Raw genomic sequence first — 72,089 nt, forward strand, 5'->3', positions numbered from 1 at the left:
CTTCCGCGCGCCACTGACTGAATTTTTAATATATTGTTATAGAGTATGTTAAAAACAGCCGTGTCTTTTGGCGAATTTCGTCATATGGAGAAGCAGGGATGTTCCGAAAGTCTTTTTCAGCTCCATGCACATTTGTAACATTGTAATGTTTGATTGAGATATGACGTCATGCAGAGTCACGTGACTGTTCTTGGTCGTTGTCTCTGTACATTTTCTGTCCTTTTGGACACTATTATGAAGTTAGTTTTATAAACAATATAAATTGCATATTTCCCAGGGGGAATTTTCGTTTGTAGAATATTGTTTGTCTTCGATAGTCAAACGAAATGAAAAAGAATACTATTTCAAAAGTTAAGTTAAAAAATGAAATGGAAAAGAAAAGTATTTCAGGTCAAATGAATGAAAATAAAATAGTTATTCAAATCAAAAACTTAGATAAAAAAGTAACTGTATACTTCGTTGTGTTTCAGAAATTAGAAATTGTAACGAAATAATGCCAATGTAGTTGCTGTTTAATAACTCGAGTGGAATGATTCATTCCGGCGAGCTGGTATATAGAGAATGGTGGTAGTGCTACAATGCCGGCTCATATATACAGTGTGGGGAGTGATTTTCACCTCACCGTAGCAACTCCTGATCAACAACAAATGGAAGTTTTTAACGACCTTGACTGGCTATACAGCCTTTGCACGGTCGGCTCGGTGCCCTAAGGCGTTTGGTGAGCGTTTAAATAATTTTGTGCCATCGGTCAGGAACAGGTGGTGGACGCCATTTTGGTAGGCCGCCATCTTGGTTTTGTGAGATGTTTTGATTTTTCTTTTGTTGACTATTTTGATGTTATGTCTTCACAACGGCTGCTTTCAGGGCCAGGTTGGTAAGCTTGGCAGCCCGCAAACCTCGATGATGGAGTACTGGTAGATGAGTCTCGGACGTAGTATTAACGATGACAGGAAGCATTATCAGGACCAAAGTCGTGAGACAGTGAAATGGTGGTCCATCATCTAACACCTAGGATACAGCCCTCGGACGTCACTCGGCATACCACTCCCCCATCCATAATGGGTTTTGGAGTGTATGTTGACGCGGGAATTTGCCCTACGCGGATTATAGCCTAACGTAGTCTGTACAGCGTTGGATTGGTTTCTGTCATCTATCTGTAAACCCTCACCGAAGATAGCCGGTAAAGGAGAGCTGACCCAGCACGTCCGTTCAGTTGTAATGACTGAGACGTGAAAGTAATGTCTCCTGATCAAGTGATAAGGAAAATCTTATCAATTTCAAAGAAATAAATAAAAATATGGTATTAAAGAAAACTTGAATGAATTAATATTCATCAAATATATAAAGTAATATGAAATTTAAATACTTTTAGATTTAAAATATTAAATGCTTCTTTGTATTTTAGCCTGTCTAGATCAAATTAAACATAAAATAAACATTTAATTAAGAAAATACTTATCTGAAACAATTAAAGGGAGACTACCTAAACCACATTCATTACGATATATATATATATATATATAGAATTAAGGAGATGAGGTATGATTGCGAATGAGACAACTATCCACCAGACTTCAAATAGAGTGGATGTAAGCAATTGTTGGCAACCGTATGGCCTTAATTCAACACTGAAAAAACCCATACCGTATAGCCGGCCATAAAGGTTAATAATGTTTGTCAAGCGACATAACTCTATCTTTTTCAAACAATAAATTGTGTAATAAAACTCATCAAAGATACCAGGATTTTAATCGTGTACGCCAAACACGCGTTTCGTCTAAAGAGATTCATCAGTGCCATTAGAATAAAAAAAGTGAAAAGTTCGAACAAAGTACGAAGTTGAAGAGCATTGAAGCCAAAAATTTTGAATGGTTTTGCCAAATATATCTAAGGGGAAGAAACTCCTTAGTATTTCGAAAAATTCAAAGTTTTGGAAACAGTTAATTTATAAACATAAAAATATCAAAGATAGTTCATGTCAACATAGAAATACTCACTACTGGGCTGGATGAAACCTCCACCAGCAGTGGCATCTGGTCGGGTAGATGGTTGTAAAAAAAACTCACTACTGGGCTGGATCATGAAACCTCCACCAGCACTGGCATCGGGTCGGGTCGATGGTTGTAAAAAACAACTCACTACTGGGCTGGATGAAACCTCCACCAGCAGTGGCATCGGGTCGGGTCGATGGTTGTAAAAAACAACTCACTACTGGGCTGGATGAAACCTCCACCAGCACTGGCATCGGGTCGGGTCGATGGTTGTAAAAAACAACTCACTACTAACTTAAAGCTGGATGAAACCTCCACCAGCAGTGGCATCGGGTCGGGTCGATGGTTGTAAAAACAACTCACTACTGGGCTGGATGAAACCTCCACCAGCAGTGGCATCGGGTCGGGTCGATGGTTGTAAAAAACAACTCACTACTGGGTTGGATGAAACCTCCACCAGCAGTGGCATCGGGTCGGGTCGATGGTTGTAAAAAACAACTCACTATTGGGCTGGATGAAACCTCCACCAGCAGTGGCATCGGGTCGGGTCGATGGTTGTAAAAAACAACTCACTATTGGGCTGGATGAAACCTCCACCAGCAGTGGCATCGGGTCGGGTCGATGGTTGTAAAAAACAACTCACTATTGGGCTGGATGAAACCTCCACCAGCAGTGGCATCGGGTCGGGTCGATGGTTGTAAAAACAACTCACTACTGGGCTGGATGAAACCTCCACCAGCAGTGGCATCGGGTCGGGTCGATGGTTGTAAAAACTACTCACTACTGGGCTGGATGAAACCTCCACCAGCAGTGACATCGGGTCGGGTCGATGGTTGTAAAAAACAACTCACTACTGGGTTGGATGAAACCTACACCAGCAGTGGCATCGGGTCGGGTCGATGGTTGTAAAAAACAACTCACTATTGGGCTGGATGAAACCTCCACCAGCAGTGGCATCGGGTCGGGTCGATGGTTGTAAAAAACAACTCACTATTGGGCTGGATGAAACCTCCACCAGCAGTGGCATCGGGTCGGGTCGATGGTTGTAAAAAACAACTCACTACTGGGCTGGATGAAACCTCCACCAGCACTGGCATCGGGTCGGGTCGATGGTTGTAAAAAACAACTCACTATTGGGCTGGATGAAACCTCCACCAGCACTGGCATCGGGTCGGGTCGATGGTTGTAAAAAAATACTCACTACTGGGCTGGATGAAACCTCCACCAGCACTGGCATCGGGTCGGTTCGATGGTTGTAAAAAACAACTCACTATTGGGCTGGATGAAACCTCCACCAGCAGTGGCATCGGGTCGGGTCGATGGTTGTAAAAAAATACTCACTCCTGGGCTGGATGAAACCTCCACCAGCACTGGCATCGGGTCGGTTCGATGGTTGTAAAAAACAACTCACTATTGGGCTGGATGAAACCTCCACCAGCACTGGCATCGGGTCGGTTCGATGGTTGTAAAAAACAACTCACTATTGGGCTGGATGAAACCTCCACCAGCACTGGCATCGGGTCGGTTCGATGGTTGTAAAAAACAACTCACTATTGGGCTGGATGAAACCTCCACCAGCAGTGGCATCGGGTCGGGTCGATGGTTGTAAAAAAATACTCACTACTGGGCTGGATGAAACCTCCACCAGCACTGGCATCGGGTCGGTTCGATGGTTGTAAAAAACAACTCACTATTGGGCTGGATGAAACCTCCACCAGCACTGGCATCGGGTCGGTTCGATGGTTGTAAAAAACAACTCACTATTGGGCTGGATGAAACCTCCACCAGCAGTGGCATCGGGTCGGGTCGATGGTTGTAAAAAAATACTCACTACTGGGCTGGATGAAACCTCCACCAGCACTGGCATCGGGTCGGTTCGATGGTTGTAAAAAACAACTCACTATTGGGCTGGATGAAACCTCCACCAGCACTGGCATCGGGTCGGGTCGATGGTTGTAAAAAAATACTCACTACTGGGCTGGATGAAACCTCCACCAGCACTGGCATCGGGTCGGGTCGATGGTTGTAAAAAAATACTCACTACTGGGCTGGATGAAACCTCCACCAGCACTGGCATCGGGTCGGTTCGATGGTTTAAAAAACAACTCACTATTGGGCTGGATGAAACCTCCACCAGCACTGGCATTGGGTCGGGTCGATGGTTGTTAAAAAAATACTCATCAAAGATACAAGGCTTCTAACGTTAAGATGTAAAATTTATACTAAAGTACTGATGACCCTACATCCACTTTTGATGTGAAATAGTCTTTAAAATTCTTTCACATGGTGTTTAATGTACTGATAAGAAAACCCCGGACTTGAATTTTCAACGATATTGGATTGCCGTTCTGCCTTGTCGTAAAAAAAAATGTAAAACTTATGATATATTTAAGTTTCTGAGAAAGAAAAGTAAGAAGTATTAATCAAGGCACTGAAGTACTGTTTACTCGGATGAACTCAAGATCTGAAGGCTGATGAAATAGTGATAGGAATTTCAATCTCACAGTAAAACTGATAAAACTATAGTGATATATACGCTTCTACGTATCATCCTATCTTATCACAATCTAGATTGTTGCATAATAGCTAACATATTGCATACACCTGGATGTGGTTAATGACAACAGATGCAAGCTAATATTGGTGATTTTTTTCTATAGAATACTAAATAGTATGTCATGGTACAACCATGATATATAGTTGTGTTAGAGATCATTAGAAACTAATTAGATCTTTCACCTCTAAGGAAGATGTCCGTCAGGGGGTATATTAAGCCCCAATATCTTTAATATTTGTCTTGGTAAACTGCCCACAGTTTTAGAGCAAAAATGTGAATGTCTTGTTTTAAATGATGCAAAAGTTCCATAATTGCTATATGCTGGTGACCAAATTTTATTAAAAATTCAAGAAGAAGTTTCCTAGAACATCTCGACACTTTTTACCAATATTGTCAAGTTTTGTGGTTTGAAATAAATACGAATGGTCCTCTACTGGTCATATTAAATGTTTTTAAAAATTTTAAGTCAGTCTCATCTTCTTTAACGATACTGCTGCACATTTCTTTTTGTAATACTTAAAACCCATTTTTTTTTTAAATGGATGTAAAAAAAAAACTGGGGGTATATTACTACACATGATTTTGAAAGGTAACTGATAAATGTCTAATTTGTTATTGTCTTGAATAGACATGAAGTATAAAACTTTTGACATCAGATATATATAAAAGAATCATTGGTACCAGTGGATTATTGGATTAATTCAATCTCGATAGTTAAATTATCGAATTTTAACGTCCGAGCATCGGCGAGGACTTTAAAATTGATAATTTTACTATTGAGATTGGATAAATCTGATCATTCACGAGTAACTATGTAAGAATCTGTTTCTCTAATGATTATCAAATAAATTCTCATTTTTAATAAACGAAAATCCCCTTCGAATGCCTTCCACTTTCCACAAAGTTGTCAATTTCCTTAACACAGGTCTGTTAGCACATTTTGATTCATCCAGTTATGACCCTCAAACTCACCCGGTCATCTTCTGAGATCATCTACAACCAAACGTTGATTATTTTTTTTAAAGAATGGGTCCGTAAAGGGTCAAATCGCCAAAGAATTAGATAAAACAACAATGAGTGAGATCAGACTTCATAAGTATACCTCACTAATGATAGCATTACACTATAATTAAAAATCCAGATATAACTCATTGTACCATACTCTTAACCATGTTGAAGAATACAGTTTCTCTAATTTTTGTGCTATTTTCACATTTCTTGACCGGTGTGGGAAAAATATTTCTCCTCACTAGTGAAAAATTTGTTCTCAGCAGAAGATTGGTCGAAATTTAATTCTGACGTCAAATTTTCTTGGTTTCTTCTGAATTTTCCTATTGTGACGCCATGAAAAAATATAGATTTCACCACTGCAACAAGTGTGTTACGATATTTCTCCACTCGAGACAGTTAAATTTTAATATTTAAAGCGCGAGGCTTGCCGAGCTTTTTAAATATGTTATATTAAAATTTTGTCTTTGGCAATTCATAATTTTACTATAACACTGTTATATTAGTGAAAAAGAAAACTGCACCGGGTCAGCCTCAGCAGTACAGATTTTGTGTGGACTTTAGAAAATTGAATCTTCAGACAAAAAATTCGTCATTTCCAATTCCCCGTCTCGAAAACGTATTTGACACGATTGGTGAAGTGCAGCCGCAAATTCTGAGTTGTCTCGACCTTCACAGTGGTTTTTGGCAAGTCGAGATGGACGAGGAAACCAGACATAAATCAGCTTTTATTACTCGCAATGGTGTCTTTGAATTTCTTAGAATGCCTTTTGGTCTTAAAAATGCTCCTATTAGTTTTCAACAGCTCATGTCAAATGTTTTACGTGGTCTAAATTGGCAATTTGTTTTAGTTTATGTGGATGATATTTTGGTATTTAGTAGGAGTTTTGAAGAGCATCTTTCGCATCTAGAACAAGTTTTCACTCGTCTTCGTGATGCAAATCTCACATTGAAACCAAGCAAATGTGTGTTTGCAGCAAAAGAGGTGAAATACTTGGGTCACATCATTTCAAAAGAAGGTATTAAGGTTGATCCTGAAAAGACAAAAGCTATTAGTACTTTTCCTGTCCCTACAAGACAAAAACAGGTTCGCTCATTTTTGGGAATGTGCAATTATTACCGACGCTTTGTTGATTCATATTCGAAAATTGCCACTCCTTTAAATGGGTTGTTAAAGAAGGAAAGGGAAAGAAGTTTTAAATGGAATAGGGAATGTCAGGTAGCTTTTGACAATTTAAAACAGGCTTTATTTACACCTCCTGTCCTGGCTTACCCTGACATGAATAAACCCTTTATGCTGACTTGTGATGCTTCAAATTCAGCTATTGGTTTTGTTCTAGGTCAATTAGACAGTCAGAGAAAAGAACGTGTCATTGCTTTTGGTGGTAAAAGTTTATCCAAAACTGAACAGGTTTGGAATACAACTGAAAAAGAGTGTTATGCAGTAGTTCAAGGTGAAAAACATTTAACACTTATCTTGCTACTGGCAAATTCACTATATATACTGATCACAAAGCATTGACATATCTCATGAACCAGAAGGCAAATACAGGTAAACTTACAAGATGGGCAATGGATTTGCAGCATTACAACTTTGAGATTAAGTATAGGAAAGGTTGTAACAATCAAGTAGCTGATGCTCTCAGTAGACGCTCATATCCTGAACAGCCTGACGATGAAAATGAAATCGCAGCTGTAAAGGTATCTGAAGTGAATACTAGAACAGAAGCTAGTGGCAATGATAAGACTTCTGAGAGTATCCAAGTGGAATTCTTTTATGATGATTACACTATGGTTGCTCCATTAGATCCCGTTATTGCCAGACCAGAATTGTCAAACCTTCCTGCTATTGCAAAGTTGCAACAAAATTGTCATGATTTTGGAAATATGTACAGATTTCTTACTCAGGGTATTCTTCCTGCAGACAATGATCAGAGTTCAAAAGTTCAAAAATCTGCTCAAGATTACTCCATCTGTAATAATGTTCTGTATAAGTGGTTTCAGAAGAGAGTCAGAGTTGACAATGGTGAAAAGTGGATCAAACAATTATGTCTCCCTCAAGCTCTAAGAGAGGATGCTCTTTTAAGTTACCATGACAGTTTTGTAGGTGGTGCACATCTTGGGATTGAACGTGTTTATCATGCTTTGAGTCTTAAGTACTTTTGGCCTAAAATGCACCAAAGTATTGAAAACTACATTCGATCATGTGATCGCTGTCAGAGAATTAAAAGAGATACAAAGGGTAAGAAACCACCTCTTAATCCTCTGCCAGTTGACACAACCTTTGAAAGATGGCATATGGATTTTCTGAAACTTAGTAAAACTAATGAAGGTTATTCTTATGTATTGTTACTAGTAGATTCTTTTTCAAAATGGAGTGAGGCCTTTCCTATGAAAACTCAAGAAGCTTCTGAGGTTGCAAAGGTTTTATTTCGTGAGATTATTAGTCGTTACGGTGCAATGAAGTGTCTAGTTACAGATCTTGGTCGGAATTTTGTATCTAATCTGGTGAATGCTTTGTGTGAAATGTTGAATATTACAAGGCATCATACAAGTTCATACCATCCTCAGACAAACGGATTAGTGGAAAGGACCAATAGCACATTGATACAGGCAGTCAGAGCTTATAGTGATAAGGATCAGAACAATTGGCCAAATAAACTCCCTGGTATTTTAATGGCTTTTAGAAATTCTCCATCAACTCAATCAACAGAGTATTCTCCCTTCTCAATGGTGTTCGGCAAGGAGATGAACTTCCCTTTTGACGCATCTGTTTTGCCAAAAGACAATCTGTCAAAAGATGCAAAACACCATTTAGAAGAAATAATTTCAAACCTCAAAATTACCCAAGATTTGGCTGCTGAAAATATTAAGCTTAAACAAGCAAAAATGAAAGAACGATACGACAAAAATACCAAAATTCCTGAATTTAGGCTTAGAGATAAAGTTTTACTTAAAGAACATGTCGTCCCTGTCGGTCGTTCACCAAAATTAGTTGATAAATATAATGGTCCTTATTACATAACTGACTGTGGGCCGAATTTTACATATAAATTAAGACGCTGCAATGACCAAAAGGAACTTAAAGCTATGGTCAATGCGAGCAATCTTAGGCAATATGTAGATCCCACTGACTACCGTGATCCGCCACAAGCGCCAGAACGTCATATTCCAGATGATGCTCCTGGAGAACAAAATAATCCACCTGCAGATAATGATCAAGATGATCAAATTGCAGAAAATGAGAGTTCAGATTCAGAAACTGACAGTGATAATGGAGATGAACCAAACAATGTTATTGATGATACGTTTCATGAGGTTGAGAAACTACTAAATAACAGGAATACAAGAGGTATACAATATTTTCTTGTAAAATGGAAAGATGGTTCCAAACCGACATGGGAACCAAAGCAGAATATTGGAGAGGTCTTGATACAAGAATATTTTACAAGGAAAACTAAGAAAGGAAGGAGGAGAAAACAGAGGAAATATTTTACGAGGCTATAGGTGAAAACAAATTACTGTATAAATTTCATTGGAATAACACAGATAAAGCTTTAATGGCGAATAACTCACTTACATTCAAATAATCTGGATTGTACTCCAGTTTCGAATCTGCGCAGTGGACCATTCTTTAATTATTTGACCCTTTGATTAACTTTTTTTCTAATTTCAGAAATTTGATAGGCAAATTATGATGTGAAGTCAAACCTAACAGAATGCATCAGTGTTTTGTTGTCAGTAGTGCTAGAGTACGGCCGTGCTCATTCGACTAATCATCACTTTTTTTTTATTTTAGCAACTGAGTGTCCTAAGAAACTAGAATCCATTCCAATATTATAGTTGTGTATGATGAAGTTAAGTGTTCAGTGAAATGTTACCGAGAGCCAAAGTGGAGGAGTTTAAAGCGTATTAATGTTTAGTTTATTTCTTTTTGTAGGATTTTGAACACAGATATATTTAACATGTTAAACATATTTCTAGATTACATTATACCATAGAGATTGCACATCATGAGATTGCAGATCATGCGCTTGCAAGAATTGAGCATGCAATGAAATGAAAAGTTCATTTTCATGTTCTATATTTGAATTTTATATTATTATATTGTCTTATTAATATGAAAATGTATTGGTATTTTGACTTTTCTGTTGCACTAGCACCTGGTTTACTTGATTTTTCATTATTGGAAAACTGCATCAGTATTATTTTAAAACACACATATTTAAGTGTGAAGTGTTAATATCCCTCCTCATATAAGAAAAATGACAATACTAATTGAATGCATATTTGCAAACATGCAATACCTCAGTGCCTCCCCGTTACAAATATATTAACATACACCCTTTGAAATTTTGGAAGTGTCTTATTGAATATCTGCAATTATGACCATATACATTTTGTTTTTGATTCTTAATTTAATTTAAGTATTTTATGGGCATTAGATCACAAAACTACATTCACATAAATGTGATATATAAACATTGACTCTATATGAAAATTTACATTATGTTTATCATACTTTAATTCTTTGTACATGTATATATATATAATTATTATTCTTATTTTATCAGTTCAGATGATGTTTCAAATTCAAGCTTTGGGACAAAGCTTAGTGAGGTTGAGGAAGAGTTGTTATAGTAAAATTATGAATTGCCAAAGACAAAATTTTAATATAACAGACCAAAACTTAAGTGAAAATTATTCAATTTTTACAATTCGAGTTAAAGTATTTTGAAGTTTAAATTTTTACTTTATTTCTAAAATTTCTCCTTATGTAAGTTACATTATTTTTGGAATGTTAATTTTTGATAAAGAAGAATGACATACAACTTGAATATTTAGATTACGTAATTAAGACGGATAACAAAGAGACATGTAAGCGCTAAATTATTTACTTGGATTATGTACCTTACATGTAAATTAAGGTTTTTGTTAAACAACCTTTTCCTATTACTCATGTGTGAAATTGTTAATAACACCTGTCACCCATGACTTGATTATTGGCCAACCAGGAAAATAGGTTGTGGTCAAGGGAGCTTCACAAGGCGCTACAAGTCATCAGACGCAGCAGAAAAGTCAGTACGACAAATACTTTAAATTTAACTGTTGAGAGTGGAGAAATATCGTAATACACGAGTGGTGGAATCTCTTTCTCTAATGATTCAGTCTTTTCCTTCCTTTTCAAAGATTTGCAGAAAGTTGTGTTCTTTATATGTGACGTCATCAGGCATGGTCGCCTTTTTTCATGGCGTCACAGCAGGAAAATTAAGAAGAAACCAAGAAAATTTGACGTCATAATTAAAATTCAACCAATCATCTGCCGAGAACAAATTTTTCACTAGTGAGGAGAAATATTTTTCTCACACCGGTCAAGAAATGTGAAAATAGCACAAAAATTAGAGAAACAGATTCCACCACTATAACTCGTGTATTACGATATTTCTCCACTCTCAACAGTTAAATTTAAAGTATTTTAAAAACTCGGCAAGCCTCGCGCTTACAATATTAAAATTTAACTGTCTCGAGTGGAGAAATATCGTAACACACTTGTTGCAGTGGTGAAATCTATATATATCACTTCTGAGAATTGTATTAACCAACTGATCTTCATATGATTTCGAGCGATTTAACAAACTAAACATTGACTTTCGCATAACTTTATTGTAAAGACATAACAACATATTACTTGCGCTACACCTATATTGATATCTCATTATTATTCTGAAAGCATTGTTATACATTACACGCATTTTATTTAAAGAGGTAGACTTACATTTAGACCATAAAGATACACAATAGACATTCATACAATAACTTCGGACTGAAAAAGTTGAATCTTGAATTCACACCCGCAGAACATTTGTTCAATTTTCGCTTCAGCATATTAACTTTCCTGCATATACTTTGATATTGTCTCTTTATGTCACAATCACATTTAAATTATTACAAACCATATGTCCAAGATATTTATATTCATCAACAAGTTGTAATAAATTACCACATAAATATAAAAATAAGGAGATGTGATATGATTGTCAATGAGACAACTATCCACCAAAGTTCAAATGAAGTTGATAAAAGCATGCAATTACAGGCAACGGTACGGCCTTCAACAATAAGAAGACCCCATACCGTATAGTCGGCTATAAGAGATCATAAGAGGTCCCGACATGAAAAAATTGCCGATTCAAGTGTGAAAACTAACACGGCCTAATTTATAACACAACAATATACGAAAAATAAATATGTTTTTTTTCATGAATTTTATGATTTATATGTATAAACAAATCATCGACAAAGGTACATGAAAATCTAATTACCATTGATATTAATAATACATTTTTTACATTTTTTTTCCCTTAAATATGGCGAACGAACCCAGGGCGAACATGTAGTTAGGGCGAACGGACCCAATACCGTGACACGTGTGCTCCGAGACGGAGGAATTTACATAGAAAATAGAAGTTATGTAAACAAAAAAAAATCTATAATCTATTTGATAATTTGTGTTCAAATGTTCTCATAACATTGTTACCTTGGACAAACACGTGTCCGAAAATTGTTACAGTGCGTCAAAACTGTAGATTAAAAAATGTCCAAAACGAATGGTGTTACAAATAATGCGTACAACTACGGATCCAACGATGGACAAGCAAAAGTTGACATGGAATCAAGTAATTACGAAAGAGCTGCAACCATCACAAGCCATAACATCAGATACACAGTGGATGTTAAAACAAAACCATGTTGTGGGCAGGTAGAAAAGAAGGAAATATTAAAAGGAATCAAGTTAGTATAAATGTATTTAATCTATCAACTGAGCAAAACATTGATAAAAAAATGTTCCATAATCTAGTATTAGTCCAAATAATTATGACGTCTTGAAAGGCTATTATATTTTTTTTCTTACATCGATGTAAGGCGTCAAAGAAAAAAAATATAATAGCCTTTCAAGACGTCATAATTATTTGGACTACTCTAGTATATGATCAGAAGGTCTGATTTAAAGATTTCGTTTAATCCGAAAACTAAACATGCTATATAAAGCTTGCATGTATTTTATCATATTGGTGTCCTTGAAAGGCTATTTTCAGAATTTAGGACGATAGACATCTGAAAGACAAATTTATTTCATCATTTGGTCAAGGATATACATGATATATTTACTCTGTCTATGTTTCAGGTCAAGTTTACTTCAAGTTCATAAGCTCCTAGGCTATTGTAATGCCATTCATAAAAAGCCTACTGGTAATGCAGTCATTCCTACACACATCACATATATATTATATCAAGTCAGGATATTTCCTGAGAACAACTATTGAAAAACTGCATTCATATGAAGACAATCAAAAGCAAGATTTTGATGTCATTACCCATGAAATACCTAAAAAACAATTGTAAAAGTTGAATTCCTCAGATTTGCTGCAGTTTTGAGTATTTTAAACATACATAGATCTATCTCCAGCATATTTGCATCGATTTGTATGTCATGTATGTGTATAACTTATACTGTTTCAATCATGGTTGACAATTTAAAACTTCTTTCACTTTAAATCATATTAATATCATATCATTAGGGTATCTATATTGGCTACTTCTTTCACTTTAAATCATACTAATATCATATCATTAGGGTATCTATATTAGGCTACTTCTTTCACTTTAAATCATACTAATATCATATCATTAGGTATCTATATTTAAGGCTAAGCTCAGAATAAAAATTAAAAGGGGGTATTAATGTTGTCGTAAGCCCATTTACTTTAAACAAAAACCATTCATCAGGAAAACAAAAATAAGTCAAAATATACATGTACCAGATAGGCAATAAAAAATCGAAAAGTTATAGAAAAATGACAAACTCCCCCCTCCCCCCCCCCCCAAAAAAAAATAACCAAAAAAACCACAACAAAACACACAGAACTGTAAATTAAGCAATAGTATTTATTCAAAGATTAGGAGACCTCTCAGTCTGTGTTTGAGAGTCCAAGTACATTATGTAGCTCACTACAGGGATCACTAGCCTGTCAGAAATGAGGTTGACTTGGAATCCAGCTCATGGCAGGGTGCGTTAAACTCAGATCATATTTGACTAGGATTGCCAGCTTTCCTGTCAAAGGTCTTAGTTCTCTCAAGATACACTAGTTTCCTCCACCAATAAAAACTGGCGGCCATGATATTGCCAAAAGTCCTGAAAGTGGTGTTAAACGCCAATAACCTATTGATCAATCAATCAATAAATACATTATGCAAGTACATTATAACATGTTAATATGTAGTTTTATTATATAATTAGTTATTGCAAAAAGATCATTAGTAGAAACATTAATACATTTTTGTTTAATATACAAAACTGTACTTGCTATTGTAGTGGAGTTTTCAAGCCTGGTATGAATGCCATCCTTGGACCAACAGGTAGTGGAAAATCTTCGTAAGTATTGTATAAGTTCTACATGGACTATAATAATGCTACCACTTAAGTCAAAATTTATAATATTTTAACATGTTTAATGCTCTAAAAATTTCTTATATATTTTTGTACTCAACATTAGAATTAATGACCACGATAATAAACAATGATAAATTTGATATTTTGATTTTATAAAAAAAAAATTAAAAAATTCCTGATAGCCCCGTCTTTTTCAAAGTTTGCATGGTCTACATAAACCATGTAAACTAAGGTAAAAGCTGGAGCTTTCAGGAATTTTTAGATTTTTTTTTACTAGATTATTTGTCATATATGTTATTTTTTTATCATGTTTACAGTAAAAACCATTTCCCCATAAATCTTAATCTTGTTATGATATCAATGAATTCTAACACCCTTTGACCAACACTTTAGGTACACAGCTTTAGAAGATTCTAGAAAAACACAAATAATTTTCCTGATTATCAAATTAAATCAAGATATAAATATTTGCATGGGGGAAAATACATATTAACCAAATCACAAAAGATCCAAGAGGTGCATGCTTCAGGGATCACACATTAGGTAGCACAAAATATTTATTTTTTAACTTTTATGAAACTTCCAGATTATTAGATATATTAGCTGGAAGAAAAGATCCTGCTGGCTTACAAGGACAGCTGTTACTGGATGGATCTCCACCTCCTGAAAATTTCAAGTGTATGGTGGGCTATGTTGTTCAGGTTTGTGTTTCAACATTCGACATGTAGTAATATCAATACCTGGTAATATCAACTGAATTCAATCACACATTGTCACATGAGAAGGCAAATAAATACTTAACAAGTTGCAGATAAACAAGAGAGATGGCTAATATACACTTCACCAGGACCTGTAAAATCTTGACTTCCACTGGAAAAGTCAGACTTTTTATACGACCGCACAAATTTTTTTGCATTGTATAATGCAATGATGTTGTTGTCTGCGTTGTCGTCTGAAGACACATTTGGTTTCCGGACAATAACTTATGTTTAAGTGAATGGATCTCTATGAATTTTTACCAGAAGGTTCATACACAAAAGGCAGGTTGGGATTGATTTTGGGGGTGATGGTATCAACTGTTTAGGAATTAAGGGCCAAAAAGGGGCCAAAAACAAGCATTTTTGTAATTTCCGGACAATAATTTGTGTGTAAGTGTATGGATCTCTCTGAAATTGTACCACAAGGTTGTATATCACAAAGGGAAAGCTGGGATTGAGTTTGGGTTTAATTGCCCCAAAGGTTCAGGAATTAGGGGAAAAAAGGGGCGAAAAACAAGCATTTTTCTAGTTTCCAGACAATAACTTGTGTTTAAGTGTATGGATCTCTCTAAAATTGTACTACAAGGTTCCATACCATAAAGGAAAGGCTGGGGGTAATCACTCCAAAAGGGGGGTGGGGGTTCAAAAAGTTTTTTTTTCCAATTTTTTGGGGGGGGGGGGTTCATTTTTTTTCTTCAAAATTTTTGAAATCTTCAATTGCACAGTATTGCGCAATAGCAAGAAATCTTCAACTGCACAGTATTGTACAATAGCAAGAAATCTTCAATTGCACAGTATTGTGCAATAGCAAAAAATCTTCAATTGCACAGTATTTCTCAACAACACAGTATTGCACTTGAGGTCGAAAGGGTCCAAAATTAAACTTTGTTTGATTTCATCAAAAACTGAACTATTGCGGCTGTATGATTTGCTGAATCTTATTGTGCATTTAGATTTTTATTTTGGGCCCTGTTTTCAAATGAGTTCATATTAAGGTTTGAAGGATCCAAAATCAAATTTTGTTTGATTTCAACTAAAATTAAATTATTGGTGTTTTTTTATACACGGTTGTATATTGGTATGACGTTGGCGTCGTTGTCGTCATTGTTTTTCGCACAATAACTTTAGTTTAAGTGAATGGATCTCTATGAAATTTTACCGTAAGGTTCAATACCACAAAAGGAAGGTTGGGATTGATTTTGGGGGTTATGGTACCAACAGTGAAGGAATTAGGGGCCAAAACGGGGCCAAAATTAAGCATTTTTCTAGTTTCAGACAATAACTTGTGGAACAGTATATGGATCTCTCTGAAATTATACCACAAGTTTCCATACCACAAAGGGATGGTTAGGATTTGCTGTGGGGGATTATGGCTCAAACCGTTTAGGAATTAGGGATAAAAAAGGGGGAAAAACAAGGGTGTCCTGGTTAATGGACAAATACTTTAGTACAAAACATAATTTAAAGCAGTGTAAGGGAGGTAATTCAAATACATCATATTTGTTTATTTTCTTTTGACCACATTTATTTTTTCTCATTTCAGATTTCAGAAATTAAAAAGAAAAATTCTTCAAATATTATTTTTTTTGCAAAAAAAAAGTGTGTGTGTGTGTGTGTGTGGGTTAATAAGCAACAGCATAGTGTATTGCACAAAAGGAAAAAAAACAAAGGGGGGTAATTTTTTTTTTTATTTTGTGGGGGAGGGGTGGTCAACTCGCAACAGCAAAGTGTATTGCACAAAAGCAAAAAATTGAATATAAATTCAAATCATATAACCAATTCTAAGTTCTTTTACTACAGTTATTCTGTTTCAGAAACCTTTTATGTGTCAAACATTTAATTACAATCCAAATTCAGACCTGTATCAAGAGCGAATATTGTGTCCATTTTTACCCCAACTGTTCAGGGTTGGACCTCTGTGGTCGTATCCAGCTGCGTTCGGGGAAGCAATTTATTATATGATGAATCTAACCATGTAGTTAGATTTTGGATATCAGACCATTCTAGGTAAATTAAATGTCCCATTTCAAATTTTTAAGATCTTTGACCACATTTATTTTGTGTCAGAAACCTATCTTATGTCGAAAATTTGATCACAATCCAAATTCAGACAGTATCAAGCTTGAATATTGTGTCCAAACTTGCCCTTACTGTTCAGGGTCCGACCTATGCAGTCGTATCAAGCTGCGCTCAGCGAAGCATTTTATTTTTTTTTAGTCCCCTACCGTCGAAGGAAACTTCAAGTGTGCACTCCGTCTGTCTGTCTGTCCATCTGTCAGTCCGGCAAATCAGTATTACACACTTTTTATGCCCCCGCCGTAGTGGAGGGGGCATTAAGTTTTACCCTTGTCCGTCTGTACGTACGTACGTCCCAAAATTGGTTTCCGTTCCCTAACTTTAGTTTGCCTCAACAATATGTTATGAAACTTATACACAATGCTTATTACCACAAAACACAGATCAAGTTTGAATTTTGGTGGCATCACTTTTACCGTTCTAGAGTTATGCCCCTTTTCAAATGGAAAAAATTGCTGAATTTTTCGTTTCCGTTCTCTAATTTTAGTTTGCCTCTACCAAATGTTATGAAACATATACACAATGTTTATTACCACAAAACACAGATCAAGTTTGAATTTTGGTGGCGTCACTTTAACCATTCTAGAGTTATGCCCCTTTAGAAATGGAAAAATTGCAAAATATTTATTTTCTTCTAAATATCAAGTTATTTTTAAAATTGGAGTTATCTTCCTTTGTCCATGATTATAGTTGAATCAACTACAATCAATGCTTTATACAATGCAATGTTTAATTTTGACTTCCACTGATAAAACACAGATAAAGTTGAATTTGGGTAGTGTCACTTTAATCATTATTGAGTTATGCCCCTTTATAAATTGAAAGATTGCAAAATTTTTAGTTGCCATTCTGTAACTTAAGTTTGCCCCAACCAAACATTATGAAACCTATACACAATATTCATTACCACAAAACTAAGATCAAGTACAAATTTTTTGTTTCCGTTTTCTAACTTTAGTTTGCCTCAACCAAATGTTATGAAACTTACAATGTATACACAATGCTTATTACTACATAATACAGATTAAGTACGAAATTTGGTGGCAACACTTTTACCATTCTTGAGTTATGTCCCTATATAAACATAAAAATTGCTGAATTTTTCGTTTCCATTCTCTAACTTTAGTTTGTCTCCACCAAATGTTATAAAACTTATACACAACCGTTCTAGAGTTATGCGTGTTTACAAATAGAAAAATTGCTGAATTTTTAGTTTCTGTTCTCTACTTAAGTTAGCCTCAACCAAATGTTATGAGACTTACACACAATGCTTATTACCACAAAACTCAGATCAAGTTCAAATTTGGGTAGCGTCACTTTTACCGTTCTTCAGTTATGTCCCTTTATAGCTATATGATATGCAAGCGGGGGCATCATCTGTGTCCACATGTTAACACTATCCACATTTATTTTCTTCGTACTTGAAGATATTGATTTTATATTTGGTAAATTGTTTTATCATGACAAGTTACAGATTAAGTTTGAATTTTAGTTTCTGTTCTGATGATTTTGTGCAGAGTTATGGTCCTTGGACTTAGAAAATTCACTTAAATAATCAGTTTTCCACACTTTTTTCGTCATGCTTGAAGATTTTGACTTGATATTTGGTATATAGTTTACACCATGACAAGTTATAGATCAAGTTAGCATTTTGTTCCAGTACAATTAATTTTTAACCGGTAGGGGACTATGTATTGCTATGCAATACTCTCAGAATGCTTGTTTTTAAATGCATCATCATGATCACATCATTTTATGTAAGGTTTTTGATAGATATACTTTGTAGAAATTACAAACATTGCTTAGGACATCAAATTTCTATGTAATAATCATAGTGGTTTCATTTAAAAGAATATAAATTATGTACATCATTTATTTCCTGTTTTATTTTACTCCAAAATATGCATAATATATTTACCCATAAGCATGATATGTTTTATGTAACAAAAACATATATTTTCTACTCTGGGGTACTTTAAAGGACATGGTAACGAAGAGGAAAAGAAATGTAATTTTTATTCTAAGGAACAGGTTTCCTTTTTATGCATTTTTGCTGAATAAATCCCCCAAAACCTCCCCATTATTAAAAATTAAAAAAATAGCTAAATAAATTAACTGGCCCCCATCTGAGCTATGAATGCTACTTTTATAGAGCTTGTGAATGCTAGTTTTATAGAGCTTATGAACGCCCATCAAATGTTTTGGTACATTGCATGATATTTACTTGCTTATAATTTTATAGGATGATGTTGTGATGGGTGGACTAACAGTTCGTGAGAATTTTGAGTTCTCAGCAACTCTAAGGTTACCTAATCATGTCACTAAAGCTGACAGAAAAGACAGAGTGGATAATGTTATAAATGAACTTGGTCTGAACAAATGTGCTGATACTAAGGTATGTAAACCGTGATCTAAGATGATGTTAACGTTTACAGAAAAAGAAATGATATGGTGTAACAATTCATGACACAAAATTCCTACCTGCACTTGTGACAAAACCTAGAGCAAAGTTTTCCAACTTGTGTCTAATCTGTTTGTCCTTTTTTTTTAACAATAAAATATGTTTAAACTAAACTTATACATCTAAGCAAACACACATGTGCTGTTGTTCCCGTAAGCAAAAGAACAGCATGTGTGTGTTTGCTTAGATGTATTATGAATAATACCTGGTATTGCTGGTAATTAATAATTTCATGAATTTTACACAACCAAAAGTCTTTTAGTTTGAAAATCTTTATGGGTTATATGCGGGAAAAATGATGATGCTTTTTTATGGATGATGAAAAAAATTTTCCTCATCCATAAAAAAGCATATGATATTAAATTTCAATATACAATCATAATAATAGGTCTATACTTTTTCATATTAACGATAAATCAAGACAACTTCAATTGTAATTATTATCCCGATATGGGGATAAAAGCACCAATTACTGTAAATTCAGAAATTATTGGTGCATTTATGATTACGATGTTTGAAGAATGAACAAAAATGTGAGTTTAATTATTGTAATTTAGGAAAAGCTACATACATTTGTATGTATCAGTTATCAGAATGTGAGTTCATAGTATTGCAACTTTAAGGAGTTGCATTATTCAGTTAACTAAAGGTCAACCTTTTCATATTTATACCCCACTCCACATAGAAACTGCTCCATTGAAGGAGTTTCTCAGGGGGTTGCAACATGACATATATATATTTATAGAACAACTAATCTAAGAATTTAAATATAGAAAAATATTCAACAATTGACCGAACAACACATTTATTCACGAATGCACGTAGTGCATGAGATAATTATCAGGTGTTTGTTCGGTCACGAGTTGGATATTTTTTGATATTTGAATTCTTTGAATAGTTATTAGGGCCCCCCCGAATGGGGGACGTCCTATAGTGATCAGTCTGTCCGTTCCTCCATCTGTCCGTCTGTCTGTAACAAATTGTGTCCGCTCTATATCTAGAGAACCGTTATGATTTCAAAGTTTATACTTGACATGTATATTAACCTAACACCAGAGGGTGTGTCATAATGTATGTACAACTTCCTAGGTCAAAGGTCAAGGTAAAAAACTTTGGTTTTAGTTGACAACCCCATGTCCTATGATAAAGATCATGTCCGCTCTATATCTTGAGAACTGTTATGGTTTCAAAGTTTATACTTGACATGTCTATAAACCAATACCAGAGGGTGTGTCATAATTTATGTACAACTTCCTAGGTCAAAGATCAAGGTAAAAAAAACTTTGGTTTCAGTTGACAACCCCATGTCCAATGATAAAGATACAATTTTTTTATCACACATTATTCACAGCGGGGCCCACAGAGATGGCTCCCATCTCAATGATATCTAGTTCTTTTTATTACATTGACAATAGGCTTTTTAATGGAATTAAAGTAGAAAATGCAAGGAACAATATCTTTTTCTAAGCATTCACAATTTGCTTTGATGAGACATCATCGACAATGTCTTGAAACACCTATTGTTGTATGACGTCAGAGAAGTGAAATAATCATGTGAAATTATCGGGTTTTTTTTTACTGTGAAATCACGGTAATTCATTGCATCCAATGTAATAAGTACTAATGATCAGGTTTTTAATGCTTATTGATGTCAAACAAAATCAGATGCAGCTTCCTGATTATGATGTTTTTATTTACAAAGGATTTATGCAGTATAACTGATAGTTACAGTATATTTTTCAAAGGTTGGAAATGAATTTTTCCGAGGTGTGTCTGGTGGAGAAAGAAAAAGAACAAATATTGGTATGGAGTTGATTATCTCCCCTCCTGTGCTATTTTTAGATGAACCAACAACAGGTCTTGATGCCAACACAGCTAACTCTGTAATGATGTTATTGAGAAGGTATTGTTTTGTTCAATTAATGATGTGGATAACTGCCATTTAAATTATCTGAAGAACAATGGGTCTAGTGTAACTATTTTAGGTTTATTCTATCTTATGCTATAATAATCGACTGTTATGTGTAGGTCATGGATGCAGTCCCTTACTGCTTCAAATAAAAGACTTTAAACTCTGTATTTTCTGCTTTTCTGCCAATCATGCAGCATTTAGGAGTCAGAGCAAAGAAAAATTATTGTCCTTAATATGCATGTAATACTTGCCACTTGACATAGCCATCAGACGAATCTTGACAAAACTTAATAGTACTTTTTCTTATTGTTGTTTTAGCTATTATTAGAATGTGGATATCAAAAACAATGATTTTAATGTCTGTTTGTAAATCTGTCCCCTGTATTTGATCATCCAACATTTAATTTCTGAATGCTTAACCATTTGATCAAATCTTTTGAAACTTTTCTCTTATTATGATAAAAATAAAATTGAGAATGGAAATTGGGAATATGTCATAGAGACAACAACCCGACCAAAGAGCAGAAAACAGCCGCCAATGGGTCTTCAACACAGCGAGAAAATCCTGCCCGCTTCAGCTGGCCCATAAATAAAAATGTGTACTAGTTCAGTGAAATGGACGTCACACTAAACTCCAAATCATATAATATATATATGAACCAATTTATGCACATTTAGTATAGTTTTTAGTGGATTTAACATCCTTCAAAAGTTATGACCCTTGCTTAAGAATCGGAAAAATTGTGGATGTGATCTGATTCTATTTTCCCTCATGCTAGGTTGTTCTGTATGTTAAAATTTAACAAATTTTTAATTAAAATTTAACCTCTGTTTATGCTTGTAGATTAGCATTAAAAGGAAGAACAGTTGTCTTTTCTATTCATCAGCCAAGATTCTCTATCTTCAAGTTATTTGACAGTTTAATGTTGTTATCTATGGGTGAATGTGTTTATCATGGACCTGCTCATGAATCTTTGGACTACTTCAAATCTATAGGTTTGTATACATATTAATTATGATTTTGAGAAATGTGTCTACCCTACACCCTTATGACATGGGTTAATGTCTCTGTGCAAGAAGGGCTGTGCATAATTGGCGTAACATAATGTTGTTATCCATTGGGGAATGTGTTTATCATGGACCTGCTCACAAATCTTTAGAGTACTTCAAATCTATAGGTTTGTTTACATTTTAATTATGATTTTGAGAAATGTGTCTACCCTACACCCTTATGACATGGGTTAATGTCTCTGTGCAAAAAGGGCTGTACATAATTGGCTTAACATAATGTTGTTATCCATGGGTGAATATGTTTATCATGGACCTGCTCACGAATCTTTAGAGTACTTCAAATCTATAGGTTTGTATACATATTAATTATGATTTTGAGAAATGTGTCTACCCTACACCCTTATGACATGGGTTAATGTCTCTGTGCAAAAAGGGCTGTACATAATTGGCGTAACATAATGTTGTTATCCATTGGGGAATGTGTTTATCATGGACCTGCTCACGAATCTTTAGAGTACTTCAAATCTATAGGTTTGTATACATATTAATTATGATTTTGAGAAATGTGTCTACCCTACACCCTTATGACATGGGTTAATGTCTCTGTGCAAAAAGGGCTGTACATGATTGGCTTAACATAATGTTGTTATCCATGGGTGAATATGTTTATCATGGACCTGCTCACAAATCTTTAGAGTACTTCAAATCTATAGGTTTGTATACATATTAATTATGATTTTGAGAAATGTGTCTACCCTACACCCTTATGACATGGGTTAATGTCTCTGTGCAAGAAGGGCTGTACATAATTGGCGTAACATAATGTTGTTATCCATTGGGGAATGTGTTTATCATGGACCTGCTCACGAATCTTTAGAGTACTTCAAATCTATAGGTTTGTATACATTTTAATTATGATTTTGAGAAATGTGTCTACCCTACACCCTTACCATGCTTACGACATGGGTTAATGTCTCTGTGCAAGAAGGGCTGTACATAATTGGCTTAACATAATGTTGTTATCCATGGGTGAATATGTTTATCATGGACCTGCTCACGAATCTTTAGAGGACTTCAAATCTATAGGTTTGTATACATATTAATTATGATTTTGAGAAATGTGGCTGCATTTCACCCTTATGACATGGGTTAATGTTTATGTGCAAAAAGTGCTGTACATAAATGGCTTAATATAATGGTGATCATCAATTACTGACTGAAATTGGTTGGCTTCTTCCATTCTTCCAATATTCCTTATATCTTTCACTGACCAATAAGAGTTAATTTTGATATTTGGAGCAATCAGTGTTGGATTGCCTTCAGTTGCTGTGTACCACTTTAGAAGATTTGGGCCACTGTATATTGCATGTTATGATGAGACCTTCAAGAGCATTTTATTCTACAAATAATATGTGATAGAATATTACAACTGGTATAGTAATAACTGTAAAATACTTGTTCTTGATGATTGTTATAGTATTTTTGTTGACAGTTACTGTTGAAAATGATTTTTACAGGATATGTTATAGAAGAACACAACAATCCACCAGATTTTTTCTTAGATGTTATTAATGGAGAGGCAAATCACTCAGAACAAGGTATGAAATTTTATATACATCCACATACTGTGGATTCATTATTATATGTGAGATATTGTTTTTGTGGGTATAGGTTTAACACAAATTGTTCAACAAAGTACAATTTTTCTATAGGCTGGTATGCAGATTTTGGCAAAACTACAAAATCAAATATCCACAGAAATAAAAATTTTCATCAATTCGTAAAATTGGTATCCATGAAAATAAATAAATCCACACATTTGATTTTGCTCTTAGTTTTCAAATTTGAAAATAAGAAAAAATATAGTTGATACTAGTATGAAATCACAGCCATCTTATTTCAGTTGATTCAGTTGTGTTTTAAGCTTCAACATATTTACCACATTGTTTTCTTGACAGATCAAGGATATATGTTAAAGCATCACATATTTGTCCTATCTTAAACAAAATAGAGCCAACCACATTATTATATGTCGAAATAAATTAAGTTGGCTCACATTAAGGCATAATTACAATTTTCAGTAGAGCATCTGCCCATTGGATATTTTGCTTATTTCATAAGTCAGTTTAATATGGTTTTTTTTTTCAATTATTTTAAATTTGAGATAAAATTAAAGATTTATTATCATTGTTGTGATGTGAAGTTTGTAATTTGCATATGTCACATGTCCTCGACCTCATTATTATGATTCAATGTTAAACTAGAAGTTAAGGTTTTAGTGGTTTTGTTTTGCTATAAGGTTATTTTCTTATCTACTATAATTAAAAGTCCAATAATATTTGATATATATGTTAGACGCAGATCGACGTCTGGTCTCTAATCTATGTCCAATTTTTTTACCCTCTAATCATCGTCCAATCTGACATCATGCATAAACGAAACAACGTCCGATCGATAGTAGTCTCCTCTCGTTGGTGTCCAATTACATTTAATCATTTATATTAGTTTGATCTTTGTTTATATCATCTGTATCGTTTTTTGTCTTTGTGTAAAGCTGCTTAAAGCAACAAATCGTTTTTGTCCAGCCTGCGGCTTTTGTCGCAGAAAGCTCGACATAGGGATAGTGATCCGGCGGTGGCGTTAGCTAACTTCTTAAAAGCTTTATATTTTCCAAGGTGGAAGACCTGGATGCTTCATACTTTGTATATAGATGCCTTATGTTATGAAGTTTCCGTCTGTCATATGTCCATTGTCCTTGACCTCATTTTCATGGTTCAGTGACTACTTGAAAAAAAAGTTAAGATTTTTTGTAATGTTAATTTCTCTCTTATTATGAGTAATAGGATAACTATATTTAATATGTGCGTACCTTGCAAGGTCATCATGCCCATCAGACAGTTTCTTCGTCTGACCTCGACCTCATTTCATGGATCAGTGACCAAGGTTAAGTTTTCGTTGTCAAGTCCATATATCAGATACTATAAGCAATAGGCCTTCTATATTTGGTGTATGGAATGATTGTAAGGTGTATATGTCCAACAGTGTCATGTGACCTTGACCTCATTTTCATGTTTCAGTGGTCTAAGTTAAGTTTTTGTGTTTTGGTCTTTTTTTCTAATACTATATGCAATAGGTCAACTATATTTGGTGTATGGAAATATTTTACAATATACATGTCAGTCTGGCAAGTTTTATTTGACCTTGACCTCATTTTCATGGTTCATTGCTCAGAGTTTAGTTTTTGTGATTTCGTCTGTTTTTCTTAAACTATAACCAATAGGTCAACTATATTTGTTGTATGGAATGATTGTAAGGTGTATATGTCTGTCTGGCAGGTATCATCTGACCTTGACCTCATTTTCATGGTTCATTGGTCAATGTTAAATGGTAAATGTTTAGTAAATGCTCCTAGGTCAGGTAACATTTAAAAAGAATGTATTTATTAAAAAGAAATGCTGTAAGATGTTCATGTTTGTTTGACTTGGGTCTATTGACCTCGACCTCATTTGATGGTTTAATGATAAATCATTATGTTAAAGTGCTGAGGTCTGCTTCTTTGTTACTGTAAGTAATAGGTTAACTATATTTAGTCACTTGAATTGTTTTAAAAATGTAAGTATATCTGACCTTGCCATGGAGATCACTGACATTGACCTCGTTTTCTGGTTATGTAATCAAATTATTCTTGCCCAGGTAAGAGGTCAACTAAATATGTCACTTGATCTTGATCTCATTTCCATAGGTCAAGTAGCTGCTAATGTTAGTTTTTCTGTTTCATTGGGTTGGTCAACTGTGCAGTGAACATAGTCACCTGACTTTGACCTTGACCTCATTTTCATGGTTCTTTGATCAACTTCAGGGTGTTCACTCATTTTGGAACAATTGCTTAATTTTTATTTAACTTATATTGAAGACATTTACCAGAATGTTATACTTAAATTTAAATTCAGAGAATCTGTTACTTGGCTAGGGATAACTTTTACAAAAAAAAGTCCAATTTATTCCAAGATAATTGATTGGATATTACAAAATTTACTTGTTTTCATACTTAAATTTGAGATTAATAAGTATTTACGCAATTAAATTATGATATTAAAAAACCTTTCTAATTAATCATTTGCAAAAAGACAAGATTACACATTGATAAAGAGAAACATTTATCAATTTCTGAAATATTTTTATATTTGAAGTACAAATGTCTTATATTAAATTTAAGTTTCAAAAAATTTCAGTTTAAAGTAAGTATTGAAGATTTATGTTATGTTTATGGTTATTGGGGCATTTAAAGATGATAAAGCAATAAAATTTATGGTTGAGATAACAAGGTGAAGTTTATGAGTATATCATTGTTGAATTGACCTTCAGGTATCAGATTAAACAGTATGAAGTCTTTTTAACCATTGATAACACTGTATATAAGATTTTTAGATCATATTTTATACTTGTTATCTATAAAACATTAATACTATAAAATGTAGATTTTTTTAATGTTCTGTGAATTATGTGCTGATATGTCATGTATGTCAATAGGAATACTTAAATACAGAGAAACATGGTTCCATTATTAAGTTCTTTGGTTGTATCACTGTTTCATTTTCAAAACATTAGTTATGGCTAACTTACAAAAGGCAAAATCAAAAGAGAATCTTTAATTGAGATCATTTTCAATCAAAGCTTATAATACATGTAATATGTAAAAATTTCATTAATTGAGATAAAACATTTTCGTTTGCTTTTAGATATAAAAGAAATTTCACTGAAAGGTAATTGTGACAATGTACACAATACTAATAGTGTGTATGGTTCATAATGTATATTTTATATACAAGAAAGTGTAAGCTACAAATGTGTGCTCAGTAAACTAATTCACTCACTTTTAGAAGTTAGTGGTGCACTAAATATATATATTTATGCATTGCCTTTTTAGCTCACCTGACCCAAAGGGTCAAGTGAGCTTTTCTCATCACTTGGCGTCCGTCGTCCGTCGTCGTCGTCCGTCGTCGTTAGCTTTTTACAAAAATCTTCTCCTCTGAAACCACTGGGCCAAATTTAACCAAACTTGGCCACAATCATCATTAGGGTATCTAGTTTAAAAAATGTGTCCGATGACCCCGCCAACCAACCAAGATGGCCGCCATGGCTAAAAATAGAACATAGGGGTAAAATGTAGATTTTGGCATATATCTCTGAAACCAAAGCATTTAGAGTAAATCTGACATAGGGTAAAACTGATTATCAGGTCAAGATCTATCTGCCCTGAAATTTTCAGACAAATCTGACAACCTGTTGTTGGGTTGCTGCCCCTGAATTGGTAATTTTAAGGAAATTTTGCAGTTTTTGGTTATTATCTTGAATATTATTATAGTTAGAGATAAACTGTAAACAGCAATAATGTTCAGCAAAGTAAGATCTGCAAATAAGTTGTCATGACTAAAATTGTCAGTCGACCCCTTTAGGAGTTATTGCCCTTAATAGTCAATTTTTAACAATTTTTCGTAAATTTTTGTAATCTTTTACAAAAATCTTCTTCTCTGAAACTACTGAGACAAATTTAACCATACCTGGCCATAATCATTATTAGGGTATCTAGTTTAAAAGATTTGTCCGATGACCCTGCCTTCCAACCATCATGGCCAACTTAGTTAAAAATAGAACATAGGGGTAAAATGCAGTTTTTGGTTTATATCTCTGAAACTAAAGCATTTAGAGCAAATCTGACAGGTGGCAAAAAAATTCATCAGATTTAGATTTATCTGCCCTGAAATTTTCAGACAAATCCGACGACCCGTTGTTGGGTTGCTGCCCCTGAGTTAGTAATTTTACAAAAATTTTGCAGTTTTTTGTTATTATCTTAGATATCATAATAATATCTAATACTATTAATTATGATTTTAACCTTATTTTACATGATTTCCAAAGCATCAGTAAATACAGGTGAGCAACACAGGCTCTTGAGAGCCTCTAGTTTCTGGAAGCTCTAAATAATTTTATATATATCTTGCAGTATGTCCAGTTGCATTTTCAAACCTATAAATATGGATATGGCCTTTACACTAACTGATTTTTTATTTTCTCATGATTAATTTTAACATATCATTTTTTTGGTTCAGAAAAATACTTTTTGTTAGTAATATGTTTTGTATGACCTATTTGAGATTGACATAAGAAAGGTCAAGTCAACCTTATTCGCTGTTTTCTCATGATTGTTTTTTGTTTCTATTATAAAATTTTTGCTTCTTTGTCTTATGTAAAACTTTTCCTTTTTTTCAACTAAAAGGTAACATACAGGCATTGCTTGTGAAAAACCAAGAACAGTTATAAATAAAGTTCCCCAAAGCTTAGAAAATTGACCATAACATCTTATTTTCCTTAAAGCTGTAGGACACATAAAATGTTCTTTATTGAAAATTATTGGAAACCTTAAAGACCTCGATTTTACCTAATTATATAATTTCTTTCATTAAGATACACAAAATCTCACATAATGTTCTCCTCGAGTTAAAACTAGCAAGGATACCCCTTTTTTGTCATTTTGAAATATGTCTCTGTTAACATTTAGTTGCCTTAGGTGTACATGTATGTATCAGAAATGTTTGGTGATACAACTATGTATCAGTATTTTATTGAATGAATGGTGCATTTAACATTTTGGTCATCTTATAAATTAAAGTAGATATTGTCTATTTTATGCTTGTAGGCCAACATATAGACCACCATACTATTGTATCTAGGATATTCAAGGGTCTTCATGTCCCATATATCATATTTTTAACAATTACATTTTTTAAAAGCCTTAATGATAAACATCTATGGCTATGATCACTTTTTTTCATTATATTGAAAAACATGAAACAGGATGTGAATATTAAATGCATGTACAAATTAGTAACAATGCTTTTAGCTTTATGAATGCAGAGCTTTTTCACTTAGTTTGTATTGAAAAGCATCATATATCCTTATGCTTTTTTCAATCTTTGTTCCATTCATAGTTTTTTCTATAGTTTCTTCTTATGCATACACCTAGTTAATGATACTGCAAGCTTTTTTGCTTTTGATTGAACATATTTTATCCTTTTTGCATCAATAACTTTTGATTTTCTCAGTTTGTTCCATAGGCAATTGTTTCTGTCAATTTTTCGTACAGGTGTGGAACCCCCCATTGACAGAAACAAGCGCCTGTGGTTTGTTCATGTTGTTTTCAAATCAAATAGATTTGCCAAATGAATATTATAAACAACAACTTCTTCAAATATCCACAGTCTTAAGTAAATTTTCTCCCTCAGATTAATTCTAAATATTGAATAAATTGGGGTTAATGAATTTCGCCGTTTCAGAATCTAATGCATTCTGAGTAATATTTTCAAAAGCGTACACCAAAACGTTGTGATTGGTTTAAAACTTTCTGAACAATAGAAATGATGTAAGGTTATTTTCATTTTGGTGTACGAACAATGAGATTACCCATAGTCCTTTAGATTCTGAAAAGGCGAATTGAGTCGGCAGTTGAACCAAACAATTACACCAAACATATACATCTTGAGACCTTAAACCATTTTTAGTCATGAACAAGAATCTACAGCTTATTGAAAACCTGATATTGTACTCCTATTACACCAGTATTTTTTTAATCAAAGATGTCTGTGCAGCAATGTATTTTTCTATAACTGTGAAATAATGATCTCTTAAGTGCCAATATCTTGTTTTAAAACACCAATGTTTTGAAATTTGCATGCATGTTACATCATGGTTCTTGTAACATTTTCTAGAAATGAAGTCCAGAAAGATAATGTTTAGTATTTGATTGGCTGGTGTTTAAATGCCACTTTCAGTGCTATTGTGATATTTTGTGGCAGAAGGAGGAGTGCCTGGAGAGAACCAATGACCTTCAGTAGAAAAACTGACAGTCCAAGTCAATCAAGCTTGGCTGCCACGTGTGGGATTCGAACTCACAACCTCTGTGTTGACAGACTAGTGATACAGTAGTTTGACTACTAAGACCACTTGGCCATCAAGGCTCTTATATTAGTAGTTGCAAATGCAGATATACATATGAATAAAAGAAGATGTGGGCTATACTTCAATGAGACAGCAACCAAACGATAAACATAACCAAGAGACATGTAGCTTTCAGTTTGCTTATGTAGAGAAGAAGAATTGTTAAAATTTACAATCTCAAAATTGATTGCAATGAAAAAAACAGTTTTTTATATAATCATTTAGATTTAGTAATTACTGAACAATGAATTTTGGAAGTCCATGCAAGTTATGTTTCAAAAATATGTAAAAAGTTAACTTTATGCAAATACATTGGTTAACAATTTGGAGTACAAGTTTTAAAACTTTTGTAGTTTTGGAAGAAATTAATAATAATACTGTGTCTTTAGAAAACTTAAATGAGGTCACCCTGCTGAAAGAATATATAAAAATGTCCAAATGAATGATATGTCAAACTATTTGAATTAATTATATCCAGTATTTTACAGACATTGAAGAAGTACATAAGAAATTGGTATCATCTTTTCAGAATTCAACTTTAAATTCAAGGTATAGAATATTTATTAGGATTATTTGGAAAAACGTAAAATATTCAGGAAAAAACAGCAAATTAATTAATAAGAAAAAAATTAAGAGTTGCTGGATGATTTTTACGAGAATTGTAATCGTCTTTTATACGCCCATAAGGGATATATTATGGTATGCTGTAGTCCAGCTGTCTGTATGTACAATAAATCAACATTAGGACGAATGGAAGAAAACTCTCCTTCTATATTGAACCTGTTTTGGTTTGTCATTCCAGAATTTCAGGGCTTTAACTATAAATTTATGGCATTTTTTATTCACATATATCTCACACTTACTCAAGTTTTCATACATCGTATACTAGTGTTGGTATTGATAAAAGAAATCTCCTCTACGGTTTTGAAATTTGTGTGATTTCTGGTTCCAGAGTTATTGGACTTAACTGCCAGATTTATGGCAATTTTTCAAATTTCTTGCACTTACTAGAGTATACCAAAATTAATTTACTCAAAACTTTATGCTGTTACACAAGCATTTGGATTGATTATAGGAAACTCCCTTTTGATTTTGAAAAGACTTTTAATTGTCAGATTTTAGTTGATTTTCACATGTTGTACACTAACTTGAGTATGAATGAATAGATTTACTTGAAGCTTTAAACAACTGTCGGATTCCAAAGTTATATTTGACATATAAATAAAGATAAAAAAAGTAAATAGCTTAGATAGTATGCTGTGACCAAATTTCTACAAACTTAATGCTGTTGTTGGGATTGGTTAATGTAGGCTCACTTCCTCAAGTTTGAATTTTCTGATCGGATGTTCCAGAGTTATGAGACTGTTTACAGTCATACTTTAGTCAATATTTATACACCTTAGGATATGTACATGCAAGTTATTCTATAGGGCCATTTTACTGACTTCTGATTAAAAACATTTTAAATATTCAATTTTTTTTTTTAACAATTTCTATATGCACAAAAGAATGTATCATGCACTCTTTGCACAGCTGTTTATTATAATTGTTCTCCAGTAGGATTGTCAGTATGTAAATCTTCCTTGCAGAAATGCATGATATTTATAACCATTATTGGCATGAATCAGATATATTTATTAATGAAAATATTGTAATTGTTTATTTTGTATTGTCTTGGTAAATTGCTTAGCTGCCATTAATATCTGTGTATGTGTTGTAACTTCTTTGTAGTATAATGTAGTTGCAAATATAGATTAGTACTATATTGTTTGATTGGCAGATTTGTATTCAAATAAAATCTACATTGTCAAATAAATATCTGCTTTGATTCTTATCTAAATATATTTTGCATGAATGCATCTTGTTTATATATACTAAAAGAAAACAGTCTATTGCATGTTAGTGAATGTTTTACAATTTTTTTTTTTTTTTGCATGAAAAGGGAGATAACTAAATAGTATTTATTGACAGATTACAAAATGAGATGAATCCAATCTTACAACAGTATCAGCATGCTGTAGAGACCAATACTGTTAAGGTTTTACCTAAAATAGAATACGCAACATCAGCTTTCACACAGGTATATTGTTGTATTATAAAGAGGCAGTTTCAGTGATTTGCTTTTTCAAATGTGGTACTGAACTTGCATGACAATTTTTCCAGTGGATGTAAAGAAAACAATCATATTTTTCATATGTTTCATTAAAAGTATTGCAAAACTCTGAATTCAAGGTTGAATAAGAAATTCCTTTCAAAAATTTAGATTTTTGTCAACTTCAAATAATATATCAATAAAAATTGTCTGTACGAAGTACAATCCTTGTATAAAAATTGAATAAGTCAATATGAATATTCAAACATTGCCATATCCATATCCATATTTTTTTGTAAGTTCAACTTTTAATAGAAGATTCAACATAATGTACTGTAGATTCATATGAAAATGCCAAAAATAAGTGGCTCTACCTTTTCTTTATCTCATTTGATTGGCTCTACCTTTTCTTTACCTTATTTGATTAACTTACTGTTTAGCTGATATACTGGGAATTGATCTTTAAACTAAAGCAGAAGTCATTTTATGTAACAAACTATAATGAAATAATTAGAAATATTTATAGGGGGCATTTAAATGACTGGGGTATAAGGGAACTTAACTGTATATGATATAGCTGCATCACAAACCTATTTGGCTGGCTGTAATGTGATATTGTACTAACATGTATCTGTCCTATATGTACAGGCTGCAATACAATTGACCATTCATTCATCATATAGCTTTTTTAGTCCCCTGTCGAAGGGGACTTTAGGTTTGCACTCCGTCCGTCTGTCTGTTTGTCTGTCTGTCAGTCCGGCAAATCAGTTTTCCACACTTTTTTTCTTCATGCTTGAAGATATTGATTTGTTATTTGGTATATAGTTTTATCATGACAAGTTACAGTTCAAGTTTGAATTTTGTTCTGGTCTGATGATTTTGTGCAGAGTTATGGTCCTTGGACTTAGAAAATTCACTGAAATAATCAGTTTTCAACACTTTTTTTCATCATGCTTGAAGATAAGGATTTGAAAATTGGTATATAGTTTCATCATGACAAGTTACAGATCAAGTTCCAATTTTGTTCCTGAATGATGATTTTGTGTAGAGTAATGGTCCTTGGACTTAGAAAATTCACTGAAATAATCAGTTTTCAACACTTTTTTTCATCATGCTTGAAGATATTGACCTGATATTTGTTATATAGTTAACACCATGACAAGTTATAGATCAAGTTAGAATTTTGTTCCAATACAATGAATTTTTAACCTGTAGGGGACTATGTATTGCCAGGCAATACTCACAGAATGCTTGTCAATATTACACACTGTATCAACCCTCAACCAATATAATCCTTAGAGCTGAATCTGGAGCTATCAGAGACTATGTTCTCTATATATCATGTATATTACCATATAAACAATTCCATGTTACCAAATATGGATAATTTAACCAAGAGTGATGTTATTATTTTACTTTCAGTTTAAAGCTGTTTCTGGTAGAACAATACTTAATTTACTGAGAAATCCACAGTTGTCAGTTATGCAGGTAAGAATGTTTGATTTATAGTTAAAGCATTTGATATTTGTGTTGATGCATCATTTTAAAGTTTGATATTGGTTTAACTGATGGAAGATGTATAAAATATTTGATAAACTTTCAATATGATTAAAAATTCTAAGTCCATTTAAAAATAAAATACGAAAAAAAATGGATTTATTTTTTTACAAAATTTCCTTCTAGATACTAGCTTTTGATCATAAACAAGCTTCTGTCCAAGTTTGGTACAAATCCAAAATAGTATAAGAAAGTTATTAAAATTTTAAAAACTTTAACCACAGAGTGAATGTAATATTTCCCCGGCAGAAAAACTAAGTCCATATATAAGTAAAATACGGAAAAAATGGAATTTTATTTTTACAAAATTTACTTCTGGATACTATCTTATGATCATAAACAAGCTTCTGTCCAAGTTTGGTAGAAATCCAGGATAGTTTAAGAAAGTTATTAAAATTTCAAAAACTTTAACCACAGAGTGAATATTTGTGGACGCCGCCGCCGACGGAATGTAGGATCGCTATGTCTCGCTTTTTCGACTAAAGTCGAAGGCTCGACAAAAACCATAAGTACAGGAGGTTATTGGTTCTATCCCAGACGAGGTCAAACCAAAGACTTGAAAATTGGTATTAGATGTTTTTACGCTAAACACACAGCATTTAGGAGTAAGAGCAAATACTGGTTGGCTCATAGTCGGAATGTTTCTCAGGAGTGGATCCAGGATTTTAGGTTGGGGGGCACAAACATAAATTTTCGCCGAGCGGAGGGAGGTGAAAATTTATTTGAGGTAAAATTGTTGAAATATTCTTTATTAAGCTGAGGACAACCCATGATTTGCAAATTTTAAGGGGGGCGCACGCCCACCATGCCCCTGCCTGAATCCGCCCCTGTGTCTTAATAGGTTGACATGTCTTCTTGTGGACTGTAACCTTGTGAATTAGCATGTGAAGAATCTGACTTAGTGTGTCTTTCTAGTACAAAGTAGGGTTTATATTTATATCCTAGTTAACATGTTGTTGTCCTGATATGTAATATAAAAAAGAAGAGGCATGATTGCCACAAGAGATCAAATGACACAGAAACTATAGGTCACTGTACTGCCTTCAACAATGAGCAAAGCCCATACCGCATAGTCAGCTATAAAAGGCCCGAAATGACAAATGTAAAACAATTCAAACGAGAAAACTAACGGCCTAATTTATGTACAAAATAATGAATGAAAAATAAATATGTAACATGCATGTTATAGTTGTCACTAGAGGTTAAACACCACCCCGTCTTCAATATCATCATTATCGGTGCATAAAAACAGAGAAAACTGTTAAATTACTTTATTTTACATTTATATGTTAATGAAATGTTTAAGATGAATGTACCGGTAGACCTCCAACTTAACTGTTTCACAAATTCAGCCAGAATTGTTCATAACAAATGATTGGCTGTTAACTATGGCATTTTCATATTTGTCTTTACATTGAAACTTTGTAAGGTAATTTATTCAGAACAATAACAATTTCAGATTTTTTTTTACAGTGGTTGGTGTTGATAATATTTGGGTTGATTGTTGGTGCTATTTATTGGCAGCTAGAGAAGGATTGTGTAACAGGGATCCAGAACAGGTATATTAAATATCAAGTTTACTCCATTTTTACCTGTGTCTCCAACAGTGGAAGCAGGTGAAGTAACCGCTCCACTCTGTCCTTTATTCCGTCATTCTGTCTGTTTGAAAGACCTTTGGTCAAAACTATTGTCAGGGATTTTATATTTAGTCAGCAGCTTAATAATATTGAGTTATAGCGCGTAAGCAATTTTAACATCTGCCGTGAAGCCACTTCCTGATATCGAATAGTTTGAAATTTTACAATACTCATTGTACAAGATGTGTAACAAAAATATTAAAACTCCAAAAAAAGGCAGCAAGATTAATTTTAGATACAGATCCTTTATCCCCTTCATCCCCTTATTTAAAGAACTTGGGTGGATGACAGTTGAAAAAAGAATTAAATATCACAAATATTTACTTGTATGTAAATGTGTGCGTGTGGAAGCACCAATGTACCTTGTTCAAAAGTTTAAACTGAAATCAGATAATAATCTTTACTCCTTGAGAGGTGTTACTCAAGGTAATTTGATAGTTCCTAAGCCAAAAGCTGAGCTGTTTAAGAAATCTTTTGTTTATTCTGGATCAGTGCTATGGAATGGACTACCACACAAAATGCATAAAGCCCAAAACACTTTTACTTTTAAACAAAGTATCAAGAAGTACTTGACACTGTCCTGATAAGATTCTGTTTTTCTACAACGTATTATTTTGATTTGTATAATTTTGATTTTATTTTGATTGAATTTTTTGTCGAGCCTGCAACTTTTGTCGCAGAAAGCTTGACATAAGGATAGTGATCCAGCGGTGGCGGCGTCAGCTAAGTTCTTAAAAGCTTTATATTTTAGAAGCTAGAAGAGCTGGATGCTTCATACTTTGTATATAGATGCCTTATGTTACGAAGTTTCCGTCTGTCATATGTCCATTGTCCTTGACCTCATTTTCATGGTTCAGTAACTACTTGAAAAAAAAGTCAACTTTTTTTGTAATGTTAATTTCTTTCTTATTATGAGTAAAAGGATAACTATATTTAGTATGTGCGTACCTTGCAAGGGCCTCATGCCCGTCAGACAATTTTCATTTGACCTCGACCTCCTTTCATGGATCGGTGAACAAGGTAAAGTTTTTCGTGGTCAAGTCCATATATCAGATACTATAAGCAGTAGGTCTACTATATTTGGTATATGGAATGATTGTAAGGTGTACATGTCCAACTGGTAGGTGTCATCTGACCTTGACCTCATTTTCATGGTTCAGTGATCAAAGTTAAGTTTTTGAGTTTTGGTCTTTTTTTCCAAAACTATATGCAATAGGCCAACTATATTTGGTGTATGGAAATATTTTATGATGTACATGTCAGTCTCACAGGTTTTATTTGACCTTGACCTCATTTTCACAGTTCATTTCTCAGTGTTAAGTTTTTGTGTTTTGGTCTGTTTTTCTTCAACTATAAGCAATAGATCAACTATATTTGTTGTATGGAAGGATTGTAAGGTGTATATGTCTGTCTGGCAGGTCTCATCTGACCTTGACCTAATTTCCATGGTTCATTGGTCAATGTTAAGTTTTCATGGTTAAGTTTGTTTCTTAGATACTATAAGCAACTATATTTAATGCATAAATTGATTGTAAGGTGAACATGTCTGTCTGGCAAGGTTCATCTGACCTTGACCTCATTTTCATGGTTCATTGGTCAATGTTAAGTTTTCTTGGTTAATACTGTTTCTTAGAAACTATAAGCAATAGGTCAACTATGTTTGGTTTATTGAATGATTGTAAGGTGTACATGTATTTCTTGTTTGGTTTATCTGACCTTGACCTCATTTTCTTGGATCATGTTAAGTTAATGTGTTACTTGTAGTAAAGCTTTATATTTAGGACTATCAACATAAAATCAATGGTTAGTAAAGAAGGCGAGACATTTCAGCGTGTGCACTCTTGTTTAAATTTTTTACTACATGTACCTCTTGAACAGTTTTATCTCTTAACATGTTTTTAATAATACATTGAAATGCTTTTCTGTAAATTAAGTATGTGTGAATATTTGTTTTTGATTGTATTGTAATTTGTTTGTGAGGACCTCGGGCAAGATTTGTTTTTTGTAACTAACTGTGTTTACCCTCTTTAAATAAAAAATTTATTATTATACCCCCGCTTTAAAAAAGTGGGGGTATACTGTTTTACCTCTGTCTGTCTGTCTGTCCATCCATCCGTCCATCTGTTAGTCCATCCATCAGTCCGTCCGTCAGTCTGTCCGTCCCATGAAAATTTTTCTTTGCATTTTTCTCAGGAACTACTTTACAAGGATTTCTGAAATTTGGTTTCAGGGTTTATATGAGTCAGATATACCGTGTGATGCGTTTTCAGATTCATCACTCAACAACTTTCTGTTTACCGAACACTTACATCATTTTACACATGACATTCAAGTAGTTGAAAATTTTCGTCACATTTATCTCAGGAACTACATTACAAGGATTTCTGAAATTTGGTTTCAGGGTTTATATGAGTCAGCTATACCATGTGATTCTTCACTCAACAGCTTCCTGTTTACCAAAATATTTGGTCGGGGGTATCATCAGTGAGCAGTAGCTCACAGTTTCACTTGTTATTATTATAATAGTAAAAAACCATATACTTTTGTGCCAAATTATACAAATAACAAATATGATTTATATGAAAACACTTTAACAAGTCTGAATTTAAGAAAAGGTTGATTTACTACCAGTTGAAACCCTGTATGGCAAATCTTAATTCATTCAGAATTTAAAATCAACTAGAAACCTATAGTTTATATTTCATAATCAGTGGCAGATCAAGTTGGAGTTTTGTTCTGGTTTAGTGATTTATTTTAAAAGTTGTGGACCCAGAGCAAAGTAAATATTTTAAAAATATCAGTTTTTGAAAATTACAAACCTGTAGGAGATGACAATTTCTGCATGAATTAATTGATATTCTGACCCAAGTAATGATAAGATGGAAATTCCAAATTACATCAGTAACAACTAAATGCTTTCCCCATGTAAGTGTAAATACATCCAATGTAAATACAGGCAGTTGGGAACATTGTATCAATACCCTCTTAATTAATGTTTTAACTTATTTTATTTTATCTTCCAGAGTTGGAGCCTTTTTCTTCATTATAATGAATCAAGTATTTGGAAATTTATCAGCAGTAGAATTGTTTATCAAAGAGAGATCTATATTCATGTATGTAATTTTATAGCATTGTCCATTTTTGTTGTCAAAGTTTTGACCTAATTGTTTAATTTTTTTTTCTTTATAATTATGAATCAAGTATTTAGTAATTTTTATTCCATATTTTTTTTTAAAGAGATTTATATTTTCACAATTTGTGGCCAAAATCTTTTTTAAACTAAATATGTCTTCAAAATCTTCTATCCAATACTGATCTGATATTCATGCAATTATCAGATACTTGTAGATTGTTGGTAGTTTAGCCACCTCGCAGCCTCCTTCATTTAGAAAACTCACTACCATGAAACTGGACAAATATGAGATAGTAAAATCCCATTAAAATAACAAACATTATACAAAGATGTTTGTAAGGTAACTTTGTGTACACACCTCCCAATAAACAATAATGTTTACACATATCCCTTTGAACAACAATGTGTACACACATCCCACTAAACAACAATGTAAACAAATATCCCATTATACAAGCATTTAACAATGATGTTAGATGGTTTTGTTTGTGTAAATATATCCCTTTAAACTACAATGTTTACATATATCCCATTTAACAAAAAAGCAATGAACAGTATATCCCTGGTTTATTACATGTAGCATTCTAATCTTTAGTTGTTTTTGTCGAGCCTGCGTCGCAGAAAGCTTGACATAGGGATAGTGATCCGGCGGCGTTAACTTACTTCTTAAAAGCTTTATATTTTAGAAGGTGGAAGACCTGGATGTTTCATACTTTGTATATAGATGCCTTATGTTACGAAGGTTCCGTCTGTCACATGTCCATTGTCCTTGACCTCATTTTCATGGTTCAGTGACCACTTGAAAAAAAAAGTTAAGATTTTTTGTAATGTTAATTTCTCTCTTATTATGAGTAATAGGATAACTATATTTGGTATGTGCGTACCTTGCAAGGTCCTCATGCCCGTCAGACAGTTTTCTCTTGACCTCGACCTCATTTCATGGATCAGTGAACAAGGTAAAGTTTTTGTGGTCAAGTCCATATCTCAGATACTATAAGCAATAGTTAGGTTTTTGTGTTTTGGTCTGTTTTTCTTAAACTATAAGCAATAGGTCAACTATATTTGTTGTATGGAAGGATTGTAAGCTGTACATGTCCGCCTGGCATGGTTCATCTGACCTTGACCTCATTTTCATGGTTCATTGGTCAATGTTTAGTTTTCTTGGTTAAGTCTGTTTCATAGAAACTATAAGCAATAGGTCAACTATATTTAGTGTATTGAATGATTGTAAGGTGTACATGTATTTCTCGTTTGGTTTATATGACCTTGACCTCATTTTCTTCGATCAAGTTAAGTTTATGTGATAGTTGTAGTAAAGCTTTATATTTAGGACTATCAACATAATATCAATGATTAGTAAAGAAGGCGAGACATTTCAGCGTGTGCAATCTTGTTTTTTTAAGGTTGGGGAAATATAAAGATAAGGAGATGTGGTATGATTGCCAATGAGACAACTATCCACCAAAGTTCAAATGAAGTGGGTCTAAGCAATTATAGGCAACTGTACGGCCTTCAACAATGAGAAAAATCCATACCGTACGGTTGGCTATAAAAGGCCCCCACATGAAAAATATGAAACAATTTAATTAAGAAAACTAACAGCTTAATTTATAACAAAACAGTTTACGAAAAACAAATATGACAGGCATGAACCAACGACAACCACTGAACTACAGGATCCTGACTTGGGACAGGCACAAAAAAAATGTGGCGGGGTTAAACATGTTTGTGAGAGCTCAAAGCCCATTTTGACTTTATAAATTACATAGAATGTAACTGATAGAACATGATAATGCATGGTAGCAGTGTATTAAGCTGATTTAACAATGACTTGAAAATATAAAAACTATTAAAGAATGATATTTTCAGGCATGAGAACGTGAGTGGATTTTACAGAGTGTCGGCCTACTTTTTCTCCAAGATTATCTGTGATGTTATACCTATGAGACTGATTCCAGTTATCCTGTTTTCAGTTGTCACATATTTTATGTTGGGTAAAGTAGAATATTAAATTTAGAGTGAAATTCAAGGGTTTTCTCTTTATAATGAAATCTTTTTTATCCTTGTCTCCTCCCAACTTTAGGTCACCTTGAGTTGACATGCATTTTAGAATAGATCAGCTTTAGGAAGGAAAATAACTGAGCCATTCCAAGAAGAAACTGTATGGGAGGATTAGAGGCAGTTTTTTTCTCATAGCCTTCACTCTTAAAATCACTTTATCCTACAATCAGCTAATTATTGTACAAATAACATATATACCAATGTATTTTTATGCCCCTGCCTTAGGCGACGGGGGCTTCAAGTGTTACCCTTGAGCTTCTGTCTTTCTGTCCTTCCATTTTTTTGTCTCTGTCCATCCCATTTTCATTGCAAAGCTTGAGCAGGGGCATTCGTGTCCTCATACACATTCTTCTTTTATTGCTTCTTTTTGTTCCTATACAAATACATTCTCCTATCCATTTTTTGTTTGAAGAGCCTTATATCATGTCATAAGCCAGGAAAAATCAGTTAAAGGTTATTTTAATGATTAGGGTTAAATCAATTTAAGTGTAGCCAGGGTTTATATAATTGTTTATCGCTATTTAAGAAATTTTCCTTTGATCTTACTGACTGATAATTTCCTTTCTCAGCACAGTAGAGTGATATGAAAAATTATCGCTAGAAACTAAGGGCACACATGCTGTTGTCAATAAAATTAACAACGTCATCATAGGTAAAATAGCGTTAAACAGATTATCATTGGTCATCTCAACTTGATTGCTTTTCTCACTTTCGCCGTACCGGCTCAAGCGAGAAAATCAATCTCGTTGAGATGACAAACGATATTCTATAAATCCAAGAATAAACACACCAGTGATATGATTAGGTTTTCAGCAAATATTTCTACACACACTTGTTTTCTTGCACATCCTATACTACAGTATGTATTCCCCTGCCACTGAGACCAAGCTACCGGGTACTACATACCAAGTCTGAAATGATTGATATACAGTAAATTCAGAAATTTTTTAGTGCATTTTTTTTGTGATTTTTTAAGAATGGATAAAAGTGCCAAATTTTTATTACCGGTATTGAGATTTCTGAAGGCTGTATGCAAATTGTGCTTTCAAAATTTCAAATGCATTTTATTTTAAGATGCTTATTCAGTCATAATTTCTGTGATAATAAACAAAATCACAAAACTGCTTGAATTTACTGTTAAACATTTTCAAATAGTTTATATTTTCTACCCTTTTTTGCAGGTTTTCAAGTAGCTGTAGACAAATTTTTCCTGTATGTCCTGTCATTGTTTTTGGTAGCCATGTCTGCATCAGGAATTGCTTTCTTCTTCAGTGCCACTGTTTCAATATTTGCTGTTGCTAACTTGTGTATTGCTCTCACATATGTTTTTATGATGGTAAGATTTCACTTATATATTTTTTGTTGTCAGTGTTAAATTTGATTGTCAAGAAGGATAACTTGCTCTTAAGATGGATGCCACTTTTGGGACTTAATGGTGTCGCAGCTGTTCTTTGACAGCTTCATAATCTCTCAGAAACTATCATCAGAAGCTAATAAATGTTCCAAATACAAAGTATTAATATTTGACACATTGCTATGATATTAGACCAATAAACATTTTCTTTCACAATACAATGTATTTTTATCCTCTTCATTTAAGAGAGGCGGAAGATACCAAAGGTACGTTCAAACTCATAAGTTGAAAACAAACTGACAAAGCCATGACGAAAAACGAAAAAAAGACTAAAAGACAAACAACAGTAAATAAAACAAAACATAAAAAACTAAAACTGACCAACACGAACCCCACCAAAAACGGGGGTGATATCAGGTGCTGTGAAATATGTAGAAATCTTATTTGCTTCATATTTCATGCTTAAACATTTTACCTTATTAGATATGAAATTAAAAACTTACTCACACTGGTTTTTGTCTCGCCTTGACGGAGTCAAAAAGCGAGACATAGGTATGCTGTTTCCGGCGTTGGTGGCGGCGTCAACAATGTATTAGTTTGTGATTAGGTCTAGTTCATGGTGAACCACTAGTGGTAGGTCAATGATATTTGGTATGCAGTTGTATAAGCATTGGCACATCTCATTACCATGTAGATAATTTGGCCCCGCCCCCTCAGTCAAGGTCTATTGACTTTGAAACTTTTCATAGTTTACATGTATTAGTTTGTGATTAGGTCAATTTATGGGGAACCACTAGTGGTAGGTCAATGATATTTGGTATGCAGTTGTATAAGCATTGGCATATCTCATTTCCATGGGATTATTTGGCTCAGCCCCCTTAGTCATGGTCTATTGACTTTGAAAATATTGCTTAGTTAACATGTATTAGTTTGTGATTAGGTCAGTTCAAGGGGAACCATTAGTGGTAGGCCAATGTTAATTGGTATTCAGTTGTATAAGCATTAGCACATCTCATTTCAATGGAGAATATTTGGCCCCATCCCCTCAGTCATGGCCTATTGACTTTGAAACATTTGCTTAGTTTACATGTATTAGTTTGTGATAAAATCAGTTTAAGATGAACTGCTAATGTTAAGTCAATGATATTTGGTATGCAAATTGATTGGCATTTGTAAGTATTGTTTCAATAGAGATTATATAGCTTCACCCCCTCTTCATGGTTCATTGACTTTGAAACTTTTACATAGTTTACAAGTTAATGTTTGTGTTTAGGTTCGTTTAAAGGGAACAACTTATAATAAGTCAATTATATTTGGTATACAGTTGTATTAGCATTGACGCATCTCATTTACATGGAGATAGTTTAGCCATGTACCTCAGTCATGGTTCATTGACTTTGAATATTTGCATAACTTACATGTTAAAGTATTGCTATTTTAATTTCAACATTTGCATTATCAAAATTACAAAAAGGCGAGACATATCTCTGTGATAACAGTTTATGATTTGTTTCTTCTTCATTTATTTCTCAGAATTACAGCAAACTATATGTTTTTTTCTTGAAATAATAGAGTTTTGTATGGTTTACACATCATCTTGATTTCATTTGCTTGATTTTTGAGTGATTCACACAAAATGATTAATGCACCTCTTCTTTTTGCTTGCTTTGAGATGTTTACAGATGAGTTTTTAGGGGTTTACACATACTAATTACTTAATATCTGTTTCCACCTCAGGTATTTAGTGGTTTACTGGTAAATGTATCCTCTGTTCCATCATGGTTACAATGGCTGAAATGGGCAAGCTTATTTAGATATGGTTTAAATGTAAGTATTGTTTATGTAGTATTTTATGTGTCAGATGGAACAACATCTAGGCTGAATAAGGCATATGTTTGATGGTCTTTTCATGCTTCATTCGTGATCGTTAATTTGCATAGAATTTCACTCAAACCTGTGCTAGGGGCTGTCTTAAACTTGCAGTGAGGTGAAAATTTTATTACTCCATATTGAAAACCTCACTGTGACTTTGAGATGAAAAACAGTAATAAAAGCGCTGTTCCTTTGCTTTTTGTGTTTTATTGCTGTGCATATACTTATTTTGTGTCATGGATGGATACCCATATCCTTTCTTTTCTATTTAATTGACCATTTTCAAAGTGACATAAGGTTACATATCTTTCAATGTAAGTTTACATCAATGAGTACAGGAGCAACTGAGTAAAGTAGTTATGTTTAAAAGACTTTCCATGTTAAACTAGATATAGTTTAAGTTGACATCTTAGTCCAATAGCGTAAGATATAGGATCATGTTAACTTACAAGGAATTGGTTCAAGCTATCATCCAAATAAAAATAAGGAGATGCGGTATGATTGCCAATGAGACAACTATCCACCAAAGTTCAAAGGAAGTGGATGTAAGCAATTATAGGCATCCTTACCCTATACACCAATCTCCAGTTGTGTTTTATGAATGATTTACACCGGTTGATCCAAGGTCAATCAGGGAAACAACATCATTGAGCAATCTGTTCTAACTGTGACGTAATAGCATAAGTATTGTGACATAGGAAATTTATGGGAAAGTGCATGAATTTGAAAGTCATCTATTGTCATTGCTATCTGGATTTGCATATTGTATACATTCTATAGGATTACATCAAAAGATATCTATTGAGTATACTTCACGAAAGTAAACAGATTTAGTAGTAAACCACTATTGATTTAAAATATAATGAAAATTATTAATCTCCAAATACAGAGCGGATAGTATATTGCAATCATCTCGTCTATCCATCTGTCACTTTTGTTATGTATTACTATGCCTCATCAGATGTCTCAAATTTTGACCATTTTGCTGAAAAATTGTGAAATGAGAAAATTCCAAAGTCATGAATTATACATATGAAGGATTCTATGTACCGGAATACAATCATTAAAAATTGAAAAATGGAACTGATGAGTTGCTGAAATCCAGTTTATTTGAACTCTGTTTGATAGTTCTGCCATAGGTTATCATACCACATCTTATTTTATAACGATTGTTTATAACATGATTCCTAAAATCATTTAAAACTCCTGCCTGTTTCACACTTTGGCTACATAAAAAATGGTGAAAAATTTTATATGTAAAGTTTGAAATGACGGCCCTCCACCCATTATTGGAACTAGTATATTGATAGAGAATGAATCTGTTAGTGAATGAGAACTTGACTTTAGACTTGTTTGATTTATTTAGGTAAGAGAATTTTAACTTTGAGCTGTGAGACATACATGTTGTATCGGCATATCTAATAAATGTTCATGTATTATAGGCATTGGATATAAATGAGCTGAAAGACATGACCTTTTCAAATGGTACAGCTACATGGTAAGATACAAAATAAAGAACATTTATATGTGTAACCATCAATAGTAAAGAAAAAAACATGATAAGATGCTTCAGTCTGAAAGATTTTCATCAAGCCATATATTGTATTCAGAGACAAAACTTTTAGTGACTTGACTAAGCTAGTCATGCCTTTACTTAAAATATAACAGCTCAGAATAATTTATAAAAAAAAATTACAAACATGCTTCTTCATATTTTTTTTTCTTTTCTGAAAGCTAACAAATAAATTTCTATATGAAAGGACAATGTACAATTTGAATATAAAAATCAGAAGATTTGGTATGATGCCAATGTGACAACTCTCCACCAGAGACCAAATGATGTAGAAGTAAGCAACTATTGGTCACCTTATGGTCTTTAACAATGAGCAAAATCCATACGGCATAACAAGCTATATAAAAGACCCTGAAAGGACAAATATAAAACATAGAAAACTAACAGCCTTAATAAAGTTAATTATATACAAGACAATAAATGAAAAACAAATATGATAAACAGCAACAAACTACAACTACTGAATTACAGACTCCTTACTATGGACAGATACATATAGAAAGTGGAGCTTTTTGGCCCACAAATTCACAACAACAAAAAAATTGCCAATAAAAAATTTTTAGTATCAAAAGAACAACTTTTTAGAAAAAATGAATATTAGCTTAACCTTGATGACACTGGTGAATAGATAAATGCAAAATACACTTATGGTTTAAATATCTTTTTGGGAGACAGTTGTGCTCTATATTATTTCTAAGCATGTGTAAGTCAAATTATCAATATTTTGTATAATTTTGTCATTTTACTGAATTTACTTAAATTTCATGGCTATATAACACTTAAAACACAAAAACACTTTGGTTTTATCAAAATACATACATTCAACATTTAATTCTGAATTTCTGCAATATTTTGAAATATCTTCATACCTTGGTTATTTGCATTTTTAGAATGAAGCATTCTGGATAATTTTTTATACCCCATCATAGGAGATAGGACTATTTTACATTCACATTTTTGCAAAAAAATCTTTTGGTATGTCATAAATTAATTGAATTGCTGATTGATATACATCAATTCAACATTTACAAAAAAGTCATTGACTTTTAAATATTAATTTTATCTTTGTCCATTAACTGTTAATGGAAGTTAGAATTGCCATGTCTGCCAGATTTTTTTTAATTAGTGTATTATTCTCTATAAGATTTGTTACTTGTTTATGTTATCCATTCTTAAGATTACATTTCTGTTTGCAGCTCAGTAACTGGTAATGACTATCTAGTTGATCAGAACATTCCTTACAAAACAAGCTGGGATTTTTGGCAAAATATTGTTGCGCTTGTGTCCATGTCAGTGATCGCCATGTGTGGTACATACATCCAGTTGAGAAGAATGAAGAAATTAAGATAAAGATCTTACATTTGAGAACACATGACAGATTGTTGCTAGTACCAAACCAAGATGTGTTTCTGTGTGATGACAGAGTTGTGACCCTTAATAAGTGTTATGGTTTAGTTATCATGAAACTAACATAAATTTTGAAATTTTTGTTAGTTATTGGCTAGTTAGTTGGGAAAAAAAGAAATGATTTATTGTGACATTATTTTAGAAATTAAACATCCTAGTTTTCATTTTTTACATAAACAAATGAACAGAGCATGTATAGATATTACATCGTATAGCATATAATTATGGATCATTGATTTTTACATGTGTTGTATATAAGATTTCAAGTTTCAAATTTTTATTTCCCAAAGACCATAAAGAGGTTTGTGAATAGTACAAACAAACTAATATTCAAATATAACAAAGTAACAAAGTAATGCAGTGATCATTATAGTTAATCATTAACAAATATACAATATATATATTCAATTTTAAGGAAGACTCATTACCATATATACATGTACAAGAAGTAATCAATTTTAAGGAAGACTCATTAACATATATACATGTACAAGAAGTAATAAATTTTAAGGAAGACAGCCAAATTAGATTATAATTGATTCCAGCCTAGGTAACAAATAAGAAAAAGTCTGGTCCTTGAATTAGTGAAGCGAAGTAAGTGGATCTCTCCTGCTTTAGTATCCTGTTTAGCTAAAAATGTTTAGCTTGGCTTATGATAAAGTGAATACCATCCATACAGCCCCTTCATTTAAGGTTTTCAGACATTATTTTTTAAGCCATAAATCAGATTTTTACCAAAATTGGTTAGATAGTGTCCGGCAGGGAAATGAAAGCCCTTTAAATTTTGAGATAAGGGGTAAAAGCTGTAATAATTGTGACTTTACTGTGAGTATTACCATCTTAAGCAATCAGTTATTATTTTTAATCCAATTTTAGTTTGTAACATTCAACCATACTGATCAATTGGTCAAATATATTAAGCAACTAATACATAAGTCATCACCAAGTTAGCATTGTAAGTAGAGAAAGTTAAAAAGTAAAATAAATTCTATCCTAAAGAGGTGACTTGACAGTAGCTTACTTATTTTCAAATCAGATGAAAGGCAAGATTCATAATATAGATATGCATTTATATTTCTTTTTGCTTTACAAAAATTGAGCTCAGTTATAAATAAAATCAAAAACATTCTGCTTGCAAACAATAAAGTTCTGATGAAGAGACTGGCATGACCAGTGGAAAGTTCTGGTTTATTTTAAAGAGTTTTTGTTATATATGTGTATATTGACAATCATACCACATCTTCTTATTTATATAAGTAAACTCAAGTCAAAGGTACTGTTCTGGAACACACACATATAAGTATTTCAATATATTTTTATAGATTTTTATCCATGTGAAAAATATATGCCAGTAGATATTATTAATCTTGCCATAGTGATGCAATAAATATTATAAAAATTATAAAACATAATAAAGTAATAGCACTTCCAGAAATAAACCTCATTAGATCCTACAATCAAACTGAAAGAATCTGTGTTTAAGATTCTCCCTTATGAAACAATCATTCACAACTGTTATGTTTGTCCTGTTTGAGCCTCACAATCTTCTTCATTGGAAATCATTCTATCTACTACTACATGATAGTGTCTCCTAATTACCATAGTGAAAAATAGTTTGACGATTGGACACTTCATGATAGTAGTAGGTAGAAAGCTTTAGTGCAGCTATGAAATATATTAAAAGTTGATAAAGCCTTCCATGTATTATACCCCAGGGAAAAAGTTCCATAAGGGTATAATAATTTTGACCTGTCCGTCCGTCAGTCTTGTTCTTATCACTTGCAACAAAGAATTTCATGAAACTTTGTAGTTAATTAGGACATACTAGGTAGATGTGCATATGGACAGGAAATTATGATTTAACATTTTTTCTAGGAGGTATGCCCTTTGAACTAAGAATTTTAGCCTAAATATACAACTGCAAACATTTTTTATCGCAACTCCTCTGAAACCACATAATGGAATTTATGAAACTTTGTATATAATAAGGACATTATATGTAAATGTGCATATCCACAAGAAATTTCTATCATTTGACCTTTTTAGGAGTTATGAGTCTTTAAACTTGGGAATCTGGTGAGATTTTGTTTGCACAGTGACAATGTAGGGGTGTGAGGTATGTGAGAATACTCACAAAGGTGTTTTGATATGTCTCTTGTTAAAATGGACCCCAGTAATCGTAACTGTATAAATGTCTCAATGTATCTTACTTTCAAATAATAATTTCCCTAAGTACATGTATTCTATATTAATATACAGGGATAGTTGATTGAAGCTGTAGATTATAAATAGCAAACGCACAATAAATTTATGTTAATAAAAAGTTTTTTTTGTGAATGAGAGTGAGGCTTATACAATTGTGAAAAGATTAATAACTTAACATTTACAAACTGAAACATTACAGTGGCAATTTGAAACAATCAGTTGAATAAATCATAAACTTAACAATCAAAATCAGTATTCTTGCCAATTATTGTTGTGTTCAAAGTTTTGCATTTCATTATTTATTAATTAATGACTAAACTTGCATAATTATTAACTTGTGATTTTTATTCATGTTTTTTTTATACATATACTTCCTTGTTTTACTTTATTTTTTAATACCAGTGCCAAATTAAATGATAATGAAAAAGTCCAATGACAAGTTTCATCGTGTTTCATCTCTTTGTGTCACAAATTTAGCTTGTGAAGAAAGTTCAGTACATTGTATTTGAATGTAAAATATAAGGAAATACAATGACAATGGTTCATGTTTACATTGACCACTGTCCTATTTAAACAAATCATGGTATTGCTACTTACAAAAGAATCAACTTGTAATATTCTGTAGTGTTGAAAAATTTCACAATTGATTTATTTGTGGTAATTTCATGATTAAGAACAAAGAAAAATAAAAAATATTGAATGGTTCCTTAGTAAAAGGTATATGAGAGGACTCATAGCTGGCAAAAACTGTAATTTTTGAATTTACAAACTGTTTACATTGTCAATTGAAAATGTTGTTTCTTTTTCTTTGTTCTTAGTTTTCAACTGATTATAATTTTTTTATATTATTTCACTTGATGAATATTATAGTAAATAACATGCAGAAATATATATAATTAATAAAGAGAACAGATATCTTGTTAAAATTACTCTTTACTTACTGAAAATAGTCAACCAAAGGTACAAAAATGTGGACAACCGAATTGTGAATCTTGTTATATACTTATTCGAAGGAACAGAATTAGTTTTTAAATCCAGACATATTTTTAAAATCAAGAACAGTTTTACATATGCATTGGAAGACCTTTAATGTATCATAACTTGCAGTGGTGGTCAAGAAAATTATATTGGACAAACCAGCAATACCATTAGAAAACTAATGACAGTACATAGACAGCAAATTAGAGTCCCAAGTACAAAAAAAATCTCACTTAGCAAACATATTGATTTATGCGCTGGATCAAATCATCTATATTGTGACTTTCACTTTTGTTTTAAGTACCTACGTTGTACTATTTTATTGTTCAGGATTTAAGGTAGATTCACTGTATACTGCCATCTTGGATTGTACAATACCAGTACACAATCGGTCTAGTTCTTAGCCTTACAAACCTGTTCGTGCATTTTTCATTGTTATTCAAAGGAAAATAATTATCTAAGATACCTGGGACGATCTCACTACACAAAAGATCTCTTTTGTTTACTTATTGTACCTCGAACTTATTAACCCGGTGTAGGTCTTTAAGTTGCAGGTTTTTTTTACTAAAAGTCAATCAGGCATGACTAATAAGACACGCCCTCTTAAAATCGGGGGGTCCAACATAGGATAGGGTAAAAAAATGAAATACCATTATGTACAATTTCGGAGAAATAAAGTGCTTTTGGTTGATTTAATATCTCCGGTCAATAATCAAACAGTATTTGAGTGGAAATACAAAATGTCCGAAACCGGGAAATGCAGGCTGCAAAAGGAATTTATTTTCAAAATAAGTCCATATCTCAATTTCTTACAGTGGCCGTTATTGATTGTGAATTCATATCGTTTCGTTTTTTGGCATTTGTCTACCGGAGAAAAAAAGGTGGGAGGGGCTCATAACTTAACTTACGATTTTGATCTTGGTTCAACTTTATTCTATTACGGCATACATTTTACCTCTAGTCAACGCTCCATCTTATTAAAGTGATGCTCTAAAATTGTTATGATTTGCTTAAGTTTGATCCACTTTACATCTTGTCGTAAATATGCATGACATATTTGCCACTGGACATCAAGGGAGCAATTTATTAATCAGCACCATTAAGTGGTACACAATCATTAGTCTTCAGTTGATAGTTATCTCAGGCAGTTTACCACTATTTATAAATTTAATTTTCAAGCGTTAATTTCAGCATTTCTTTCCTTATTTTTCTCTTTGCATTTAATCTTTTTGAACATAAAATAACGTAGTCCACATTAGGGGTTATATTATATCTTATCCAACCATACTTGGAGGAGGGGAGAAGAACAGAAAAAAAATCTGCATTGAGTGGCAATCAATCATAAGCGTACAACGACGGCAGTCACTAAAGTGAACCGATCTAGTTTAAATCGATCTAAATGTCCTAGTGTGAACGGGGTCTAAGTGGCAAAATTTGCTGTTTCAAGTTTTTTTTTATATCTGGTATAATAGTTGTTATAAAACCAGCCGAACATCCAAACTGACACACCCCTTTAGCAAGGGTATACTGTCGGACTGGAGAGATCCAGAGATGTCAATATTTCTATACCCAAGTCAAGCCGTTGGATTTGAATAAAATGAGATAAAGGTATACATTAATGTGGCAGCTACCCAACGACACAGAAAAATCAAAATACTAAGAGTCAAGCACGCGGCCCTTTCCGCGGTGAATACACTTTTTCAGCAGGTGAATATGCTTTTTTATTCAAAATCCAACTCATATAGAAAACCCTACTAAAATTCTATCAATATGGAATAATAAATGAATATTCAGGACAATTACATGTAAATATAATATGAGTATTAACCCTGCTTTGTACTAGATCGACACGCTGAGCCAGTTTTTTACGCGTAAGTTCACATGAAGATATCATTTCGCAGGAAGAATAGTCACCCTACCCGGAAACATTTCTGGCTCCGAACCGACAAGTCTGTGCTCTTACTTTCAAATACTGCTAGTTTAGCGTTGAAACAGCAAATACGTGTACCATTGTTTACGTCTTTGTAGGACCCGGTCGAGATTCGAACCACGACCTCCCGATCTCGAGGAGAACACACACACGAAACAAATAAGGAGAGCGATAGTATAGAATATCATACCAAAAACTAATGTACAGAGATAAATAAAATACAGTTTCACAAAAATTTCATAGTTACTAAAGTGGTGATAAAAGTACCAAACCGAAATTAGAAATGTTAAATTATTTTAGAAACTACACGTAAATATGGATGGCCGACTTCTGAATAGATTTCATGGATCAACCCTCTCTGCAAATTCACTATTTTTGCACCAATTATTTAAGGGGTTCGGATGTGGCCAGCTGTTGCAAGGCTTATTTCTGTCTTTATTCAATATATCCTCAGTTTTCAATGATATTCCAATTTTCACGTCCTACCTCAATGTCTACATCCTATTGCAAGATCTACCTATTGTATTTAAAATTCATGTGTTCTCGTCATGAACATGCATGAAATATTTGCCACTGGAGGTAAAGCAAACAACAATCAACCAACTCCATATTTTATTCTATGTACATAGTACACGAAGACAAGATCTTGTAAAATGTTATTATGTAAAATTTCCATTTGAATTACTCAATGATAGTGCAAACTTTTTTTTATGGTTTTGCAATTTACTACATAACTAAACACCTATACTTTTTTAATGTTTTTACTATGGTTCTTATCTACGATTTGATTGCGATTTATGATATAAGGTTTTGTCAGGCGATTATAAAACTTAGAAAGGTTAAAGGCTGTTTTCAAGTTGTTTGTTTATACTACATTTAGATGTGAAAAGGGAATGACGGACGATTAAAATAAAAGTGTTTGTTTTCACATAATATATTGTATTTCAATTTAAGAATGATTATCAACCTTGCGAAAATATTCCATCTATTCACGTTTTGATCGAGCTAGGTATGATTGCTACTGAGACAACACTCCACAAAAGACCAAATGTCACAGAAATTAACAACTATAGGTCACCGTACGTCCTTCAACAATGAACAAAGCCCATACCGCAAAATCAAACCTAAAAATACGATTTATTAATTAATTGGACTGAACAGACAACACTAATTATCTTGCATTTGCATGAAACGTAGTGTAGGAAAATTTAGAATCAAAACCAAAAATAACATTTACCTGAATATTGTGAAGGACCTTATGCATCTAGGTCTGTTCGATTAGAAGTTGTGAAACATGGTCCTATCTTAATGCTAAAAAAATATAATAAATAAATAATTAAATGATGTAATGCCATTTAATCGGTCCGTTTTGAATGCAATTAGGTAACTGTTATTTGTCCATATCAGTCTGAGTACTGTTAAACTATCATTTGTGTTGAATATATTTAGACTCGACCAATTCAGGGGAATAAGGTGTCTGCAAGTGTTTTTAGTGTACTTTTCTAATGTTTTTGACGGTTTGTAAGTCAGTAAAAGATCAATGATCAAGTTAATATTGACATTAAAAGACCTCCTCACAAAAAGGGCTGTTCAAATCCCCTCGCCCTTCGGGCTCGGGGATCTCAACATCCCTTTTTGTTCGGAGGTCTTTTAATATCAATATTAACTTATCATTGAGCTTTTACTATTACTAAATCTGCATATTTTGAGACAGATTTTCGAACTGTTTATTTGTATAAAGAAAAATAAGTGATTTATTGCATTATATAAAATGTTTAAACAAATAACAAATATTTGTGTTTTTAAAAATAAATTTTTCAACTAAGATATTTAAGGGGAGATAACTCTAATAGTAAAAATTTTATACTGGAATGATAGTGAAATTTTCATTTTTTACTTGTAGCAAGAAAACAAGTTTGGTGACACTATTCTAAGCTCACCAAGGAAAGGTGAGCTTTTGCCATCACTTGGCGTCTGTCGTCATCCTGATGGTGTAAACTTTTTATATCTCAAAAACTAAAGCATTAAGAACAAATCTGACATGGGGTAAAAATGTTCATTAGGTCAAGTTCTATCAGTCCTGAAATTTTCAGATAAATCTAACAACTCATTGTGGGGTTGCTGCCACTAAATTGGTAATTTTAAGGAAATTTGGCAGTTTTTAACCGGATTTTTCGAATGATTTGGGGATATACGGCGGCTGGGTGGGCAGGCAGGCGGGCGGGCAGGCGGCTGCCAAACAGTGTCCGTTCATTAACATGAAAACGCTTTGACAAAATTTTTTCAAATTTAGATATGTTGTTTTCTGTGACTAATTGAAGGTCAAGTTCAATTTTCACGATTTTAGCTTTTCTCCTGGTTGAGTTATAGCTCTTTCCCAAGAATTAAATTTTTGATGAATTATCCCATTTCTGTACAAAGGGAAATTACTCATTTTTATACGACCGCAAACAATTTTGCAGTCATATATTGGTATCACGTCGTCGTCCGAAGACATTTGGTTTCTGAACAATAACTTTAGTATATGTAAATAGAAATCTATGAAATTTAAACACAAGGTTTATAACCACAAAAGGAAGGTTGGGATTGATTTTGGGGGTTATGGTCCTAACAGTTTATGAATAAGGTTCCAAAAAGGGGCCCAAATAAGCATTTTTCTAGTTTCCAGACAATAACTTGTGGAAAGGTGTATGGATCTCTCTGAAATTAGACCACAAGTTTCCATACCACAAAGGGATGGTTAGGATTGGCTTGGGGGGGGGGGGGGTTATGGCTCAAACCATTTAGGAATAAGAGGCAAAAAAGGGGGAAAACAAGGGACAATTACTTAAAAGTACAATGTTATGTTTGGATTACCTCCCTTACACTGCTTTTAAATTATGTATAAAGAAATGTTGTATTGTCTTGAGGTGATTAGCTGCCAGTTTATTTTTAGAAGTTACTTTTAAAAATGCTGGCTAAGGAATATTAATTTTAGCCATGATTATGTATGTCATTTTCTATTTTAAGACTTTTATGATGTATTTAAATGGGTAATTATGGTTGCAAACTCCATTGGAAATTTGAATTGAGATTATGACCATATCTTGAGGGAAAGATTTTTTGTTTGAAAAGGGGGAGGGAGGTGAAAAAAATTGAAAGGGGGGGGAAGAAATGATTGGGTTTTTTTGCAAAAAAAAGTGGGAGGGGGTAAAAAAAAAAAATTTTTTGGGGGGGAGGGGCAATTTGCAACAGCATAGTCTTTAAGTGTTTTGCACAAAAGCAAAAAAAAAGGGGGGGGGGGGGTCAATTCGCGAATTTTAATTTCTGAAATCTGAAATGAGAAAAAATTGTCCCCCCTCACCATTTCTTTCCAAAAAAAAAAATCTTTCCCTCAAGATATGGTCATAAAAATAAATTGACCGCTTATAGCCTCAAGACAATACAACTTTTTTTAATTGTCCATTAACCAGGAAACCCTTTTTTCCCTAATTCCTAAACGGTTTGAGCCATAACCCCCAAAGCCAATCCGAACCATCCCTTTGTGGTATGGAGACTTGTGGTATAATTTCAGAGAGATCCATACACTGTTCCACAAGTTATTGTCTGGAAACTAGAAAAAATGCTAATTTGGGTCCCTTTTTGGCCCCTAATTCCTAAACTGTTAGGACTATAACCCCCAAAATCAATCCCAATTTCCGTTCTCTAAATTGAGTTTGCCTCAACCAAATATTATGAAACTTATCCACAATGTTTATTACCACAAAATGCAGATCTAATTTGGAGTTTGGTGACGTCGCTTTTACCGTTCTAGAGTTATGCCCCTTTACAAATGGGAAAAAATTCTGAAATATCCGTTTCTGTTCTCTAACTTAAGTCTGCCTCAACCAAATCTTATGAAACTTATGCACAATGCTAATTATCACAAAACACAGATCATGTTTGAATTTTGGTGGCGTCACTTTCACCGTTCTAGAGTTATGCCCCTTTACAAATAGTAAAATTGCTGAAATATTCGTTTCTGTTCTCAAACTTTAGTTTGCATCAACCAAATGTTATGAAACTTATGCACAATGCTAATAACCACTAAACACAGATCAAGTTTGAATTTTGGTGACGTCACTTTTACCATTCTAGAGTTATGCTCCTTTACAATTGGAAAAATTGCTGAATTTTTCGTTTCCGTTCTCTTAACTTAAGTTTGCCTCAACTAAATTTTATGCAAGCGGGGGCATCATCTGTGTCACATGGACACATTCCCCATTTTTTCATATATATATTATTTATAGTCCATATTAATATTGGTCTGATTCTCAATACCCAGTTTATATCATCAAACTTCTTTATATTTTTACAGTTATTTTATTGATTAAAATTGATATAAACATGCTTTCTTATTAACTAATGACATGCCGTAAGAACCTTGCATAGACAGAATTCTACATTATAGCAATTGTCATTTATTTGTCCATATTATGGTTTCACGTTGAAAGCATTAATAGACAGCTGTACTTTAATAAGATAAATTTACATAGACCACTTAAGATAAACTGTTTGACAGCTTCTGTGAAAATAGGTGCTTAACTACGAATACATGACAACTCGGACCAAAGACAAATCAGACCAAGACAACTCGGACCAATCTTAACTCGTATCACTCTTGAAGACAACTCAGACCCTTTTTAAAAACAACTTGGACCAGATTAAAACTCAAATTAGACCACTTCTGAAGGCAACACAGAAATGTTTGTAAGAGGATCGTAATGGACGAATAATAAAGTTACAAATCTTGCCTCTGAATAATATTAATGTTAAATTTTTTTCTGTTCTGACGTTAACGATACATGTTTTTAATTGTCATGCTCCAATATGTATCGTTAACGTCAAAATTGAAAAAAAAATTAACATTAACATTATTCAGAGTACAATGGCATTTTTCAACCCGATGAGTCCAATAGTGCTACGTTGTGAAGCAAGTTTTAATGAGGGACTGTCAGCAGGATTATTCCAACAGACAAATAAAGGATTTCAATCAGTACATTTCATTAGTTGTTCTATGTCAGATACAGAAAAGAGGTATTGCCAGACCGAGAAAGATGCGTTATCTATCCGATGGGTAAAGAATAGATTCAGTATATATCTTCTGGGAGCACCAAAATTCAAGATAATCACAGCACATAAACCGTTGATATCAATGTTCAATAAGACTACTATCAAGGTTCCGCCACATATAGAAAAGTGGGTGATGGATATGCAGGATGTAGACTTTGAGATAATGTTTGAACCAGGAAAAGATGAAGCTGACCCTCTAACTGAGAGGCTGATTAAAGCAATCATTCACAATGAACATGCTGTAATACTAGAACTATTACAAGACGAAACTAACAAGGATGAACAATTACTCAAATTAAAGGACTGTATATTGAAAACTAAATGAGAAAGAAATAAGAAAGACATGGCCATTATACCGTATTACCATAACAGAAATTAATTATACGTAGCAGAAGGACTCTTATTCAGACTGAATCAAATAATAGTTCCAAAGACATTGCAAGAAAAAGTGATAAATGCCGTACACAACATGGGACACTTTGGAATGACGAAAACAAAACAAATGTTGAGAGAGATATGGGTTTCCAACAATGAATTCTATGGATGAGGAAAAATTAAAAACTGTTTTGAATGTCAAGTAACGACAAAACACGGAAAGGAACCACTGAAGATGACAGAAATACCAGAGAATCCATGGGAAGTTGTTTCAGTAGATTTTGGAGGACAATATCCAGATGGACACTACAATCTGGTAGTAATTGACAAAAGAACAAGATATCCTGAAGTGGAAAAACTGAACACAACAGCTTGCAAACAAACAAAGGACAAACTAATGAGGATCTTCGCAACACATGGAATACCAAGAAGACTAGAAAGTGACAATGGACCACCTTTCAATGCTGTGGAGTTTGCCAACTTTGCCGCCAAACAAGGATTTGAACATCAGAAAATTACACCTTTACACTCGAGAGCGAATGGAGAAGCCGAAGCCTTCATGAAAGTATTGAATAAGACAGAACAAATAGCAAAATTACAAAACAGGGATAGTGCAATAGCTGTGCAGGAAATGCTTGTAGGATATCGCTCCACACCTCATCCAGTTCCAGGTGTATCACCATACGAAGCACTCATGAAAAGACGAGTTAGAACAAAATTAGGATATATTCCAAGAACGAACGATGATGTAGAAATAACTGATGACAAGAAGATGAACGAAAGAGACAAATGATACAAAGATAAAATCAAACATCAAGCTCAGAATAGAAATACTAGGGAACACAATTTCAAGATTGGCGATTACGTCTTGTTGGAGAAATACAAGAGACAAATGGTCAACAGCATATGAACCAGCATTCTACATAGTATTTGTAGTAAAGGGCTCAGCCGTAGGTGCTAGAAGGGTGACAGATGGAAGGGAGATTTGTAGAGATGCTAGCAAGTTCAAAATAGCCAACACACTTGTGAAAGAAGATAAATATGGGCCCCGCAAGACAGGCGCGGGAGGGGGCAGAAGATGAAGAATATGCCCCTCCCCACCCACAAACAGGCGCGGGAGGGGGCAGATTGGAGAGAGGAACTACTTAAAAAAAAAACAGAATACAAGATTAACAATGGACAAAATTTAAATAAAAATAATAAATTCTTTATTTAAAGAGGGTAACTCAATTAGAAGTAGTTTAATTTTCATTGAGGCCCTCAAACAAAATACATGTATACAGTTAACATTCATACATTCATACACTAAAATACAATATATATTACTAGTATATACACAATTCAATCATTCAAACATACAAATGGCAGTAAATGGCAATAATTAGTAAAGTTTTGATTAAATTTTCTTATTCTTACAATAAAAGAAAGAAAACAAATTATTCGACTTGCATAGAATTTTCAAGAAAATGATTATAACAATTTTCTTAAATAATTCCACATTTCGACAATTTTTTATTTTGAGTGGTAAATTATTCCATACCTTTGTTGCAGAATAATGAAAAGATTTTTTATAAAAATTTGTATTTGGTCATTATTAGAGACAAATCGTAAGTTGTGGTGTGATGCACATCATTAATATTTAGCATTGTTAAGTAATCAGGTGCTAGTCCATTTACAATTTTATACATTAGAATTGATTGTTGGTATTTTATTCTTTTTGTAAAAGATAGCCATTTTAAAGATGAAAACATAAAATTAGATGGAACAGAAATATCGCATTCAAGTATAATTCTTGCTACTATTTTTTGAAGTTTTATGATTCTATCTGAATCTTTTTGTAATAAATTTCCCCAAACTGAACTACAATAGTCTATATATGGTAGAATATATGCATTATAAAATAGTTGTCTTGTGTGTATAGGCAAATATACTTAATTTTAAACAAAAGTGATATTTTAGGTGAGATAATCTTGCATATACGATCAACATGATCCTCCCAGCTTAAATTTTCATCAGTGTCAATTCCAAGTAATTTGAAAGAATGGACATTTTCAATACATGTTTCATTGACGGTAATACATAATTCTGATAGTTGTGTAAGTTTTTGTTTTGAACCCAATTTCATACACTTTGTTTTTTGTGCATTGATTTTCATACTGTTATTGTTACACCAAGATTGTATAGCATTTAAATCATTTTGCAATATGCTGTTTATTTATTCAATGTTTTTATTATGAAAATGCAATGTTGAATCATCAGCATATAAATCCATGTCGGATTGTTTAACATGAAGTGGTAAATCATTTATATAAATTAAAAATAACAGAGGACCTAAAATAGAACCTTGAGGCACTCCATATTTTACAAACGATTTATCAGATTTAATGTTAGCGTATTGAACTTCTTGTTGTCTCTCAGACAAATATGATTTTATCCCATCTATCGTATGTTCTCCTATATGATAAAATCTTAACTTTTCTAAAAGTATGGCATGGTTAATAAGGTCAAAAGCCTTACTGAAATCTAAAAACACAGTACCAACTATTTCTCCATTGTCTAAATATTTTAACCATTCATCAATTAGTTTAGTCAGCGCTGTTTGACATGAATGACCTTGCCTGAAACCTGACTGAGCGATATGTAACAATTTTTTATTATTTAAGAATGCATATAACTGTGTACATACATGTCTTTCAAAAATTTTAGATATGGTATTTAAAATAGAAATTGGACGATAATTGGATGGAATATCTGTTGGTCCTCCTTTATGTATAGCAGTTACTCTTGCAAGTTTTAATTTTTGCGGAAAACGATTCGACGTTATACTTTTGTTTATTAGAAAAGTTAGTGATGGCGATATTATCTCTGCACTTAGCTTTAAAAGTTTTGGACCAATTCCATCTAAACCTGCGGATTTATTAATATTAAGGTGTTTTAGTTGTGAACACACCTCTCCAACAGAAATGAGTTTTAATTTAAACATTTCAGTTTCCTTTAATTTTGTACTAGTAAAAGTTTGTAGCTTAGAAAAATCCATATCTGAAGTATTATTTCCAATAAGTTTTTCAGCTACGGAAGAAAAATGAACATTTAGTGTAATAACAATATCTTTGGGGTTATAAACAGTTTGATTTTCATACTGCATTTTAAGTGGAAAAATATTATCTATTTTTGGATTTAACTCTTTAATGTGATTCCAAAGTTCTTTACTATTTTTGGAACTAGATATAGCGTTTTGATAATATTCCTTTTTTGCATTAAATATTAACGACGTTGTTTTATTACGCCACTTTTTAAAGTTTACCCAATCTTTTTTTGAATGATACATATTTCTGTATTGAATGGAATTTTAAATTTCTTCATTGAACCATTCGGCTTGTTTAAATGTTTTTACTCTTTTAGTTTTCATTGGTGCGTGCTTGTTAATAACTTGATTAAAAAGTTCATACCATTTGTCGACAGAAATGTCAATATCTTCTTCCATTTCAACAATATGAAAAGGGGTTTGATGTAAGTCTGCACAGAAGGCATCTTCATTAAAGTTTTTGAAACACCTATACTTTATTTCGATATGATTTTCTTTCTTTACCTTTATATTGATTTTTCTATTTAAGCATACAGGGTAGTGGTCACTTAAAGCATATGAAGGAACATGACAATGAGCAATATTTTCAGGATTAGTAGTGTAAATATGATCAATAAGAGTTTCTGATTTGTCACAAATACGTGTTGCAGTGCAAATTTGTTGTTGAAGATTAAAATGGTTTATGAAATTCATCCATTTTTTATTTTCAATTTTTATCAAGTCAATATTAAAGTCCCCCATTAAAATTATCTCTTTGTTTTCTGAAAGAGCTGCATTAAATTCCTCCTCAAAAAGATCTATCCAGGACTGAAGGGAATTTGGTGGTCTATAAACAGTACAAAAGAAGAAAGGTTTAGATTTTGGAAATTCTACCTCTAACCATAAAGTTTCTAATGTGTTTATTGATAAATCAGATCTATTTTTAACTGCAATAGAATCTTTGACATAAACCAATAGACCACCACCATCCTTACTCTGGCGATCTTTTCTGAAAATTTTGTATCCTGGCACTTTACATTGTTCATTGTTTTAAGAATGTTTCAACTAATCCAAATAATCTAAATATCTGTTGTTTATAGTAATTATATTCTTTAACTCGTCAAATTTAGATAAAATATGTCTAACATTAAGGCATACAGCATTGAAACCTTTACATTTTAGATTAAGACAGTTTTTTTTATAATGTTTGTTTCTATCACTTTTAGGTTTTGAGCTAAAGCTATTAGTGCAAATACCGTTTTCTGATGTATGACAATTTTCCCTGGAATTTTTGTTTTTAAAAATCTCAGCTTCAGACATAGAGTTTTGAGTGCATATACATTTTGATGTATTGCAATTTGGACATAAATAGAGAAGTATATCAAAATTGTTATGAAGAAGTAATGATTTACTATGATTTGAGAATTTGTCTACAAATTGAAATACATCAGTTTTATCCTAAAATGTGTGACAGTCTTTATAATGATGACCATAAAAGCCACAATTAAAGCAGATACCATTGAATGTATTTACAATGCTTTGTCTTTTACCATGCTGTTCATTATTTTCATTAATGGACTGAGAACTATTTGTGCGGATGAAGATGTTTACAACCCTGTTAATGTTTCTAAGTAGCTGAATTGTACCCTGATTAGTAAAGTGTAAACCATCACGGTGATAGTAAGTAGACACAAGATCGCCGCCTCTGGCATCTTTTCTACCAACAACTAAAATTATACTTGTATAATGTTGAATATTAGACTTTCTAATTTTTTCTGTTAAAATTGGGACTGTTGCTCCTCTATTTGTTCGTATGTCAACATCTTTTCCAATTTTGCTTGCATCAATTCCTTTAATAATTGAACTTCCTATTATTAAAGTTTTATCTTTCCGATCGTCTGGGAATGTTCGAAAGTTTTTTCTTTTTGTTTGAGATTGATCTAATGCCTTTGATGTACTGGCAGTGTTGCTGTTGTTAATAATATTAACATTACGATATTCTATATTTTCATTTGATTTTTCCATCTCAAGAGTTACGTGTTTAGCGATGCACTGACTACGGCTTGGTATATCTTTTACTCTATCAGAGAGGCTTTGTATTTTATTGTAGACTTGACTAAAATTTTTGTCTTGCTCAATTTTTACAAGCTTGACACTGTTTTCAATTTCACGCAAATGTTCTGTCTGGTGTTCATCATTTGTACAGATTTGTTTAGAAAAAGCAGTTATCCTATCGTTAACTTGGTTGATTTTATTTTTAAAATCTTGTTTATCTTCGATGCGTTGTTCATCTATTGACTTAACGAGTTCAAATAAACTGTCGGTTTTATCTAATAATTGATGTAAAAGTGATTTTACAGAATTTTCATCTTGTGTGATATTTTCACGTGCTTGTAATAATTCATTAATATTATGTAATGGTTGGCTTACGGTACCTGTATCGGAATGAATTATCTTGTATTCTGTTTTTTGAGTAGTTCCTCTCTCCAATCTGCCCCTCCCGCGCCTGTTTGTGGGTGGGGAGGGGCATATTCTTCATCCTCTGCCCCCTCCCGCGCCTGTCTTGCGGGGGCCCATATTTATCTTCTTTCACAAGTGTGTTGGCTATTTTGAACTTGCTAGCATCTCTACAAATCTCCCTTCAATCTGTCACCCTTCTAGCACCTACGGCTGAGCCGTTTACTACAAATACTATGTAGAATGCTGGTTCATATGCTGTTGACCATTTGTCTCTTTTGTTTTTCTCCAACAAGACGTAATCGCCAATCTTGAAATTGTGTTCCCTTGTATTTCTATTCTGAGCTTGATGTTTGATTTTATCTTTGTATCATTTGTCTCTTTCGTTCATCTTCTTGTCATTAGTTATTTCTACATCATCGTTCGTTCTTGGAATATATCCTAATTTTGTTCTAACTCGTCTTTTCATTTTTAAGGACAAAATTTAAATCCGTGAGAGAATAGACGGTTATCAAATGAGAAAGATGAAGTAGATGTTGATGTGATGTTTTAACTGAAAATGGGAAAACAGAAATTCTGACAGTACTGTCTTGTGGGGGACTGACTCAAAATCAATTTACAATAATGCTGTAGCAACGAAACTTAATAGTTCAGAGTTGCGAATGTGTATAAGGTGAGTTCCCGGAAAAAACCCTGGATATTACATATCTTTGAAGAAGTTCATTCAAGTATGTATATCTTTAAGTTTTGTCAATTTGCAGTCTTCTGTTTCTAAAGACAAAAACGCAAAAGGTGAAAAATGTAATCGGGAACATTATTGGTTAAGATATGAATATGCAATTTAAACCAAATTGTGCCAATTAAGGGGCCCGCTATTATTGATTCACATTTAGCATATTTTATCTACTGAATAAGTGCTTAATATCCTCCTAAAGACCTGCAGTTAGTGCTATATTATGTACTTTTTTGTCCATATCATACCTAAATATAATTTGATATTATTCAAACTACTCTTCCAATCTTTCCATGAGTCATCTCCATCACTTTGATTTTTAAGATAAGCTTATAATATTCCTAATAAAGTATAAAAGAAAATACATGTTATAAATGATGTGTCATGTGTTTGGTATAGATCAGGATCCAATTAATATATGTATTGATTCAAATATCTATAAAAGGAAAGAGGATTTAAGTCCGAATCGTGCAATATAAGTGTATATGATTATATTACATCCTATAACTACTTTATATCTAAAGAAATATGAAAAAAATTGCATCGTTTAAAAGATGGGTTGACTTGCATTAAATCCGAAATTGGTTTCACGAACATCCGTGTAGCTGGGACATAGTATTTTATTTTAAAAGTACAAGCGTGTACTTTAAGGATAACCTAATGGTTTTAAGAATAGTTAAACGAAATTCTTGGGGGTCTATACTTTGAAATGTTTGATTCAATTTCAATGTTATACATGTATATGTATAAAACAACTTCAGTCAAATCTAGACAAAAACAAACAAATATCATATTAAACGTAAAAGCCAGGTAGAGCCACTGGTCTGAACGGTGTTTCAAACTGGTCTGAGTTTTCTTTAAATTGGTCCGAGATGTCTTTGCCCGATTTGTCTTTGGTCCGAGTTGTTCTGATTCCCTTAACTACAACTAGGACTACCTTTATCTTATACAACTAATAACCGGACTTTCGCTGTCAGAAAGCACACAAATATTAATTGTGTATCCTCCAAAGAAAGGAGACAAACTATTTTAAAAATATTAATTCTTCTTTTGGTTATTGTTCTCATTACAGATTGCAAACAACAATTGATTTCCCAATAGGCGACAATAGTAGCCTTTTTCGAGATACAGACTTTAGAAAATTGATTTTTAGATCGAAACTTTGCTAGAATTAAAGAAAAATTATTCGGACAGTATTTTTTTAGTCCAAAAAATATAGGTTACCGTTGCTTTTCTTAACGCAATTTGTACTTATCTCCCTTGTCTATCAATTCTGCACTTAAAAATACGTATCTCGTCACAGCGTAGAAAAGACTTCTCAGGCCCTTTAGGGCTAAGGAAAATATATTATTTTGTCTTTGGTGTAATGCAGAGTGGACGAAGTATCTAGTTATAAAAAATATCGGCTGCACACAACGACCAATCAGGATTAGCCATACTCTTAATTCTGAATACCATGTTATCTTCATAAAATGGCTGCGGCCATAAAATCTAATGGTTTGTTGTATCCTATATCCTATATCCATATCTTTGATCTAAGACTTCTAGTAGTTATATTGCCTCGATTGCGACGAAAGTCGCGAAGGGCAAGACATAGGTGTTGCTTTTCCGGCGGCAGCGTCAAAATTTTTCTACTTAAGTCAGTTTGATTGAAACTACTTGTGATATTTCAATGTTGTTTGATTGAAACTACTTGTTATAATTCAATTGTGTTTTCTCTAAAGTTGCATTATTATTAGTACATATCAGTTTGACGACTATTTCGAGGCCCTGTACCCTAGGATATGGTCCAGTTACTGAATTTATTAGCAATTTAGCTCAAGTTACTTTGATTAGAACTACGTGTGATAGATCAATGATATTATTCATAAAGTTGCATTTCTATTCGAGTACATATCAGTTTGACGGATCACTTTGACGAGCTGCCTTCTTTGTCATGGTCCAGCAACTTTGAATTAATTAGCATTGTTGCTGTCCATCAGGATTTTCTGCCAACAGGCGAGACATATATCTGTGTCAACAGTTTGTAATAGTTTCAGCTTTAATAAACTTTTCTTAATCAAAACAGAAAATTTTGGTAAATTTTAACCGGATCTGTTAAACTGTAGATGTGTTAATTAGCATGTTATAGATATTCATCAATCACTGATAAATTTCCTTTAATTTTAGGTCATTAAGAAAATTGAATTCACAATAGGTAGTTATACTTCTAAGCGGTCGTATCCAAAGGTTAGATGAGCTAAAAAGAAAGTCAACAGAACTTCCTCCGTCCAACAGATAGACAGAGATGAAATCTGATTAGTTGTATAAGATGTATAAATACATAGCAATGTCCAGTCCGACTGGAGGCGTTAAATTCAATGACACCTGTACAAAAAGGAATACTAAATCTTTGAGAAGTCCAAAAGTAACCTATTGCAGGGCAAAATTTCTGTACTTAATCAAAATTTCATCTTCTTCCAGTGGCTTCACACGATTAAACTTTACGATAGACAAGCAAATAATGAGTTTGTAAGTTGTGAATTGTTTCTAATGTCTTAACTTTATGGGGAATCAATATATTATTCTAAGTAAGGAAAGTCTTTTGAATAAATTGATGGATGTCTCTTTCTGTGAATGTTAAATACTAAGTTAATAGTGCCGTATGTGTCTTTTTCGCAGAAAACAGTGTCTTTAAACATAGTACAATCTTCAATTCATTATTCGCTTATACCTAGTATCTTTGATGAGAGTTTACATGTCCTCCTTGTTAAATAAATAACGTGTGGTTTCTTCATTTATCAATGATTGAATGGTATATTACTTTCGGGGTAATAAAGTCAGAAAAGATATGAAAAAGATTATTAGTGCAGCATTACGCGGTGAGCATTGATTTAAGTACCGATAGCAACCTCATAATCTTATAATTCGTTAACATTTTATTAAATGAAAGGCGTAACTTTAACTTTGATAAAATTTTCATGCCACATGAATATTATTTCAAAAGAGAGGCGAAGGATACCAAAGGGACATTCAAACTCATAAGTCGAAAATAAACTGACAACGCTATGGCTAAAAAAGAAAATACAAAATGAAAAAAAACAGTTGCTATTTTAGATATGGATAAATGACTAAAGAAGAGTGGTACATTCACAAATGAATATTAGGCTTGGAACAGGTACACACAAATATATCATAATGTTGCATTCAGCAAACTGTACACTCATTTTAATATGTGTATTAGAAAATTTAATCATTTTTTTTTAAGTTTTAATTTATATCAAATAACAATAAATGGTTGAACATAACAAATTAAAAGATTATTTTCGTTCTATGAGTAAAAAAACTTTAATTTGATATCCATACTCTACATATAAATAAAGGTAACAGTAGTATACCGCTGTTCAAAAGTCATAAATCGATTAAGCGAAAGCAAATCCGGGTTACAAACTAAAACCGAGGGAAACACATCAACTATAAGAGGAAAACAACGGAACATCAGAAACACTGAACTGCAACAAAAACAAACGCCAACATACATAGAAACGGACTATTTGATAACAACTGCCATATTCCTGACTTGGTACAGGACATTTTAAGAAAAAATGGTGGATTGAACCTGGTTTTATGGCTAGCCAAAAATCCCGCTTATGGTGTAATACCACCAAATCATAGTACGTCACATCCGGTTGCATACGAAAAGGGGTCGAAAAAATTATTCCCTTGAATTTGACGGTTGTAGGAAATTAATCTTTCATTTAATTCATTGTAAGAAAATGTTTCTGGGTCATAAACATATATCTTCGGTGTTTCAAAGCACATTTTTTTTATTAGTCTTTCTGTAGAATATTTTGGAAACTTGAGGTTACATGGTTACTAAAGCTTGTACACAGGAAGAAAAGGGGTGAACATTTGACTGGTTAACTTCCAGTGATGGTTATTTTCTGATATGCAATGAAATGTTATGTGAAATTTTGTCTATAGTACTGGACAGGATAAAACTTTAATCATGCCAAGTATTTCTTTATTTTGAAACAAAGATAAATTCTGCACAATTTTTTGAAAAGTGCAAATTTAACAGACTAATAGGGGAAAATCAATGGTGGCAATGTTAAAAATACCGCTAAAATGACAACACTACGTGACAGGAATACAGTACAAACAAACGCAAGAACACTCAGCGCAGAGAAATACATAAATAAATAATACTAGAACACACTCGCGAAATCGCGGGAATTTAAATTTAAGTTTGTTTGCCTAAGATAGAGTTGGTCCGGTTACTGAAAACGCAATTGAAATTTGAATTTAATAAGTTAGTTTGCCTTAGATAGAGTTGGTCTGGTAACTGAAAACACACATTTCTATATGCGTAATGGGTGTATAAAAAAGGTTATATATTATATATAGGATTAAACATTGTTTTTATTAAGTTTCTGAGCGGACAGTCCAATTAGAAAATAAACAACAACAGACCGTTTAATCCTTATAATTCTATCTTTTGGAATATTGCGAGACTTCCGTGTAGAAATGTTTAAAATTACACAGAATAAGTCAATTATAGTTATATAAATTCTGTGTAAAGGAGCTACCATCATTTTAGCTTGACTTTTTTACATAAATTGTCATCCTGCCTTTTATTTTTTGCCAAGTTGCTCATCATGCTTTTTTTTACTCAAAACTCCTGTTCTGTATGTATATTTGTTTCAAATTTCAATCTATATACCCTCCCCCCATAAAATTCAAATGGTAGCTCCATAATTTCAATCAGTCCTGTCTGTCTTAAAAGTCCGTCCGATGACGAAAACAATATCCGGACGCCTTTATTTTTGTTTTTCTCACAAAATAACCCAAACGGAATATTCATAACCGAGGATGACAAATGCCACTATGCATGGTACCTATAGGACACAGAGGCATAATGATTAATTTATTGTGGAAGGAAGAGAAGCGACACACAAAATAAGGTCTTCTCGTTTAATAGTATAGATAATAGTACATTACAACATGTAAACCGCAGAATAAAACAGTAAATCTTGTATGCCCGTTCTCAAGTTAACAGTGCCAAAATATAATCAACTACCCTTTTGAAATGGAAAAAAACACACACACACCATAGAAAACTGCTTATTATAAGCAGGATTTAATTTTCAATTTATTTGTTTTGAATAATTGCTCTTTTAGATAGAATTATATTGTAGCATAGAATTGAATATTTTGTCTCATATGACGTTTCCTGTTAACCAAATTGAGAAGGATTGCTGTTTTGTTGCTTATGCTTGTAGACAATGCATCACTTTCTCAAACTGAAATTTTTATTTGCTGTCCAAATGTTGGACATGTATTCTGCAAGCCAAAAAGCCATGCATTTCGTGTTTGAAATCCGTAGAAAACCACAGGTTCCACATGGGGCCACACTCCAGAGCAAACTTTACCTATTATTTATTTATTTAAAGCAGATTATTTATATTAATAAATTATTTACAAAAATATTGAATATTGATGCGTTATATACAATCTTAATTCTTCATTTAGTGTTATGACAGTTAGACTACACAGTGCTTGAACGTAAAGTGGATGGTGCCTTTATTCGTGTATTCTTTTCGACCATTTACTCTATTCTTTATTCTTTGAACCATTATTTCTTTTTTTAGCACGTCATTGTGTACTTTAGGTTAATTTTTTGCCCACTGTTTAAATTCTCTATTCTTTAATTTTTTGTCCTTTTTTGTCGATTTCTTTATGTTGCCTTCCATGATACTCTATTCTTAAACACTATACAGACGGCCCTCGTGTACTAGTATATTTATTATGCAAGTTTCAAAAAAATAACCCTCATTACGCACAATGATTTTTGCTAAACATAATCGCTTTAAAATTGTGGAAATTGTTCACATTGATGGCTTTGGTGAGATTGATTATCCCTTTGGAATCTTCGCCTCTCTTGTAAATATGAGGGTGGTTCACTCCAATATATCCTTCCTAATAGAGATTTACGGAAAGTCTCGGTTCCGACTGTTGACTCCGACTCTGACAGCAAAAATTACAGGGGACGTCTCAAAAGCTAATTTAGCGGCGCACTTGATTCATAAGGGCTGTGTTCAGGTGAAAAACTGGAGTTAACCCCTCTAACCCTGGCTCAGTGAGGGTTGGAGGGGTTAACTGGAGTTAACCCCTCCAACCCTCACTGAGCCAGGGTTAAATTCGAGAAACCCTTGAATGACGTCAAACCAATCAGATTTTTTCCTTTTTTTATGCTTAGTCAGGGCCATACCCTGAAGTTACTTAAGAGTTGTTCCGAATAGCAACTCGAGTGCGTTCATGTGATACTCTTGAAACTATATAGTGAACTGAGTTTTTCACCTGAACACAGCCAAGGAGTCCATAAACGGAGCATACCATCGTTCCACCGACAATAAGAATCAAAATTTGAATCCAGAGTTCTCGTAACAGCACATTTCAATCGGATATGTCGTCAAGCTCATACACAAATATATGAAGCCAAATACGTTTTTTGAATGATTTTTTTTCCTGCATCTATAAGTCATAGTTTTACAGACACAAAAAATAAATAAATAAAATAAAATAAACAACTAAAAGGTAGCTCCCTAAGTTAACAAGTGGTGTGGGAGAAGCGGGAACATATAATCAGTGCCGACCATATTGCTTGAAAATTGAACAAATTGAAAGCTGGGGCGGACATTCTGAAAAAGTAAAATGGCAACCCAGGAAAATGTCTGCCAAGATTGGTTAGAGTTAACAGATGTAGATTTGAATTAAGGGGAGCCCAGAGGGACCTGGTCCCCTTTTCTGGAATTTTTTTTATCAAAATTACGGAAATGAATTAATGCATGAATTCCAATATTTCAAAGAGCCTTGGAGTTGTTCGTGCAGTGGCCTGCTGTGAAACGAGGTATTTGGCCTTAACTGCCTGTTGCCGTCGGTGCAATCGACGGCACTTCTGTAGAGATATATAGGCCACAAATTGAGCTGCAAGAACTGTATTTTTTCCGGTCATCGTCACTACCACGCCATACATACGCAAGTGATAATTGACAACGAGGCAAGCATTTGCTATGTCGAAGGTGGATTTTTAGGCCACCAAAACGATGCGCAGCAGAATAGGATGATGAGACAGATTGGAGCCGATGCACCACGGCTAAATTTTCCAGAGGAATATGTGCTGCTAGGGGATAACATTTATCCAAATCGGCACCCCGTAATTACGCCATTTACGCGACACTAAATCAACAGAAAACCTGATCACCAGAAACGCAAGAGTCAAAAATTTAATAGAATCATTGCAGAATATAGAATTCTTATCGAACATGCAGTGAGTGACCTAAAAAATTATAAAGTGATGGGTACTTTGTGGAGGCACGCAAGACAAAAACTAAGACAAATTGTGGAGATTTGTGCAGGATTTGTAAACAGATGACAAACCTTATTTCATTAAATAAATCATTGTGTTTAATCTTGTTTAACTGTTATTTGCAAATTTTACCTTGAAAGCTAATTATTTAGTACCTTTTTTTAAATTTTGAGTCGACCCCTTCATTTTACCTGTCAGAGTCGGTACCGAGACTTTCCGTAAATGTCTAATAATAAAGTACAAGGTCATACGTCAAGGTTATTACCATTATTTCACGTGTTTTACAGATATTCTTGATAATTTTAAACCAGAAAGACGCAATTTTTACCGATTTTGTTTGCAGGAAACTTTAAATATCATCGTTTTCCTCCCAAAAAAATAGATGATTATGTTTTTACAGGCAATAAAAACGTTTGATATGCAAAAATATTTGATGCTTAAAATTAGTGACTTTATTTTGGCTGTCGTTGATAAATAATGACAATTTAACACCTATTTTCTTTGATTTTTCAACAAAAATATATGTTTTCATGCTTCAATCTTCACTGGATAAAATTTCAATTTAATGAATATTTGTACATTTAAAAAAAATTCCTTTACAGTTAAGTGACTGTATGTTTTGGTCTTAAATATTCAAATTCAACTAGGTTTCGCTAATTTCCGGAAACTGAGTGAAACATACGGATAGAAATTGCACAATCCCGTTACAGTGAATGCACATGTTTATTACCATTCGAGCATTAGAACATTGTACGGACTCCCTTCTCTACAAATTTCGATCGTGACATACACACCGTGCATAGATATTTAAAAAAAGGTTTATTTACATAACATTACAGTTTGATTTTGATTAAGAACATTTAAAAAATTGATAAGATTTTGGTACACATTGAATTTTTATGTATAAAGGCAACAGTAGTATACCGCTGTTCGAAACTCATAAATCGATAGAGATAAAAACAAATCCGGGTTACAAACTAAAACTGAGGGAAACGCATCAA

At 33.1% G+C, this 72,089-nt stretch overlaps 1 protein-coding gene across 2 annotated transcripts; it reads left to right on the plus strand.

Moving 5' to 3' along the window:
• Positions 1-12,003: 12,003 nt before the first annotated feature.
• LOC127708850 (broad substrate specificity ATP-binding cassette transporter ABCG2-like) lies at positions 12,004-50,038 on the plus strand. Of its 2 annotated transcripts, XM_052214008.1 has the most exons (18): positions 12,004-12,348; positions 13,931-13,990; positions 14,595-14,709; positions 19,085-19,237; positions 21,049-21,206; positions 22,060-22,211; positions 23,744-23,824; positions 26,966-26,989; positions 30,710-30,770; positions 32,193-32,301; positions 33,736-33,801; positions 35,344-35,429; positions 38,531-38,620; positions 40,510-40,634; positions 41,883-42,037; positions 43,793-43,882; positions 45,370-45,425; positions 46,697-50,038. In XM_052214008.1, exons 1-18 carry the CDS (start codon positions 12,152-12,154, stop codon positions 46,848-46,850), a joined length of 1,932 nt encoding a protein of 643 aa, XP_052069968.1. In that variant the 5' UTR covers positions 12,004-12,151; the 3' UTR covers positions 46,851-50,038. The 2 variants fall into 2 exon arrangements, with proteins under 2 accessions (XP_052069968.1, XP_052069969.1); XM_052214009.1 differs by lacking the exons at positions 12,004-12,348; positions 14,595-14,709.
• The last annotated feature ends 22,051 nt before the right edge of the window (positions 50,039-72,089 follow it).

Source organism: Mytilus californianus, unplaced genomic scaffold (assembly GCF_021869535.1).
Source record: "Mytilus californianus isolate M0D057914Y unplaced genomic scaffold, xbMytCali1.0.p SCAF_7, whole genome shotgun sequence".
In the NCBI taxonomy this organism is placed as follows: domain Eukaryota; kingdom Metazoa; phylum Mollusca; class Bivalvia; order Mytilida; family Mytilidae; genus Mytilus; species Mytilus californianus.

What these genes read in the sequence shown, in the direction of transcription:
- LOC127708850 (XM_052214008.1), top strand. Translation starts at nt 12,152, where the DNA reads ATGTCCAAAACGAATGGTGTTACAAATAATGCGTACAACTACGGATCC. An exon ending in GGACTACTTCAAATCTATAG is followed by an intron (nt 22,212 to 23,743) that starts GTTTGTATACAT and finishes TGATTTTTACAG; the next exon opens with GATATGTTATAGAAGAACAC. An exon ending in AAAGAGAGATCTATATTCAT is followed by an intron (nt 38,621 to 40,509) that starts GTATGTAATTTT and finishes TGATATTTTCAG; the next exon opens with GCATGAGAACGTGAGTGGAT.